The sequence below is a fragment of the Saccopteryx leptura genome, chromosome 8 (genome assembly GCF_036850995.1).
Source record: "Saccopteryx leptura isolate mSacLep1 chromosome 8, mSacLep1_pri_phased_curated, whole genome shotgun sequence".
In the NCBI taxonomy this organism is placed as follows: domain Eukaryota; kingdom Metazoa; phylum Chordata; class Mammalia; order Chiroptera; family Emballonuridae; genus Saccopteryx; species Saccopteryx leptura.
This window is the reverse complement of record NC_089510.1, coordinates 30,934,747-31,006,835: the sequence shown is the minus strand read 5'-3', so window position 1 is coordinate 31,006,835 and position 72,089 is coordinate 30,934,747. Positions and strand designations below refer to the sequence as shown.

The window sequence follows — 72,089 nt, the reverse complement described above, 5'->3', positions numbered from 1 at the left end:
CCTACCTATAGTTGTTTTTTATGAGATGCCATACCATACCCAGTCATCTTCCTGGAGAAAATTATAACAAAAGGTGACAGATTTACGTTTGCATGGACTGTTGGACCCACATAGATACAATGAGATGTGAATCTTTAAATACAGGTATCATTAGTTAATAGGAAAGAAACCTGACAGAAATCAAGAACCTCAAAAGTACACTTCTGTGAAAATTACCAAACACACACACACACACACACACACACACACACACACACACACACACACACACAATCTGGTCAGAGAAACCAGACTGCTGAAATACCTAGATTTTTTTTTTCTTTTCTGTATTTTTCTGAAGTGAGAATCAGGGAGGCAGACAGATAGATTCCTGCATGTGCCCAACCAGGATCCACCTGACATGCCCACTAGGGGGAGATGCTCTGCCCATCTGGGCGGTTGCTCCAATGAGACCAGAGCCAATCCAGCACCTGAGGTGGAGGCCATGGAGCCATCCTCAGTGCCCGGGACAACTCTGCTCCAATAGAGCCTTGGCTGTGGGAGGGGAAGAGAGAGACAGAGAGGAAGGAGAGGGGGAAAGGTGGAGAAGCAGATGGGCGCTTCTCCTGTGTGTCCTGGCCGAGAATCAAACCCGGGACTTCACACACCAGGCCGACGCTCTACTGCTGAGCTAGCTGGCCAGGGCAAAATGCCTACATTTTTAAAGAAAGTCATACCTACTTTCTCATAAAGGAATGCTGTTGCAGAAAAAGGACTAGGTGAACTTGATTTCAGGAAAGTAGAATTTAATGAAAAACAAAGAAACAAAACTAAGTTTTTAGGTTGTATATTTCAAGACTCTCAAATATATGTGTTTATTTATCTAAATGTATTTGTTAAAGAAAAAAATTTTATTTTAAGGAAAGATAAATCCTAGCCAATTGGCTCAGTGTTAGAGCATTGCTCAGCATATGGATGTTTTGGGTCTGATTTCTGGTCAGGGCACACAGCAAAAGTGACCATCCATTTCCCCCCTTCCTGCAGTCATGGCTTGATTGGCTCGAGTGAGTTGGCCCTGGGTGCTGAGAATGGTGCTATGACCTCCACCTCAGGCACTAAAAATAGCTTGGTTGCCAGAGCAATGTCCCAGATGTGCAGAGCATGGCCTACAGGGAGCTTGCTGGATGGATCCTGGTTGAGCTATATGCGGAAGTTTGTCTTTCTGCCTTCACTGCTCTCACTTAATGAAAGAAAGAAAGAAAGAAAGAAAGAAAGAAAGAAAGAAAGAAAGAAAGAAAGAAAGAAAAGAAAGAGAAAGAAAAAACCAGAAAATACCTATATCCAGCAATCATCTATTTTAGTTCTATTAATCATAAAAATTAACCTAATCATAGATTCATTCAGCAAGTATTTATTAAACAGCTACAATGTTCTACACTCTCTCCAGGTATTAAAAATATAGTACTGAACAAAAAGACAATCTGTGCCCTCGTGAAACTTCCACTCTACTGGGAAAGACAGACAGTAATCAAATAGCTATACAAATACAATATTAAGTGGCAATCACATGCTATGAAGAAAAACAAAGTAAGGCAAAGGGAGAGGGCCCAAGGTGCTATTTTAGCTAGCATGGTCCAAGAAAACCTCCATATCATCTTTCAAATCAGTGTGAAAGCAAAGCAGTCTGAGACCTGAGAATTCTTGTCCCCTGTCTTATTTGAACTGTGAGCAAGCTTCCCCAGTCCCGCAGGGACAACTCTGACCTGTATGAAGACTCCAGAGTCTCTCTCCAGCTCTGACCTTGTCTCTGAGTTCTGATTCCATGTTGCCAAGGGCATAATCAATGTTGAAGACCAACTTACCATATTCCCTCTTTGTTTCCTCTATCCTCACAAACAATCTTCATTTTCTATCTGTTTCTAGAGGACTTAAAAATTTGACCTATACTGCTCCTTTATTCTATTGTAGAAAAGTCCTCCTCCAAAATGCTTCCCACCGCCCCTGTAGTCCTCATTCCCACCACCATCACTTTGAAGAGCAGTTGGAAGTTTGGTGGGGCGACACATGATATACACCTTTTCCTCTGCTTGACCACCCCTGGACCCTACGACCTCCCACATGAAATTAAATTCCTATGCCTGCTGTTCACGTCCTCTAAAATTCATCTGCCTCAAATCTATCTGTTAGCCACTGAATTGTGTCCCTCCCCCCAAGTTCATGTTAAAACCTAGTACCTTAGAATATGACTGGGCCTTTAAAGACATAATCAAGTTAAAATGAAGCCATGAGGATATGCCCTAACACAATCTGACTGGTGTCCTTGTTAGAAGAGAGACACCAGGGATGCACGTGCAGAGAAAAGGCCATGAGCGAACACACGAGCAGGCAGCTATCTCTGCAAGCCAAGGAGAGAGGCTTCAGGAGAAACCAGCACTGCTGCCACTTTGATCTTGGACTTCCTGCCTCCAGAACTGAGAAAAACTTCTGTTATTCAAGACAACAAGTCTGTGGTGTTCTGTCAGCCCTACCAAACTAACGCCCTATCACATCCTACTTCCACCTCCTACTCAACATGAAGTCTTCATGAATTCTCGCCCCAAACTTTTAACCAAGATAGAATTCTTGCTTGTCATCTCTACAGTCTTCATCCTTTGCTTAAAAGCATGGGGCTATGCCTGACCTGTGGTGGCGCAGTGGATAAAGCATCGACCTGGAAACACTGAGGTCGCTGGTTCGAAACCCTGAGCTTGCCTGGTCAAGGCACATATGGGAGTTGATGCTTCCTGCTCCTCCTCTCTCTCTCTCTCTCTCTCTAAAATGAATAAAAGCATGGGGCTGTGAGGTCAAATAAATCCAACTCTACTCACTTAATAGCCATGTAACTTTAATTAACTCTCTAAGACTGTTTCCTCACTCATAAAATGGGTATATTAATAACTCATTCGGTAAGAACGTGGGTTAAATGAGGTAGATAGAATAAATGATATGCCTAGAACAAGTCCTGGCACACAGAGTCTACTCTTGATGGCAGTTATAATTATTATCTGTTTTTCAAAGTGCCATTTAGCACTTGATTGTTAAGCAGTCTAGCCTCTTTGGATCACCAGCCCAGCTTGAAGAGCGTATAGAAGAGAAGAATCATGGAGTCAAGCTTGCAGCCCTATCCCACAGGGCCTTGATGTCACCTGAGAACGCTGCAGTTAATGTACTAAGGCAGGGAACACCATTCAGGATTTTGGAACTGAGCAGACGCACGAGCCAAGCCACGCTTTTGGAAGGATAAAGTGGCAGCTGCGTGGGCGGGTGACCTGCAACAGACAAGATGACAGGTCATGAGGACCAAACTAGAGAGGTGCCTACGGGAACAGCCAGGGGACAGTTCTTTAGTTTAGAGAAATGTTACAGATATACAGTTGTTCATCTGAAAATACTACAATAATTAATAATAATAAAAGAATAAACTCTGTTTCAGGTACTCACAACTGTAAACCTACCTTTGCCCCACCCTGTACAATCTACAGGACTGGCAACGGACGGAACACAGAAGGAGAGCAGAGAGTCAAGAACTCCAAGGCCTGAGCGTGGCAGAGTGGGAGCACCATGAACAGAAATACAAAAGCCAGGGGCAGGAGCGTGGGGGAGGCACTGAGAGGGACAGAGTGGGAGCACCATGAACAGAAATACAAAAGCCAGGGGCAGGAGCGTGGGGGAGGCACTGAGAGGGACAGAGCGGGAGCACCATGAACAGAAATACAAAAGCCAGGGGCAGGAGCGTGGGGGAGGCACTGAGCGTGACAGAGAGGGGGCACCATGAACAGAAATACAAAAGCCAGGGGCAGGAGCGTGGGGGAGGCACTGAGAGGGACAGAGCGGGAGCACCATGAACAGAAATACAAAAGCCAGGGGCAGGAGCGTGGGGGAGGCACTGAGCGTGACAGAGAGGGGGCACCATGAACAGAAATACAAAAGCCAGGGGCAGGAGCGTGGGGGAGGCACTGAGAGCGACAGAGCGGGAGCACCACGAACAGAAATACAAAAGCCAGGGGCAGGAGCGTGGGGGAGGCACTGAGAGGGACAGAGCGGGAGCACCATGAACAGAAATACAAAAGCCAGGGGCAGGAGCGTGGGGGAGGCACTGAGCGTGACAGAGAGGGGGCACCATGAACAGAAATACAAAAGCCAGGGGCAGGAGCGTGGGGGAGGCACTGAGCGTGACAGAGAGGGGGCACCATGAACAGAAATACAAAGCCAGGGGCAGGGGCGTGGGGGAGGCACTGAGAGCGACAGAGTGGGAGCACCATGAACAGAAATACAAAAGCCAGGGGCAGGAGCGTGGGGGAGGCACTGAGAGCGACAGAGTGGGAGCACCATGAACAGAAATACAAAAGCCAGGGGCAGGAGCATGGGGGAGGCACTGAGTTTGATTTTAGCCTTCACAGTCCACTCCCGGTGCTGCGCCGGCCACTGCACGTCACCCCAGTTTCTGCAGTCTGACCAGGGAGCCTGTGCCCTTCTCTTCCAGTAAACTTCAAGAAGGCCTTTCCAAATTAATTCCCATTGAGACAAAAAACATTAGGCCTTCCCAGAGGCTTGCATTTTAAGAGAAGCCCCTCAACATGAACAAGCACGCAGCCTGGATAACTGACAAACGTAAGGGAAGTGTGGGGTGGAGAGAGCCTGTCCTTTAACATCATCACCGCCCATCCCACCGCCCGTCTGCTACAAATATTGTGTCTGGCGACAATCCGGCACCATCTTGAGCTTCTGACGTGAGCATTATGTTTAAGAACCTCTTCCCATCTTATGCTAGATGCTGTTCAGCACCACCGGTTAACAAACCAAACTGTCTTCACGGGCTGTTTAATATATATGAACCATCAGCAGAGCACAGGAGAGCCGAGAAGGCCTCTGGCATATGAGCAGGTGCCATCCTTCAGACAGTTCCCTTTTCTCGGCTCTGAGACGAGAGATGCCAAGGGTAACTTCGGCAGCCTCGTCTTCCAGCCCTAATTACCTCATCTCCTTTACCCTTGTCAGAGGTATGAAACAGTAGCTTTACAGTCTTCAAAACAGTTTTTCACAGATTAGAAAATAAAGAATTCTTTCATTTTTTTTTTCTTCCTTATCAGCTATTTGTTCAACCAAAACTTGCTAAGTGAGTACGGCAGAGGTGAGGAGAAGAGGTGGAAGAAAGAAGAGAAAGGTGACAATCAAATACAACTCCATCCTAAAGGTGTGCTCAGTTCAGTCCCTCTTCGTTCATATCTGTGGGTCACCTTTGTCGTTCTGACCCTTTTAACCCTCCCACCAGGCTACGTACATCTCCTTCACATGTGGGACTGCATGGCAAGTGGCTCGCGATCTCAAAACAGCCTGACCCGTATTCTAAATGCATTACCTCCATGATTCTCAGAGCGGCTGTTAGCAGAGCTGCATTTGTTTGTAAGTGCGCACATTGTAGTATGTTTACACACAAGGGTGAGTGTGCAGGGGAGGTTAATCTGTTTTACTAGTCATGGTGCTGAATCACCCAGCCGACTATTTACGCTGAACTTCAGATTGCTCTCTATCCTATTTCCACGGTACACACTTTTCATGGGACTCTGCCAAACAGTGTACAGAGTGAGTAAAAAAGAAATCCTGGTGCAGCTGCTAGAGAGAATGGTATGACAGTTCCTCAAAATAGTAAACAGAGAACTACTACGTGATCTAACAATTCCACTTCTAGGGACACACCTGAAAGAACTGAAAACAAGGATTCTAACTGCTACTTGTACAACCATGTTCATAGCCGCATTATTCATAACAGCCAAAGGTGAATGCAACCCAACTGTTCATCAGGGAGTACAGGGTAAACCAGGTGGGATATACATATAAAATGGGATATTATTCACCCTGATAACAAATTTCTGACAAATGCTACTACATGGATGAGCCTTGAGGATATTATGCTAAGTGAAATAAGCCAGTCACAAAAGGACAGACATTGCATGATTCCATTTATATGAACTACCTAGAGCCATCAAATTCATAGAGATACAGGCCCTGGCCAGTTGGCTCAGTGGTAGAGCGTCGGCCTGGTGTGCAGGAGTCTCAGGTTTGATTCCCAGCCAGGGCACACAGAAGAAGCGCCCATCTGCTTCTCCACTCCTCCCTCTCTCCTTCCTCTCTGTCTCTCTCTTCCCCTCCCACAGCCAAGGCTCCATTGGAGCAAAGTTGGCCCGGGTGCTGAGGATGGCTCCATGGCCTCTGCCTCCGACGCTAGAATGGCTCTGGTCGCAACAAAGCAATGCCCCAGATGGGCAGAGCATCGCCCCCTGGTGGGTATGCCTGGTGGATCCTGGTCGGGCACATGCGGGAGTCTGTCTGACTGCCTCCCCATTTCCAACTTTGGAAAAATGCAGAAAAAAAAAATTTCATAGAGATACAAAGTAGAATGGTGGTTGTCAAGGGTTGGAGGAGAGAGGAGTGGGGAGTCATTATTTAACAAATACGGAATTTTAGTTTGAGAAGATGAAAAATATCTGAAGGTGACCAGTAGTGACAGTTGCACAACAATGTGAATGTACTCACTGCCATGAACTGTACACATAAAAATGCTTAAGATGATAAATGTTGTTATCTATATTTTATCACAATTCCTTAAAATATTAAACACACTTAAGGATATAATAAAAGAAAATGTTTCTGAAAAAAATATATATGAAAAAAAATCACTCTTCTAGAAGTATTTTAAAAATCCATGACAATGATACAGACATAATACAAGACACTAAGACACAACAGGCCACAGAAATAAATCTTTTGACCTCAACTGAATAAGTATGTGTACAGCACTTACAGCCGTGTGTCTCAACCATGCTCTCATTATCACACCCCCTAAGGAGACTTCTCAGACAAACCACAGATATACTATATATCTGTTAATGTATTATGGTCTTTTGGATAGCCACAAACCATTGTAACATCTAGGTATTTCCCCCAAAGAACCAATTTTGTCCTCATGAACAACGGCACCCTCTTTGACAAGGCATGATTTATGGAATTAGACACTCTAAAATACTGGGTGCCATGACAAATAGCAAATTTGACTGAAACAATCAGAGGACTGAACACATATTAATAATGCTAAAATGTATTCAAAAATCATATATCAGGCCCTGGCCGGTTGGCTCAGTGGTAGAGCGTCGGCCTGGCGTGCAGGAGTCCCGGGTTTGATTCCCGGCCAGGGCACACAGGAGAAGCGCCCATCTGCTTCTCCACCCCTCCCCCTCTCCTTCCTCTCTGTCTCTCTCTTCCCCTCCCGCAGCCAAGGCTCCATTGGAGCAAAGTTGGCCCGGGCGCTGAGGATGACTCCTTGGCCTCTACCTCAAGCACTAGAATGGCTCTGGTTGCAGCAGAGCAACGCCCCAGATGGGCAGAGCATCGCCCCCTGGTGGGCATGCCGGTGGATCACGGTCAGGCACATGTGGGAGTCTGTCTGACTGCCTCCCTGTTTCCAACTTCAGAAAAATACAAAAAAAAAAAGAAAGAAAGAAAATCATATATCAATATTAAAAATATCTGCACACTGCTAAATATCTAAACAGAAAATGAGAATTCATTTTAATGTCTTCAAATATATGGAATTTGCCATTGTATGACTATAACTTCTAGGTGATTAACAACATTTTGAGAAATATAATTTAGTCATCTGGTGTCATATATAGAGGATGTATTATTACTAGTGTTGCTTAACACAACCATGACAGAATTTATTTTCCTACATCAGTGATTTTCAACTATTTTCATCTCATGGAACATATAAACTAATTACTAAAATTCTGCAGCACATCAAAAATATACATTTTTTGCTGATCTGAAAAAAAAGAGGTATGATTTTGATTCATTCACAGTGGATGGTGATTGTTGGGTTGGCTGTTATAATTTGTTTATTTGACAGTCTAAGGGAAAAGATATCAGTGCCCCTGACTAAAAAGTCAGGTATTGGATGCTTAAAAATTTTCTTGCAGCACAACAGTTAAAAATCACTATCTTATATGGTAAAATGAGATGAAGATTTTATAGAAAAACTATCAGAATTTTTCTTATTAACTGGAACTTAAGGATCCACATAATTTTGCAACTCAAAGGGTGAACCTTGGGCCAGCAACGTCAGCGTCACATGGGAACTCGCTAAACATGCAGAACAGCAAGCTCCACCTCAGACCGACTGAAACAGCTGTAGTTCAGCACGATCTGCAGGTAATTCTTAGGCACATTAACGTTTGAGAGACACTGCCTTAAAAAACAAATACCAAAATTGTTCCTTAATTCATCAGAGAATTTTACTTTTTAACTATTACTCCACTCACCTTAGACTGAGAGAAACGAAAATGCAAACTGGAAAAGAATTGTATGAAATAAAAAAGTCAAAAGCAAACAAACAAAAACAGAACACAGATACAAAACATACATATTTCTTTCTCTTTTTTTTTTTTTTTTTTTTGTATTTTTCCGAAGTTAGAAGCAGGAAGGCAGTCAGACAGACTCTCGCATGCGCCCAACCAGGATCCACCTGGCACGCCCACCAGGGGGCGATGCTCTGCCCATCTGGGGCATCGCTCCGTTGCAGCCAGAGCCATTCTAGCACCTGGAGGTGGAGGCCATGGAGCCATCCTCAGTGCCCTGGCCAACTTTGCTCCAATGGAGCCTTGGCTGCAGGAGGGGAAGAGAGAGACAGAGAGGAAGGAGAGGGGGAGGGGTGGAGAAGCAGATGGGCACTTCTCCTGTGTGCCCTGGCTGGGAATCGAACCCGGGACTTCCACACACCAGGCCGACACTCTACCACTGAGCCAACCGGCCAGGGCCCAAAACATACACATTTCTATCCATGACTATCTCTAAAAGAAGTTAATTCAGATAGTTAGCTCTCTCACTCTGCAACAGCAGTCATGGGAGAGAACAGGTGAATGGAGTTGCCATGTGCCCACCGCTCCTCTCTGCAGAAGCACCAGCAGTGGGCCCTTCCCCAAAGCTATGACTAGAAATGCTCTTCTGAGCCTTAGCTTTCCAGCACAGAAGGAAAGGTCCCGAGAGGTGCAAAGTAAATGAGCAGCAGGATTTCCCTTTATTGATGATGCCAGCTGTATTGTCCAAAAATGGCTCAATAAGTAAGAGGCTGCCTCTCCCTAAACATTAGCCCAACCACTTCCATCAGTTCCACCATACAGCTTCACTCTCCGAGGAAGCAAAGACTGGCCTGCAGCCTTCTTAAAATGTGAAGGGTTAGGTGGTTATCACCTACAACTCTGTTGGCTATATCTCAACAACAAGGAATAGGTCATAGACAGGTGTAAGCTAGGGAAAGGGAGGGACATTAGGAAATTCAGAGCCCTGGATAAAGGCTGACCTCTCCCCATTGTACCTGTGCTAACATGCCAGTGGCCTCATGGCAAGGGCACCGGCCATGGAGACAAGCCCTCTCAGGTTCAAATCCAGGCTCTGCCACTTCCTATCTGGATGACCTGGAACTAACTGCCCAATCCCTGTAAGCCTCAATTTCCTCACCTATATAATAAAGCTAATTATGTTTACTTCAGATGTTATTACGAGGGCTAAATGAGATCTTGCTGGTGTACTCCCAAAATGTGTTTAATAAATGTTGATTCCCTATCCACTAACTTCCCCAAGAAGCCTAAAGTATATTTTCATTCATTCAATTTGGAAGGAAAGTATTTAACCTCACAGATGGTCCCAAATTAAAGGAACAGGAAATGCTTTAATCAGAAACCACACACGTTAGCTTTTATGAGCACCGTCATGAAAACTGTAGGGGGCACGGCGCTCTCGGAATCTGTTCAAGATTACATAACCTTGAAACTGTCAGTCAGCAGAGAGCTGAATTCCCCACTAATGTACATTCATGCGGCCTCTTCTCATGGAAAATAGTGGAAATTCAAGTTGGTTAAAATGATGCTAAATCACCAACAAGATCTTACTTGGTTCACAAGAAATCACAGTAAAATGCCTATAAGTAAACTTCATAGTAACTTTGAGGCAATTTTCAAAACTGACTGATTGAAGAGATCTAAGAATCTCAGAAAGATGAGAAACCATCCCACTGCCCATTTCAAATGACCACATCAGCCAAGGCCCAGGTAACATCTGGAAATATCCACCACCTTGCTCACCCTTGAGAGTTCAGCATCAGGCCAAGAAAGTCAAAAGGTGATGTTCTGCCTCCTGATCTTCCTGTTAACCTGGGGGGTGGGATCAAGAGACAGCCAGATCAGTGTCAGCTATGAGCCAAAAGGAAATGGTTTTCTCAGGAGCAAATTCCTTGTGGGACTCAGAACAATGATAAAATCCTTCCCTTTGGTAGTGTTCTCCATAGCTCTTTAACTATGGGTTTCTTTTGCTTTCTGAGAGTGAGAAGGCTTTCAGGACAATGGAGAATGAGAAAGGTTTGCCTCCATTACCTCAGTGAGAAAAAGTCTGTAACCAGACAACTAAACTGTGCTGACCACGGTCATCACTTCCATGCGGAGGAAGATGCTACCAAAAGTTTAACATGTGTGCTCTGCTCTGATTCTTGTGCTAACTCATCCCAAATGTCATCTTGTGCTAACTCTTCTATGCCTGTACCCTGCCCCACCGTGTCTTTAGCCTATGAAAGATGTTATAATGGAGGGAGATAGTAGATCCTACACTGCATTGCAATGCCATATAAGATGATGTCTGGGTTTTCAGCATGTTTAGATGATCTGTGAGGTTGAGCCCCTCCTCTACCAGGGATTATTGAAGGCAGCAAATAAGCTTTGGAAATTTTTCTTTTATTGTTTAAAATCATAAGATCTTTTTCTTGAGAAGCAAAAAAAAAAAAAATAGTCCACCTGACTCAGATAATATACTTCTTCAGATGCCAGATTTGAATGGGGGTAATATATATTACCAAGAGCTTAAAATTTACATATTAAATGTCATCCTCTTTGGGACACCCCCCCAGCCCACATCAGCCAGTTCACTGATACCTGTAGAGAGAATCCTAATGCATCCTACATAGAAATGTTCCTTTATTTGCACAAAATCCCTTAAAATACTTTATACAGATTGTTATAAATCTGGGGTTCGCACCAAGTCATTAAATTTCAGATCTCCCTCATTCACAAAATAGTCTTGTAATATTTGTCTTGAATATAACAGAGGTGATACAAGAATTCATGAGCTCATGATATAAAACATTTCCATTTCTCAGATATACTTTTCTATAAAGAAATCATTTTATGCCCGCCCTTGGTGAGAAAGTATACTTCTAAATGCACACTCAAACCTTCTGGAAGATTTCTGCCTTGGAGTATCACTATTCTTTCTCACCAATTGAAGATAAACTTTATATTATATTTATGCTACTTTCATCACTCATCCCATCCATCTCCTCCATTAGCTTCTTAGTCTTTCCTGGGCCTCCAAGGCAAACAGAAAGGATTTACAGCCATTTACCAAAATATAAACACATCCCAGGTTTTCTTTCCCTAAAAAAACTATCCCCCAATATTTTACCCCAACACAAAGATGATTATCCAAACATCAGCAAGTGATTCCAAAGGAAACATTCTGAATATGGGAAGGCGGGGGGGGGGGGGGGGGGGGGGGGGGGGGGGGGGGGGGGGGGGGGGAAGAAAGCTGAGCATTTAAGATACTTTTCCATACTAAATATCAAATAAGAAAAATATACCTTAGTGTTTGAAGAGTCAAGTCATACAAATACGTAAAGGCAAATCAATTGTTTCCAGCTGTAATCAGCGATAATAACCCAAGTACGTGAGAGCTTGAGAAAGACGACCATTTAGTTTCCTTTTGAGGTTACATGATAAGCAGCAGCAGCAGTTAAGCAGCCTTTTTCTCTAAGGACCGGGCGTCTGACCTCGTGGCAGGAGACCAGCCCCTCTCCCGGCCCCCTTTATAGTGCTCGCTTTCTGTTCACACCCAGAGAGGGGTGGGGGGCGGGGGGCCGGGGGAAGCTAGGAACTGTTCTCTAACATACAGAATGTGGTCAAACTCCCCTTTGAACGGAGCTGCGTGGGCAGAGAGGGGCAGAGGCGGCGGGAGGGGACAGAGAGGACTAAGCTCGTGGATTTTTTTCTGCACACTGGAAATTCCCAGGCCGAAAAGGGCTCGAGTCCCGGACATTCCCCTCGACGGCGGGCTCCAAGACATGGACTGGAATCATGCAGCAGAATCAGAAACAAATCTATAAAACATTTTTCTCAGTGGTGCCTTTTTAAAAAAATGTCTCAATGAATCCACTGCCAGGCATTGGCGTTGCCTCGTTCGATTCACCTTCTCTTATTTCAATTTCTCCGTAAGGTCTCTGAACGTGTGTGTTGGTGGGGTGGAGGGGGTAGGGAGAATCGCTTTCTACAACACAGCTTTTCAAATATGGCAATCAAAAAAGTATGGCTATCGTGTGCCTTCGCTGACAAATTAAAGGACGTGGAATCTGCGAGAAATAAAGTGGTGCTCCTGTAACACGAAGGTTACGTTATTTTCAAGGGACGGGGGACAGGTAGGGTGGGTGTACCGAGATAATGAACCACTGCGCAATACTGAAAGGATTTCTATGACATCTGGTTTCACTGTTGCGTCTTTTCCTTCCGGGACACTCGAGAGTAATCTCCGCACTGCTCGTCCCCACCCCCACCCCCGCGGGGTTCAATCCAGCTTTAGGATCAGACAGGAAATGCCTGGTCCTCCAGTAGGAATGGGCATCTAGAGCTAACTACCAGAAGGTAGAAGGACCTTAAAATTTTAAAACAGCAGAAGGCCTTTCTTCAAAGAAGCCTAACTTCCTCTCACTTAATGCAGAATTTTAAAAAGCAAAATAGAATACATTTAAATTCACATTTTTTTTAAAAAAAGTTAAAATGTAAGTGCACTTTGAAGAAGAAGTTCAAGTTGATGGGATGCATTTTGTGCCCTCTACCTTCTGTACCCTATGAAGTCCTGCCCTCAACAACCCTCTTTTCTTCCACCCCTGCTCCACTGGCCCAGGACTCCTAGATGCCCCTACACTCAGGGACTGTCTCACTTTCAAACGGAAAAAGAGCACCTTGGAGATCCTCTTCAATGCACACTGTGCAGTCAGGCATTCTAAGGGCACGAAGAATGTACTGTGGACATAAACAGTGAGAGAAGAATACTTAACCCAAGAGAATAAATATACTTAAAGTGGAATTTCTGGCATAAGTGACGAGCTGATGTTAAAAAGATGAATTTACATAGACCTACAAAGGTAATGTTGGGCAGTTGTGTGGTTGTTGTTGTTTTTTTTTTTTTTTTTTGGGGGGGGAGGCTATTTTTATTGTTTCCCTTGGATGTTTATTTCCCTGTACCTCTCAGTAATTGCTATTTCCTTCAATAGGTCCCAGAAACAGACTCATCTCAGGCATGTAACACTTGGACATTTAAAGGCCCACCATATATCATCTGGTCAAGAAGCCAGATGTATCAATCTGAAACTATAGTATATACCTCAAGTCGGGCGCTGTCGACAACTGGTTATTAATCAAATGACAGTTGTTCATAATGGTAAAATCAATCATGTTAGAATACCAAAGGTCTTTCTTTGTATTGGCTAAACAAAGGTTACTCTTAACAGGATGACGTCTTTAAAATATAATTTGCATAGAGGAGCCTTATGGATTTTCCCTTCCACAAGTGGTATCAAATCAATCGAGTTCTAGAATATGATGAGATCTAATTACGTATTAAAATCCAGAAGAATTTGAGTTCTAGAATATGATGAGATCCACTAGATGAAATTCATGTTGTCTGGTTCCAAAATAAAAATACATACTTTAACCCCATTAAATTGTATATAAACCACTGTTTTAATATTTTATTATAAACCTCAATGTCCAACCATAATGGCCAACTTATATAAACAACAGCATCATTAGCTAGGCAGACTTTTACAATTAAGTTATGAAGACTATTTAACATAGAAAAATATTGGAATGTTAAAAAAATATTGATACAAATTACATATTCTGTGATTATAGCTATGTGGTTTTAAAAAAATATGTAAAAAAATATACCAAAATGGTAATGGTCATTGAGTTCAGATCATAGAAGTATGGATTCTATCCATAGATTTTCTTCTGGATATTAATAATTAGATGAAAATAGTCATAGGGATGTAATGTACAGCATAGGGAATATAGTCACTAATATTGTAATAACTATGTATGGTGTCGCATGGGTACTGAACTTATTGGGCTGATTACTTTGTTAAGTAAAAAAATGTCTAATCACTTCGTTGTACGCTGAAACTAATGTCAACTGTAACTGAAAAGTGTTTTAAAAACTGTTTCCCTTTATAATGGAAAATATGTATTTAAAACAAACTGTATTATTTTACCTAAAATAAGCTTTTCACAAGAATTAAAATATTATCTAATTGTTCTGAGAAAAATTTAGGCAATATTTCAAATTCTACACATGCATTTTTAAAAAGAACTTCCACACTAGAGTAGAAAGACAAATTAAAAGAGGGACAGAAATGACTGAGAATACTTTAAGAAACTGTGTCATCAAGTCTTTAGGACCTATGTCACTAAATCAAAAAATTATAAAAACTGGACAAGATCAGAAGAAATCATTTGCACAAACAAGTAGCATCACTCCAAAGTCCTAGAGAAGCAGTATCCTCTCCCTGAAATTCTTTTAGGAAAATGATAACAGCCTCCTCCAGCAATTCTCGAGAAAGTGCTCAAAACTTTTTTCATTATAAAGAAAACTTCTGCCTGGACCAGGCGGTGGTGCAGTGGATAGAGCGTTGGACTGGGATGCGGAGGATCCAGGTTCAAGACCCTGAGCTCGCCAGCTTGAGCGTGGGCTCATCTAGTTTGAGCAAAGCTCACCAGCTTGGATCCAAGGTCACTGGCTCGAGCAAGGGGTTACTTGGTCTGCTGAAGGCCCACGGACAAGGCACTTATGAGAAAGCAATCAATGAACAACTAAGGTGTCGCAATGAAAAACTGATGATTAATGCTTCTCATCTCTTTCCATTCCTGTCTATCTGTCCCTATCTATCCCTCTTTTGGACTTTCTGTCCCTGTAAAAAAAAAAAAAGAAAAGAAAACTTCTCTGGCCTTGGCCAGTTTGTTCAGTGGATAAAGTGTCAGCCCAGTGTATGGATGTCCCGGTTTCAATACCTGGTCAGGGGAACCAGGAGAAGCGACCATTTGATTATCACCCCCCCACTTACTCTCTCTTCCCTCTCTTCTCCCACAGCCAGTGGCTCGACTGGCTCCAGCGTTGTCCCTGGGCACTGAGGATGAGGATAGCTTGGTTAGTGAATGTCAGCCTCAGGTGCTAAAAATAGCTCAGGTGAGTCAAACATTGCGTGGATCCTGGTTGGGGTGCATGCGGATGTCTGTCTCACTATCTCTCCTCCTCTCTCTTAAAAAAAAAAAAGAAAAAACTTCTCTTTACAAAAGTCCAACAAGTTGTAACTGAAAAAGGTTATGGACTCTCACCTACCTTAGTTCAAATCCAGACTAAAGTTCCTCATCTATAAAATGAAGTTAATATCACCTGCACTACTAGGTCATGATCAGAATGAACTGGTATGGGTAAAGCACCTGAAATAATAGACAAGGAAGATGATTTCCTTAGTTCTGTCTTCACTCTGACCTTAGTCAGTGTTTCTCAAAGTGCAGCATCCACCACTGCATCAGAATCACTGGACTGGCCTGACCTGTGGTGGCGCAGTGGATAAAGTGTCGACCTGGAAATGCTGAGGTCGCCGGTTCAAAACCCTGGGCTTGCTTGGTCAAGGCACATATGGGAGTTGATGCTTCCAGCTCCTCCCCACCTTCTCTCTCTGTCTCTCTCTCCCTCTCTGTCTCTTCCTTTCTCTCTCCTCTCTAAAATGAATAAATAAAATAAAATTAAAATAAAATAAAAAAAAGAATCACTGGGCCCTTGCCAGAGCCCCTAATTCTGCATCTCTAGCAAATACTCCAAGTGATCCTTGGGTCCTCTTCAGATTCAGAAAATAATTTAAAATCTCCTTTCCCCATTGATATATATTTTATAAACTTGCAGGTGGCCCTCAAGGCTAGAAAGGAAAGTCCTAGACTTTGTTTTAAACTAAAAAAAAATAAATTATTTGACCCATTCCTCTAAGAGTGTATTTTCCCATGCTTTAAGCATCTGTCTTCAGTTCTAAAGCTTCCCCATTTTTTTTTTTTAAGTGGACTATAATCTACTGTGGCTCAAAAAAAAAAAAAAAAAAAAAAAAAAAGAGTACTTACTAAATGGCCTCAAAGTAACTTAAAGTAAAATTTATTTAAGACAGCCAATAGGAATAGCAGCTTTTTGACTCCAAGCATGAGAGAACTATATGTACCTTATGCGCAAATCAAGAAATACCTGTCACAGATTTCAATATCTAACTTTAATTTCTAATTAGGTTTTAACTTCTAATTTTGGTATGCAATTGAAAATGATATAGGAGGCAATTAGGCAAGAAGAGTAGAGGAGGGATGACAGGTCAAGTATGGAAGGTCACGGGCAGAACCCCACGTGCCCAGCATGGGGCGAAATTGGGAGGACAAGTCCCATAGGGCGGGAAGTGCCCCCAGAGCGACCTTCTCCTCTCCTAGCATAGCTGATCGTGTGGTTTAGACCGCATGACCTTAGGAACAAAGTCTCAGGTCTGTTGACCACAGAGACAGAGTTCTGGTCAGACTCGAGATAACATCGAGGCCTCAACTGTGTTTCAGCTCCAGGACCAGAAAAGCAGCAAAGCTAGGCAGGGTGATGCCACCCACAGCTGACCTCAGGACCAGCTGCGATTACTAGTGACCCCCTGCCCTGGCACAGACCAATCAGTAGAGACCGTGACCCTGTAAGGGCATATCTGGGAAGCTGATGCATATTCTATTGAAACCCTCCCTTGAGACCTCCAGATGAAAACCCTTAAGATGAAGAATCCGGTGTGGCTCTCTCTTTCTGGAGGACCCCAGAACCTTTCCCCAGACCCCTTCTTTCCCCAGTTCCACGCTCTGTCTTTCCTCTCTTTCTCTCTGGAGCACCCCTGTGCTTTCCCCCTCTCCTTACCCCGGGCACGTTTCCTTTCCTTTCTCTCTTCCAAGCTCCAAGGGCCCTTCGTTAGCCTCCGGAACTTGTTTCCTGAGTCCACACAGCCCGGCCGGCCCACTTCTTCCACTGCTCACTTTTTCTACTCCTGTAAGTTTCTAAAGAAATTTCCACTTGTATTTGAGTTCCTTGACTCCGGATTCTTTTCTTAGCTAAACTCAAGGACCAAGGTTTGACATCTGGTGCCATTTCACCGTTAAGAAAAAATAACGACCAAAAAAAAGAAACACTTGAAATAGATGGAAGTAGTTTTCGCAACTTTATAATAAACAATAGCACTCTGTACACAAAAGTCAATTCTTAAAACGCTCAAACTTCCCAACACAAAAATAGATTTCCATTTATAGATTTCACCGTTCCAGTTCCAAAAGTGGTGACTTTAGAATAAATATTCATAATGTAAAACTTGAGCTGAATTAAATAAATAACAATCACCCAATGCAAACATCAACCGAACATGGAAACTTTATACACAGTGCTTTCACATCTCCCCTTCTGCTTCTTTTCTAGATAAAAGTAGGACACTATAAATAGTCGCAGTAGAACTTCTGAGCAAGGACACTGGTCTTTTCAAGTAATTCAGCGTGAGTGGATTATCCAGAGAAACTCTGAGACATGGAGGTCTGCAGTGAGTTCCAGGAGTCACTGATTCTAAGCCTCCTTAGTTCACCCTGCTGAAGATGGACCGGCCGTGCTGTTCATGCAGCTGTGCTCGATTTCCTTTGCCGGATAAATTACAGATACTCCACTGCCAGCCAAACGTGTCCCTTCTGTTTCGGTCAGAACCTTTTTCATACTTCTTTAGCACAGTGATCTCCCCTTCCACGAGAAGTTAATTGAAACACACTTATTTGCATCTTTGGTTACAAGGGCAGTACAGTATGTGGATGCTATTAATGGTTCTCTCTTGGCTAAGTCAAGACTAGAAAATATCCTCTAAGTAGTATAATGTAACCTGCAGTTTCTAAGCTTCTTACAAGTCATCATGTGAAATCCAGCTATTTTTTTTTGTGTGTGTGTGTGACAGAGTCAGACAGAGGGACAGATAGGGACAAACAGGAAGGGAGAGAGATGAGAAGCATCAATTCTTCGCTGCGGCTCCTTAGTTGTTCATTGATTGATTTCTCATATGTGCCTTGACTGGGGAGCTACAGCAGAGCGAGTGACACCTTGCTCAAGCCAGCGACTTTGGGCTCAAGCTGGTGAGCCTTGCTCAAGCCAGATGAGCCCGCATTCAAGCTGGCGACCTCGGGGTCTCGAACCTGGGTCTTCCGCATCCCAGTCCAATGCTCTATCCACTGCGCCACTGCCTGGTCAGGCAAATCCAGCTATTTTTGAAATTTTTTATATATCAATGGTACAGCCATCCCTCCACAGGGCCACTCATGAACTTTCTGTAATGCAGGTGATGGTAAAGGTCACTGGAAGTGATTCCTTGGGTCTTCTTCAGGGCAGGCTATGTCTCCAACGGGCACACAAAGGACAGGAACATGTCTAATTGGTTCTTCACAATAATTTCATCTGGATGTAGCTGGTGGGGTAGATAATGGGCCAGGGTCATCTCCCAGGCATCAACGAGATACACTCCAAGCCCTGAGAACATCTTCCGAAGGATGGTGTCCAGCTGGAAGTTGTACCAGTCACTGTTGAAAAGGCTCACCTCAGGCCCCAGCTCTTGGGCGTTGGCTGTCCGGATAACGACCACCGTCTTAGGGCTTCGATCTAAGAGCTGGACCACTGCTCGTCGGATGTTCCTAAGCCGCCGGATATACACTTCCCAGGGGAAGGTGCTGAAATGAGACCATACAGCTATGGCGACCACGGTGTCCTTCCCTCCCACGATCCCGTTCAGCTCATTGGCCACGTAACGGAGCTCGTTACTGAAGACGGTGGTGAAGCGGATGGGCGGCCCGTGGCAGCGGTACTGGAGCAGGATGTTGTGCTTCTGGTCCACGGCGAGGAAGGGGCCCACGTTCTTCGGGCTGCCCAACTTAAACTCCACTAAGTCTGAAACAAGGAAAACTCAAATTCATAAAGTGTTCGAACCAAGCACACATATTGCGATTACTCTTTACTAGGTGGTTTCAGAAAATAGTTTTTAAAATAATAGTACAACAACCAAAAGGTAAATACAAAGGTCAAGTTGACTGCACTTTGTCCCTCTTTGCCTCAATGGACCTTGATTTGAACATAGTTTTTATTTAAATCTTGCCATAAACATGACATTACAAATACCACACCAGTGACAGATTCTGTTCCTGTGTCTACACCTCAGACGCAAAATAACCTGTTTACCTCTATTAGGTTAAGAAATCTCCATTTGTACTGATTGTTGAACATCTGAAAATCAACTTAATATTTACACATTATCGTTCTAACAAATAAATATTTCTTCCAGGGCAAGGGCTATAATTTCTGCTTTTTTAAGAACACATAATAGTAATTAAATACCTCCTTTTGCTATTGTGTAACAAAACACTTCTGTTTGCTATTGTGTAACAAAATACCTCTTTTGCTATAAGCCAAAGAAAGAAGCAACTCTGTTCTTTTGACTTTCAATTTCAGCCTCTGGATGGAAAATCATGTTACAATCGAGATAACATCAGTTGCTGACATAAGACTGACAAAGACAGCAGCACAACTTAGAATTCGATTCTCTCCCTCCCCTTTATCTAAGTTGTGTTTCAAAGTCCAGCTCCTCTGAGATCTTCCGAAGATCCCAGGAATTACTGTTTCCTCGTTACTCCTAAAAATCTGTACAACTCATCACTTAATATGCCCCATGAGGAAAGAGGGCATGTCTCGTATTCCTAAATTCTCCTGTAACTGCCTTACAGGAAACAGACTAAGTAACTTCTGGCGACCCAATTCAATGAACATTTCCTAAGTACCTATTCAGTCCCCCACTTCGGGGCTATCAGCCAGCAATGCTCAGTGGAGAATTCACTCCTTGTCCTTCAGGAGTTTCCAGTCAATTTCAAAGAAGTGACATCAAACTATAATTGTACTATACTATTCCCCTCATCCTGCAGACCCAGGCTCCTCTTCTAGACTGCCTATCTACCTCACTGCTACTTAGCATTTAACCCCATTTAAACAGAAGAGCTCAACCTGCCATTCTTTCTTTTGATTAAAATCAAGCACCAACACTAAGATTTATCAGGTGAAAATCTCTGCAAAGGTCACCATGAAACACGATCAAGACAATGTGATCATTGCTATGAATGGAAATACCAAACTACGTCATTAAAATGAAGAATCAAACAACTAACTCCTGGAAGGTCCTGTCCGGTTAACATCAAACCATACCTATCATCATGCCATACAAATGATTTCCTTTCTCTTGATTTTTTAATTTATGCTTAATTGACTAGAACTCAACTATGTCTCTTTTGAAAAAAAAAACAAAGCAAAATAAAAACTGGAATTAATGTCTCACATTTTGGGATCATATCGACTTCCTCTTTTCCTTCTAAAATTTACATTTGAAGCCCTTTCAGAAGTAAATGTCTTGCGCAGGGTCACACAGCTAATCAGTACTATAAGCTTCAACTAGAACCCAGGACTTCCATCAATCTAGCACAACTCCACCAATGATCAAAAACTATCACACATATTTTCCAGAGTCAGGGTACTTCTTTATTCCTATAGAAATAACTGCTTTTTCACTTGATACCTTTCTTCAGGAACCGGAGTGAGTCTGCTTATTTCAAAGCTAACTTTGTGTATTTTTTTAATGTTTATTTTATCAATTTTAGAGAGAGATGGACAGTGAAAGAGACAGGAACATCTATCGGTTCCTGCATGTGCCCTGACTGGGCCAGAACCGGCAACCTCTGTGTTTCTGGACGATGCTCTAACCAACTGAGCTCTCCAGTCAGGACACGATTCCACGTATGTTTGAAAGAGTTATGAAACAAAAAGCAAAATACCAACCTGGAACAAATGTAGTTAGGTATTCAAACCACTGCCTGATTGTTGAGTCACCAAATAAATAAACCACTTTTCTTTGTAAGCACTCTGTGATGTTGTCGGGGTCATTAAACTGGCGTATCTTAAAGTTTCTAGGCCTCCACTGATCTTTGTAATAATGCCCAGAAGGAAAAGTTCCTGAGCCTTGATACAGTTCTAGGTTCCTAGTTTCTGAAAAGAAAAGAAAAAAAAATGAGATATTCTGAAATTCTCCAACAAACCATGCATGAAAAATGATCCAAGAAACACAATTATGCCCCATATTTGTTAGTCTGATAACACCCAGGGAACATATTCTGCTGTCGCGTCTCAGAGAAAACCCAAACTTTCCCCTGTTACAAAGGGTTCCCCTTTGCACAGAAATGGGAAGATCTGAAATGCTTGTGAGGATGTTGGTGGGCAGAAGGGGGAAAGGGAACTTTTTCTTTTGAGCATTCCCTCTGATTATGCATGTTTTCATCAAAGCCAAAAAGAAAGGCACACAGCAACCAGGAAACGTGTAGATACAAGCACTGTCCAGCGTCATCCCAGAGTAGGAGACGTTTCTCATCCAAACGCCTGGGAGGCAATTCACATTTTATATATGCTGAGTAATAGTCCACTGTTTGTCAGCCCATTAAAAGGGAAGATTTAACCCATGGGTCTTAAAATCAAATACTAATTCAGAAACCACCAGAGAACCAAACCAGTAACATACAGTCTAAATAATTATTCCGCACAATACAAATGGTTCAGAAGGTCTTTATGCGAAACAAACAATATTAAAAAATACATCAGCAGTGTGCATGCATGGCTGTCGCCTCGCTCCTCATGGTAACACAGTGCCAGGACACCTTTCAGAGGAAGGGTCCACGTCCTGGTGCCCACCTCCCTTGGAAGATGCCACTGTGGAAACAACACGCTTTACATGTCTCAAACAGACAGGAAAGGTTAGTATTTCTTGCCAGTTTACTTTGTACCAGACAACAAGACACTGCTATAAGCAACTGAACGTATTCCCTCATAAGGCGTTCATGGTAACCCTGTAAGGTAGGTCCTATTGAAATAACTACCTTTCATAGCAGTTAAGGCAACAGGACCAGGGCCCCAGAGCAGGTGAGTGGCAAAGCCAGGAACTGACGATCCAGTGGGTGAGCCCCAAAGCCCTGTTCTTCACCACTGGGCTATGTCGCCTCTCAAAGACAGAGGTCTGAAGGTGTCAGCCATTTTCTCTCTGGCCTTTTTTCTAAGGTGTACACTTACTCACTTCGAACACTTATTCAAATCCACCATCTTCAGAAAACCACCAATCGTTTTATATCCCCTCCTTACACACCCCAAGGTTCAAACCTCGATCGTAATCCTGTAATTCCATAGTCTCACTTGTTAAACCACAATTCAAAACCTACATGTTTATATGACTCATAAGATTTAGTTCCCTAATTTAATTTTAGGTGACTATTTTCACTTAATTTGATTTCTTGTTATTATTCCTATTACTTAAAATAGCTTTGGTTTTATTTCCCTCAGAAAGATGCAATATTTGACAGATAGTGTATATTTAATCTTTTCTCTAAGGCATCTGCTAATTTTTTGCAGGTTGAGGGCCTCAATTCAAAAGTAAACAGCATTTCTAGCCCTGGCCAGTTGGCTCAGTGGTAGAGCGTCAGCCTGGCATGCAGAAGTCCCGGGTTCGATTCCCGGCCAGGGCACACAGGAGAAGCGCCCATCTGCTTCTCCACCCCTCCCCCTCTCCTTCCTCTCTGTCTCTCTTCCCCTCCCGCAGCTGAAGCTCCATTGGAGCAAAGATGGCCTGGGCACTGGGGATGGCTCCTTGGCCTCTGCCCCAGGCGCTAGTGTGGCTCTGGTCGCAACAGAGTGACGCCCCGGAGGGGCAGAGCATGGCCCCTGGTGGGCAGAGCGTCGCCCCCTGGTGGGCGTGCCGGGTGGATCCCGGTTGGGCGCATGCGGGAGTCTGTCTGACTGTCTCTCCCCATTTCCAGCTTCAGAAAAATACAAAAAAAAAAAAAAAGTAAAAAAAAAAAAAAAGTAAACAGCATTTCTAAAAGTTTTATTTGGCAAATGTGATTATCAAAAAAAAAAAAGAGGGGGGAGGGAGTAAGGTATATTCTTTTGTTGTTACGAGAATTGAGGGGATCAAGGTTGCCTGTGCTGGAGAGGTTTGTGAATCGTGTGCTGTGGAAGTTTGTCCTGCAGGGCTGAGTTCTCATTCAGAACAACCCACCTCCACACAGACACTGGTAAAGCGGTGACTGAGGGAAAGGACCAGTCACATGTTGGGCTGGGCTCCATCCACACATCTATCATTTCCTGACCCATTCGTTGGCCTAAGTTCTTCAAACTGTGGGACTCTGAATGAAGGATAACGTATAGCAAATGTCAGACCTTGGAAGGCACTTAAAATATTTATTGAATAAATGAAGGATGGATGAATGAATGAAGACATTGAAGGGATAAAGATGCATCAGGCTGCTGGCTCAAGACGAAACAGCCCTTCCTTCTCTTCGTTCAGGTATTGATTTGGCTTATTCAAAAACAGTTTCTCCACATGTGCCAACCGTGTCTTTGCCACGTCACGTTGCCCAAAGCTCACTCAATCACATCCGCATGCCCGGGCTGCACGGGCCGGAGAGCTCTCAAGTAGCTACCCAGAGCCCACGGAAACATTTCCTAGGACAGGAACTAGAAGTTATTTTGAAGCTACAATTTTTGCCACTGTTAATTCAGTAGACTTGGCTATTCTGTGTCAGATACATATTATAAAGAAAAGTGTATTATCACACAGGAGACAAGTGCCATTTCTATTCAAATGTTAATTATATTTACTACGAGAGTTAAGCAAAGCAAGTCAATTACTGAACCTGACATTAATTCTTTAAACTTGCAGCTCTAGACAACAGCACATCAACTTTTAAAGTGAAATGAATGTACCTACACTGCCCTCTTAAGGTCAGCTGAGACAAAAACACTTCCTCACGAAGGGATGATTTTAAGCAGTCAAAAGTTGTTTAAAAAAGTCAGTTATTTCTTGGAACTCAGAATAAATTTTCACATAAGATACCTGAGATAAGACAGCCTGTTAAATCAATAATATAACCCATATCCCTGGCTGGGTAGCTCAGTTGGTTAGAGCATCATCCCGATAGATACACCAAGCTTGTGGATTTGATCACCATTCAGGGCTCAGACAAGAATCAACCAATGAATGCATGAATAAGTGGAACAACAGAATCAACATCTATCTCGCTCTCTTTCCTCCCTCCCTCTCTCTCTTAAAAAAAAAAAAATATGTGTGTATATATATATATATATCCATATATATATACACACACATACATATAAAATCCTAATATAATAATATAACCTTCATGTACTATACACGTGGAATAAAATAATTTAAAAAATAAAAATGAGTTACTATTCAATTTAATGGTTATCTGAATCTAGATGGTGAAGAAAGTTTACACAAAGGTGGTTGTAAAGGCAGATAAAAGATCTGCCAAAATAAAAAGATCTTCATGCCAAATCAAAAGGGATAGTTTTTATTTGCAAGTAAGATCCCTGCTTCTCTAAAATGTCTTTGGCTTCTCTTTAAAGCCCACAGCTTAAATTTTTCTCCAAAGGGTATCACTGCAGGTAATGCATTAGCCATATGCATCCCATCTGGGCCACAAGTGGGATAAAATCAGAAGGGAAAAAAAAAAGCAGGATAAATTTTCCTAAATTATCTAGAGAGAGTTGGAGAGAGATACGGAGTGAATTAAGGATGGGGTATACTTAATTTTATGGCCTGGAATTATCCATAGAAAAACGGTAAAAGGCAGGCAAAGAGGAATGGATGGTCCATGACAGGAAAGAAAGACCAGACAGAGAAGAAAGTCAAATAATTCCATGACCAGGGGACACAGTGAGCAGAGGAAAGCTTGGGTGTCGCCACTGGGAGAAGGAAACCAGGACAGCGTGTGCCAAACCTTTGAGGCATGCCCGGCCCGGTGCTGGGGATCAGACAAGGTCCTAGCCACACAGTCATGACAACAGCTTGACTTTGACCTTACCCTTGAATTCCCCCTACAAAACCTTGGATATTTGTTTTTTTTCTTTATGTTTTAGTTCCTTAAAAGCTAAGCATTTTAAAGAGGAAAGTTAAAAATGCTGTAGAAGTAGAAATACCTACAGATTCAGAGAATGTTGAAAGGGACCTCAGAGACTAGCTCGTCCAAATATCTTTTAGAGGACTTGCGAAAGGTTCTCAGCTGAGGAGACAGGCAGTGGTGAGGTGGTCCTGTGTACCAAGACATACATTATATTACTGAGACAGTGGGGAAGGGGCTTCCTTCCCCCACATGGGGTAGTAGTTGGATTTTATATGTAGGATCTGAGCCCTCTGATTTTCTAAGTTAACTGGACCTGCACCTTGGTACCGTTATCTATCATATAAAGTGAGTAAGTAGTTATTTGAAAGGGTTGTAAAAATTCAATACCGTAATAATGTGAAAGCACCTTTTTTTAATAGTAACGGGCTACACTGGAGTGCAGGAAATATACTCTATGTTCTAAACATTCTGTATCTTAATCTAGATGATGATTTATTAGCTTTCTATTGCTGTGTAACACAGCACCACAGATTTAGTGCTTTAAAACAAGGGGCATTGTACCCAGTGGTGGGGTTCAAATAATTTAATAACTGGTTCTCTGCCCTAATGACCATTTTAAGTATAAAAAAATGATATACCAAACGGTAGTTTATTATTTCATGCATTAAATATTTAAATTGGAACAATAAAAGAGGTACACAAAACTAGATTATGTGATAAGAGTTTTAAAATATTAATGAAAAAAAAACCTAACAAAAAACAATAAAACTGTTACTTAGGATACTTTCATATTGCTTCTTGATTGGTGTCCTCACTTGGAATTTTTTTTCACCTGCACCTATGGATGGAATGAACATCACTACAGGCGCTTAGAATACACTGTTGTGCAGATGAACGTTAAAATAGAGTAAGGGATGCAATTTGTGATTTCCACACTGGCTGGCTGCCCAGGCGCCCACCTTAGAACCCTGATGACAAGTGCCATTTCAACAACCGGTTCGCCAAACTCAACGAAGAATTAGGTGTCGGCTCTGCCAAACCGGTGCAAACCAGCTGAATCCCACCTGATTTTACCCCACGATTCTGTCCGCCAAGAATCTGGCGTGTGGCACTGCTGGGTTCTCTGCTCGGGTGTCGAGGCTGAAATCAGATGTCAGCAGGGCTCATCCCTGACTGAAGTCTCTGGAGAAGAATCTGCTTCCAAGCTCGCTCAAGTTGGCCAAAGTCAGTCCTTTGTGGATATAAGACGCTTCCTTTCCTTTCCTGGTAACCAGGTGTCTTATTTCCTTGTCAGCCAGGGAATGCGCTTCAGCTCCTAGAAGCTGCCGACATTCCTCGCCACGTGGCCTCCTCCATCTTTGAAGCCAGCAACCAAGACTCCCCCTCACAAGAATCCTTCTCACACTTTCTTCAGGAAGAAACTGGTCTCTGTCAAGGGTTTATCTGATTAGGTCAGATCTACTCAGGATAATCTTTTTTTTTTAAAGACAATTTTGTCATATAATTGAAGGGAAGGGATTAATAAGGGCATGGATCACTGGGCGTCACCTCAGAATCTGGCTACCACAGTTACAGAAATGTCCAAATGTAAAACTATGTACTATATGCTTATGATCTCTGTGCTCCATTATATGTGATACATCTCAATAGATAAAGAAACAGAGGAGAGAGCTATAACAATGTTAATATTCACTCTATTACTGTTAAGCTGTAGTCCTATCCTAAACTTCCAATAAACATGAGCTCTAGTTTAGCTGATGAAGTTAGAAGCCATCAAGGTCCCTAAGGCGTGATGAGGCTATGACAGTCTGGGGACCTCATTATAGTTCTTATAAAAATTCAACAGTAGTTGTGTTGAATTACTGTCAGAAACCAGACACTTGCCCTTGATAAGGTAGTCTAGCCTAATTAAAAATTGTGCTGCTTCGCTTTTGCCTGGAATTACACCCAGGCACGGTGATAGCACTGGGAATCTCAAGCAATCCACCAGACTCTAAATATGTACCTTAGAATAATTTTACCTTGTAGAAAAATCATTTAACTAATATATAAATAATAAAATTTCATAGAGTAAAAAAGACCCTCCAAAATATAAGATTCATAAATGAAATAATAAAAGGAGAGAGACCAGGAACTCAAGCCCAGGACAAAAAAAAAAAAATACGAGATGGGCCTGAAATATCAATACTTTGTGGTGCCAGGAAGGAGTGCTCAAAAAACCAGCAAACAAAAAAATGATGATTGAATTGAATCATAACCCAAAGAATGAATAAATAATCAGGAGCCTACATTGATAGGTAAATAAATGGAAAAAAATAGACAACCCTTCCTTAAAGAAAATTCCAAATAACAAATGTGTTAAGAATGAGACAAACAGCAAATCACCACTGGAACACCACGGAAACAATGGCTGCATGTAAGATCTACTGATGCACACTCAAGTCAGTGGGTGAAGCTTAAGTAGAAACAGAATGTTTATGTGGTCTCTGTGTTGATTTCCTGTGGCTGCTGTAACAAATTACCCAAGTTCAGTGGCTCAAAACAACATAAATTTATTCTCTCTCAGTTCTGGAGGTCAGAAGTTCAAGATCCGTATCTCTGGGCCAAACCCAGGGTGTCAGCAGAGCGCCTCTCTCTCTGGAGGCTGCAGGAAAGAATTTGTTTCCTTGCCTTTTCTAGATGAGCTAAGGGCCTCTTTCTCCATTTTTAAGCCAGAGCGTGGTATCTTCAAATGTCTCTGCTTCTTCCATCTACACATTGCCTTCTGCCTTCTGTATGAAATCTCCGAAGGACACTTGTCATGACATTTACGGACCACTCAGATAAATCTACATAATCTCTCTTCAACACCCTTCACTTAATCACACATGCAAGGTTTATTTTGCCATATAAGGTAGCATTCACAAATCTGGGGGATTGGGATCTAGATATGGGGGAGGAGGGGTGATTATTTACCTTACCACAGCCTCAAAGTATATCTCCAGAATACTGAGTAAATGCAAAGATACAGATAATAAGTTTAAAAATAAGCAAATTAATAAAAATTAGTTTACAGTGAAGAACCCTGACAGACACCACTTTAGCCAAGCTTTCAGGGTTAACGTCCTTAGCAATGCACATGAATATTATGTATTGAAGGTGTCCCCTTTGAAGGACACCAACGTTAACATCATCAGCAAAGCGTATTGACATCATGCCGCCCCTTAAAAGGACACAATATTGTTTCTGTGCTATTCCTTCCAAAAATGCATAACCTCAGTCTAATTGTAAGAAAACATTAGATAAACCCAAAGTTAGAGATATTCTAAAAAATATCTGACCCATGCTCTTCGAAAGGCTCAAGGTCACGGAAGATAATGAGAGACTGAGGACTGTCAGAGGGAAGACTAAGGACCTGTGAGGAGACTAAAGGCAATGTGGGATCCTGCACTGGGTTCTGGGGCAGAAATAGGACATTAGTGGGAAAACTGATGAAATCCCAATAAATTTTACAGCTTGGTTATAAATATTGTACTAGTGTTAAGTTCGTAGTTTTGGTAAGTGTTCTGTGGTTACATTAGGATGTCAGCAAAAGGGAAGCTGTATAGGTAAAGGCTATATGGGAACTTTACTATTTCTGCAACTCCTGAGTCTAAAATTATCTGAAAACAAAAAATCTTAAAGGAGAATGAAGGGAGGAAGGAAGGGAGGGAGGGAAGAAGGGCATGAGTCCTTTGTTTAGGATCTTTGAATATCGCCCGCTGAGGACACTCGGATCAACAGGGTGACCCTTCAGTGAAATTCTGCCCAGCTAGACTTCTCCCATATTATATACGGGGAGGGAAAGCAGGTTTACAGTTGTGAGTACGCAAAACAGAGTTTACTCTGATATTATCCTTATTTATTAACTACTGTAGTATTTATTTGTATTATTTGTCTTCGTATTATACTGCTCACAAAAATAAGGGGATATTTCAAAATGAATATGAAGCAATAAAGAAGCACTTGATTTTTTTATTAAACAAGAACATCAGAAAAACAAACAAGTCAAAGAAAGTTGTTCAATTATGCAAGTGAGGTGCAAAACCAACTTTTATTTCATTGGTGAAAATGCACCATACAAAAGGCTGCAAGTCCTGGAGTATCTGCACGTTCCCGGATGCCCTAATTTTTGTGAGCAGTGTATTTTGTCTCCAGACTTACGATTTATCATTTCGATAACAATGGCTGGTAATTAAACCTCCTTTGTCCACCCCTGTACAGCAACTGCCCTTTTCTTTCCAATTATGTATGGTACCTGCTTCAAGCTGGTTTTCTTCAAGTCAGGCTATTTGGCTCCTACTGATTCACGGTTGCTTTCTTCCTCTAAAAACCCTGCAAAAGCTCCTCTAGTCACTGAACCTGCCTTCTCTGTAAACACAGTCAGACATCATAAACCCGCAGCCACTTCCTGGATGCAACTCAAAGCCTGTCAGGTGCAAGTAAACCACCCAGAGCGCCTTCCCCTGACCATCACTGAGCACCTGAGCCAGCACGGGAGGGCAGGCCAGGCGGCGGGGGAGAGAAGAGGAGATGGTGGTGGGACAGGCCCCCTGAGTATCAAAGAGGAGGGCGGGTGAGGAGTGCAGCGCTACTGGGAGCTGCCCCGGGCACTGACACCTCAGCAGGCAGGCAACAGAAGGTAAGAAACTGCCGTTAATTACGTTTCCCATGTGTACCTTCTAAAATGAGTAAGTCACTGGGTTCATGTAAATCAAATACAGCTCTTCATTAGGAAAAGATTGGGATTTCCTCTGGCACAAGACGGTGAGCACCAGAGAGACAGCGTTCTGCCTGCATCTGGGGCACAGATAAATTGTATTTAACCCACACTATTTTTAAAGTTTTGAATTGGATGTAAATGTTTTGAAATCTGGAGCTACCACACTTTAAAAATAGGATTTCTGGTTTTTCATGAAACAATCTATAGATCTTGCCAAACTGGGTCTACAGTTCCGCAGGGCAATCATCAGCAGGTGCTGAGGGGAGGCTGCCCCCTCACTCCTCAGCTCCCTTCCCACTGCTCACGCAAGGCTCACACGTGGCCCAAACCCACCGTGCTGGACTCAAGTGCGTTCCCGAGACCCTGTGGCATTAGTGTTTGCAATACCTGCTGTGTGTGATACCGTATACATGCTCTCAACAGCCAAAAGGACACTGCTTCCACCTGCACTTGATCTTAACCAAAAAACTAAGAAGTAATTGCTTGCTATCTTCATAAGCACCTGTAATAATGTTCATCCTTTCTTTCTGCTAAGTCACTATAGCTAATTATATCTATCCTGCAAAAACATAAACATACATTTTTCTTTTGAATTTCATTCTTCTATTTTTAATAATACCCTATACCTGTGGTCGGCAAACTCATTAGTCAACAGAGCCAAATATCAACAGTACAACGACTGAAATTTCTTTTGAGAGCCAAATATTTTAAATGTAAACTATATAGGTAGGTACATTCCTTATCGAGGTAGTGCCCGCATGTGGTATTTTGTGGAAGAGCCACACTCAAGGGGCCAAAGAGCTGCATGTGGCTCGCGAGACACAGTTTGCCGACCACTGCCCTATACCAATGGATCAGAACTACTTGGAAGGTCTGTTGAAACACAGACTGCTGCCCTGGCCGGGTAGCTCAGCTGAAGGGAGCATCATCCCGATACACCAAGGTTGAGGGTTTGATCCCTGGTGGGGGCACATACAAGAACCAACCAATGAATGCATGGATGGGTGGAACAACAAACCAATGTTTCGTTTTCTGTCTCCTTTTCTCTCTCTCTACAACCGATCAAAAAGAAAATTACAAAAACAAAAAACCAGACCACTGTGATTCCGCCCCACGTTTCTGGTTCCGGAGTCTGAGGCAGGGCCCAAGAATGTGCAGCTCCAGTCAGGCCCCTGGTGATGCTGATGCTGCCACTCCACAGACTACACTTTGAGGACAACTTCCTTTCACTAACCCAGTGCTTCTGATTTTAAAAATATCCAGACAATTTTCCACCCCCTTCTTGAATATATGTATCTGGAACAAACAGTGATACCCAGCAGAACTTGCTGCGGTGACAGACACACTGTACGAAATGCCACCCAACATGGCAGCCACGTGCAGCTACTGAGCATGTGGGACTAAAGGCTGGAGTTTTTTATTTTATTTATTAAATTTAAATAGCCACATATGGCTAATAGCTACCATAATGGACACAGTAGGTCTGAAGGCTGCTGAGGAGCCAAAGAGTAAGGGGCGTGGGGGAGAAGGTAACTTTTACATGAGCATAAATAGTAAAACCCAAGATTATGCACATACGGTCTGATTTATTTTAATCTAACAGCCTTTCAGTATTTTCAGTTGTGTTCAGAAGTAACCATGTCATATTACAGGGTGAAAAAAGGGGTTTTGTAATATCATTGAAACTACAGAGCTTCAACCCACTTAGCAAGAAAAACAACAAATCATCGAGCTCATTCCTTTTTACCTTTTATTCTCCTGGGACTTACAGTCACCCAATCAGGTCCACTGGAGTTGATTGGCATTTTGATATTGACACCACTTTAAGGGGAATAAAAAGAGTACAGGCTTAGATTCAGGAACACTTATTTTCCAATATGTATCTTTATTTATAAATGAAAAATGGGTGTTATTTCACAGTCTCATTAAGATAAAATATTCATCAACACAGTAATGATAACTAGGTCTCCTGAGATAAGTAGGTCATATAATCTGAATAGGAATTACTAAATAGATTCATTTTTCACTGTTTAGCCCTTAACCCAAACTCCAGAATGACAAATCCTGGTTTGAACTGCTTACTCCCATTGGACTCAGAGAATGGTTCACATCGATGACACTATTTTGTCACTGCTCAGTTTTCCGGCTGCAGGTCCATGCAGCATTAAGTCACATGTCGGCAGCATTAAAGTCACATGTCAGATCCCACAGGCCTTGCCCCAAACTAAGATGAGTCCTACTGTTGACGCTTCTCCCAGACACGTGCTCAGGCAGTAATTTGTTCATCATTACTATGGTTCTTTAGTGTCTGGTTCCCCTTACTAACACAGACTCTGTCTCGTTCACCTTTTGTCTTCAGTCCTTACTAGCACAGGCCCTAGACTTAGAGTCAGTGCTTGGAAACTGACGGGGGGCTACGTGAAAAAGTGGGGGAGACTGAAGCCCAAGAAAAGAATACTGAAAACTCGGTGAACCATTCTAGAGACTAGGTCACAATAGTTAGGCCTCTTACACTTAGACCAAAAAAAACAAAAAAGTAAAACGCTAACTTTCCAAATTCTTGATATGGGAACTTGTAAGTCACGATTTTTTGTTTTGCTTTGTTTTATTAAAAGTCAATTCGAAGCCAGATAGAAGGTGACAGAGGACAATTTGACTTTGGGTGACAGGATATGCAACATAATTGAATGACAAGATAACCTGGAGATGTTTTCTTTGAACATATGTACCCTGATTTGTTAATGTCACCCCATTAAAATGAATAAAAATTTATAAAAAAAAAGTCAATTTGAAAGAGATTTGTTCTTAAATGATTCTTAAGCTGTACTGTATGCCAGCACTCCTAGAAGCCAGGGGTATAATAGTAAACCAATGTCACAGCATCTCCTCCTTTATGGAGCTGACATTATAACGGGGAGGGAGACAAAGAAACAAGGGAGGAAGTACAGGAAGCTATATTAAAGAATAACAAAATTTCACAGCTTCAATAAGTGATGTTTAAGAGAGTATATAACTTTTAAAAGAGCACATATAAATTGTGTTCATGAGTTTAGAGCTTCAAGGTCAGGAAACAAAAAAACTTCACCTCTGCAATTTTCCTGTAAAAATGTTTAACTTCACTCTAGTAATGCAGAACCAACAAAGCAGCAAACCCAAACTAGGGACACTTTACAGAATAGTAATGTAAAAATTCTTCACACTAAAAAACAGGCTAGGGACCTTTCGGATTAAAGGAGATTAAAGAGATAACTAAACACACTGTGTGAAAACAAAGATTCAATTAATTAAAATAAAAAAGGTAGCTATAAAGGACATTATTGGAACTGAAGGAAAATATAGACTGCATATTAAATAATATCATATCAATGATAAAAGTTCAAAGCATGGTAACTGTGTTATGACTGTATGTTGGAGAAAGCCCCTGCTCGTAGGAGGTGCATACTGATGGGGTTCAGCGCCATGATGTCTCCAGCTCACGGTCAGAGGGTCTGGGGGAGAATTATACACAGACACACACATATTAACACTCACACAGAGAGAAGGGAAATGTGGCAAAACATTAGCAACAGTACTTCTAAGTTAAAGATATTCGGTATGTGTGCTCATTGTTATAATTCTTGAAGAGTTTCTAGAGATTTGAAGTCTTTTTAATACAAAATTAGAAAAAAAAGTATAGATCATGCTAAAATAAAGGCAAGCTTTTCATGTGAGAAGCTCATTCTTTCAAAAGGTTTTCCTTTCTATTAATAGGATTATTTAAGCAAAGTACTGTGGTTCTGTCCAAAACCAACACTTTATTTTCATTAAGATTAAAAAACAAAGATTAGATCACCCTATTTATCCCTCATTTAGGGACACCGAGACCAAGACTAAGCCTCTTAATCCTTTCTGAATGAGCAACATTATGAGCACCCAGAAAAGAGGTAAAAATGGGCAGCAGCTTAACCTATTCAGGGCACAAGCTCAAACAGTATACCCAAAGATCCTTCAAACATCGATTTTAATCCTTCCTTTTTCTTTTCAGTTAGCCTGGTGTGAACTTTTAGAATTTTAACAGAGTAAACAAATGCAAAAAATAAAATCAGTATCAGAGCTCTGTCAGATGTTCGTTCCAAAAACTTCCGCCACCTCACAGGCCGCTCTGCCAGCGAGCTCCCAGCGGGGTAGAGCTGCTTCAAGATTCTGCTGCAAAGCGCCACCCGCCAGCCTCATCCAGGATTGCAGGGGCAAGGATAGGTATTATTTATCCTTTCTGGATCCACAGGTGTTTTTAGGTTTTAGGGATAAGATTGGTGTTACACATATTTTTAAGTTTTACACTCATTTCATTCTCTAACCTCTCTACCACTTAGAATCGGAGTAAATTACAAGCTATGCTTCCCCCGCTTTGCAAGGCCACTAGCTAAACTGTAACACAACTCGTAACTGAGCAGTCTTCCTACACAGACAAAAAGTCCACAGAAATAAAATAATCTGTTCATAGTCATCAATAAATGGCATGTCTGAGATCGAACATGGAATTAAAACTAAATCTAAAGTCCCGTTTGTACTAATCCATACAAAAAACTACGCAGTCTTCTCCAAGGCAGTACAGCCAACACATTGAGTAGTGCTCCCTCTGCTGGCCTTTTAACAGCATGGCATGAGACCATCAAATGTGTAGGTCAACTGTTAGGAGTAGAGCAGACTCCAGAAAGGGAAAATCAGTTTTATTTTAGAAGCTCCTATAGACCACACACCGTAGGGTAGAAAATTTACCCCGCCAAGTAATGTCTGGACATAAAATATAAAATTTTTCAGGCTTCCCAGATGTACTCAACAAAAATCACTCTCTACCAGGGAATGTTTAAAAAGTATATATTTCATTAAAAAATCTTTTTTTTACCTTCCCTCACATAATTGTACTTTTTGTCATGTAGCTTTTATAACTTTTGATATCTGAGAAATGTTATTTTACTTCAGAACTATATAGAATGTTTAAGAAAATAAATTTTAATTCATACCAATTTGCATGCATTCCATTCTGTACATTAGTACAGCGGTCCCCAACCCCCGGGCCGTGGACTGGTACCGGTCCATGGGCCATTTGGTACCAGTCCGCAGAGAAAGAATAAATAACTTACATTATTTCCGTTTTATTTATAATTAAGTCTGAACGATGTTTTATTTTTTTTAAATGACCAGATTCCCTCTGTTATATCCATCTAAGACTCACTCTTGATGCTTGTCTTGGTCAGGTGATACATTTATCCGTCCCACCCTAAAGGCCGGTCTGTGAAAATATTTTGACATTAAGCCGGTCCGTGGCCCAAAAAAGGTTGGGGACCACTGCATTAGTTCATATATTGATCGCTGTGCTGAAAAAGTTTTACACTTATATTCAAGAATCTAAGTTTGCCGTGGTAATCCTGGCTTCCTATGCTTATCATTAAATTAACCCAGCAATGTTGCTAGATTCATTGTCTTTTTTTCTATTGATAAATGGTTTTTTTGTTTTGTTTTGTTTGTATTTTCCTGAAGTTAGAAGCAAGGAGGCAGTCAGACAGACTCTCGCATGCGCCCGACCAGGATCCACCCGGCATGCCCACCAGGGGGCGATGCTCTGCCAATCTGGGGCGTTGCTCCACTGCAACCAGAGCCATTCTAGCGCCTGAGGCGGAGGCCATGGAGCCATCTCCAGCACCTGGGTCAACTTTGCTCCAGTGGAGCCTTGGCTGCAGGAGGGGAAGAGAGAGAGAGAGAGAAAAGAGAGAGGGTAGAGTGGAGAAGCAGATGGGCGCTTCTTTTGTGTGCCCTGGCTGGGAATTGAACCCAGGACTTCCACACGCCGGGCCAATGCTCTACCACTGAGCAAACGGCCAGGGACCTAGTAATAAATGTTTATATGATTTTAACAACTGATATGTCATTTAAAATTATTTTAGTGTATTAAACATGATGCTAAAAAACTGGCCAGATCTGTTCTTGGATGATTTTTTTTAATCTTCTCTGTGAATAAATGATCTTGTTTATACAGCTATAGATATGCTATATAGTTCTGAAATAAAGCATAAACATGAGGGTAAAAAATGAAAATCCAAGGGTAAAAAGTCTTTATTTGAACCAAAATAAATATTAAGCTTCACTTTTAAAAAACTAATCACAAGACATAAACCTGTGTTAATTTTCTTGTGCACAACCTCTCCTGAATTGGGCCAAGTTCAAAGAGAAACAAGTAGCACACAATCAAAACAAGAACTCTCGGGGGGCGGGGCACGATGAGGTGCGAGGATGGCGTTGCATGGGTTGTACCCTGGACACTTGTATAGTTTGGCCAATCATGTCAACCCATTAAGTTAAAAAAGAAAAACAAGAAAGGCTCCTAAATATGACAATGTCCCCTAAATGGGACAAAGACAGTGAAAAGGGGCCGTCACCCCCAGAACAAGGCGCAAGTACCTCTGGAAGAAAGCGCTCTCTGCCGTGGTCAGCAGGCCCTTGACGTAGCCACCTTTGAAATGGTTGATTCTGCTGCTGCAAGGGAGCTTCTTGGGTTTGAAGCAGAACCAGGGCTCTCCAGTGTGCAGGTCTGTAAAGTTACACAGGGGCAGATCCCCGGGAAGACACAGATTGCACTCGGTAGTTTCAGAAATTCTTCCTGAACGAAAAAGACTCTTGAAATAGACCCTGTCTGGTTTCTCCTCCTGGAGGTGCTGAAGAACTCTGATGCCTTCACTGGGGTGGACCAGCGATACGGACACTTTGACTCGCCCCGGCCAGAGCAGGGTGAAGACGACCTTGTAGAAGCCGTTCTGGTAGTCCACCACTCTGCCCACGGCGCCGGCCCGCAGCGCGGGGGAGTGGATCCGGGCCTGCAGGTAGTCTCCGCCGTACTTCTTGGGCTGTCTCTGAAAATCCTGCACGTGAACCAGCACCTCGAGCTGGCTCCCCACCTCGAACGCGTCTGCAGAGTTCAAGATGACGAAGTAGCTGGAAGAAGGGTCGCTGCTCTTCACAAAGGGGACAAGGCCCGCATCGGGCCCCTGCCACTGTAAGGCGGCCAGCAAGGAGTCCTCCTCCACACGCTCCTGGCGGGACAGAGTCTGGTGCTCGTAGCCACAGTATGAGTTCCGGCTAGTTTCTGTCACCTGGGACGAGACAAACTGTCCACTGCCGCTGAGGAATGTGGCCGAGACAGCCTCATGGTCCAAGTACTGAAGAGGAAAACACAGAAACAGAGACCACAGCGACAATAAATCTCCTTACATTCAACCAAACACATCTTGGCTTCCGTTTAAATTTTAATAACTACTTGGGATGAACTACTTCAAAAACCAAAGCTCACTAGTTTGCTGTTATTGTAACACAGTGAAATCAAAATGAGAAATAGTCACAGAGGGCTCCCCAACTTCTGCGAGATTTACTACCGCCAGGAGCTCAATCAGGTTCCCACAGTAAAAACTGCAGAACCTCCCAAATGCATGCTTCCAAAAGAAAGGAAAAGGTATGATTCTGAAATGTACCAAAGCATTCTGTTCTTCTTAATGGGGCCTGACCTCAAGAGAAACTGCTTTACCAGAAGTATAGCTGCTTTATCTGAGCCTAACCACTGGGATAAGGGACACACCCAACTCGAGTCCACCCCACCCATTCTGTCCAACTAAAGGGTGGGGGTCAGACTAGAAGCACTCTGAAGCTCACGTCCCAGGAGCACAGGCTGATGAATGGACCGAGACTTAATCACAGGACCATAAAGTGCTCTACTCCCCCCACATCTTACCACCACACCACTAAAAGCCTACTTCTCAGAGTCCCTTTTACCCAGTACATCATGGCCAGCTTTCAACAAAATATTATGAGACATACTAAAAGGCAAAAAAGTTTGAAAACCCAGGGCCCTGGCCAGTTGGCTCAGTGGAAGAGCATTGGCCCGGCGTGTAGATGTCTCGGGTTTGATTCCCAGTCAGGACACACAGGAGAGAAGTGACCATCTGCTTCTCTACCCCTCCCCCTCTTGCTTCTCTCTCTCTCTCTCTCTCTCTCTCTCTCTCTTTCCCTTCTGCAACCATGACTCATGGCTCAATTGGAGCAAGTTGGCCCCAGGTGCTAAGGATGGCTCCAAAGCCTCCACCTCAGGTGCTAAGAAGAGCTCGGTTGCTGAGCAAGGAAGCAACGCCCCAGATGGGCAGAATGTTGCCCCCTAGTGGACTTGCTGAGTGGATCCCAGATTGGGCGCATGCAGGAATCTGTCTCTGCCTCCCCTCCTCTCACTGAATAAAAAAACAAACAAACAAGCAAAAAACACAGATCAAGCATCAGAAACAGACTCATATATAAAAGGAATGTTGGAATAATCAGATCAGGAATTAAAACAACTAAGATTATATGCTAAGGACTCTAATGGAAAAAGCAGACAACATGCAAAAATAGATGGGCAATTTAAGAAGAGAGATAGAAATTATAAAACAGAATAAAAAAGGAACTGCTAGACAGAACAGAGAGGATTTCTAGGGCAAGGAAAATACTCTGTGATATTATGATGGACAGATGGCATTATCATTTGTCCAAATTCACAGAATGTACAACATCAAGACAACTCTAAGGTAAACGAAAGACTGTAGGTGACTGCGATACATCAATGAAGGTTCATCCTTGGTTAAAAAAAAAAAAAAGATAGTAATGGAAGAGCTATGCATGTAAGGGGTCAGGGAGCACATGGGAAATATCTGTAATCGTTCTATAGTGTAAACCCTGCCAGTTGGTTTTCTTTTTTCTGATGCAAGGGCCTGACTTCAACTTTGATTGGCCAGGCATCCATTTCAAAGTGGCATCCACTTCAAAGACAGCTATTTAAATGCACACACACAGGCCTGACCAGGCGGTGGCACAGTGGATAGAGTGTTGGAACTGGGATGCCGAGGACCCAGGTTCGAGACCCCAAGGTCGCCAGCTTGAGCGCGGGCTCATCTGGTTTGAGCAAAGCTCACCAGCTTGGACCCAAGGTCGCTGGCTTGAGCAAGGGGTTACTCGGTCTGCTGAAGGCCCACGGTTAAGGCACATATGAGAAAGCAATCAATAAACAACTAATGTGTCACAATGTGCAACAAAAAACTAATGATTGATGCTTCTCATCTCTCCGTTCCTGTCTGTCTGTCCCTGTCTATCCCTCTATCTGACTCTGTCTCTGTAAAAAAACAAATAAGTAAATAAATAAAGACACACACTTTTGATTAAGATAACTATCTGAGGCACTTCTTTTCCTCTCCCATGCTTTAAATTCTCACTCTTAGGTTTGAAATTGGCCAATAAAATGTGAACCCATGAAACCCTGGCCCCCTCTTGACCCCAATAAAAATAGAGCCCCAGGTCCACAGTCCCTCTCGTTCTCTGCCCTACGTGGGCAGTGTACCCTCCAGGACCTGTGAGGAGTAACCTTGTTCTTCTCTCCAGTTTTCCGTGGTTACTGCTGAGTGTGTCCTACGACCATCGGAGGAGCCACAAGGGCCAGTCCAGCCACAAAGCTTATCAAACACTGAGGCGGCACAAACACTGCCTCTCCATTTTGTAATAAACAGAACGCTTCGCCAATAAACAAAGTCTTCAAAATAAAAATTAAAAAACTAAAAGAAATGCCACTGATCAAAAACACTGTGAAAGACATGAAAAATCCCTCGGAAGAGCTCCACTGAGGAAAGAATCTCTGAGCTTGAGGCTATGTTCCCAGCAACTTCCAAAACTAAAAAGCAAATGAAAAATTAGGAAAAAAGAATGAAAAATTAAGAACCCAATATTCAGGAGCTGTGGGACAAATCCCCCCCACACACACACACACTGGAAATTATTGCTCAACCTTTTAGTACCTAGCCCAGCAAAGTGCATCTCACATCACGCAACGAGTTAAACTCTTAAAGTAAGGGGAGAAAAGACAGAAAAACATAACAACAAAGCAGAACCAAAAACTACTCTCAATAGCTAATATTATATGTTACAAACTACTTACATGTTACAAAGGCCCGCCTCCCCATCTATGTCAAACCACTCCAAAATACTATGCAAGATAAAAAATAATCCCATGTCAGGCAAAAATACTCCCCAAATACAAGAATTATCTTCTTAGAATCTGTATTGTTTTAACTCTCATTTTCTTCTACAAAATTTTTACTTATGAAATTTAAAATATTCTAATAGTTGAATATAATATTTTAATATAAGTCTAATAACAAGAAGAATGCAATTCTTCTGGGGGGAATACATCAAAGTTAATGTTCCCGATCTATTGCAAATGTTCATCTTTATAAACTATTTTTATCTCTCGGGGTATATACCAAAACAGGTGACAGACCAGATATTTTTAAATGAAAGGGTTTCATTACTTCATACAAATGAACAACAAAAAGGCTATAGTACTAATACTCACATCAGACAAAACGAACTTTAAAACAAAGGCTATATAAGAGACAAAGGAGATTTCATAATGATAAAGGGACTGATCCAGTAAGAGAATAGAACCGTTGTAAACATTTATGTATCCAACAGGGTTTGTGCTCTCTGTCACCAGTTCAGTCCAATAAGTGGAGACAGATTGAATCTTTTATGGAGGCTTTCTTCAGATGGCTGGTGATCTGAGGAGATCAGGAGACCAAAGACATCTCAACACCCTCCCCCACGTTTGGAGCCAATCTTTTTATAATGGGAAAACAAGAGTAGGTAAGGGTATTGGAATTTCAAAAGAGAGTTAATCACATCATAGGCAAAGTTAACTGGGCCATAGTCAGCAGGTGTTCACTCCTTGGAGCACAAAAGCTTTGTTTGTAGACTCCTGGAGCACAAAAGTGAACTACCTGCAGTCACCTGGGGCACAGAGGTGGACTGCTTGCAGATCTTCTGGGGCACAAAATCTTGTGAAGTCACGAAGGCCTGCTCAGGCATCCCAGTCCCTGGAACAAAGCCTCTGCCTGCATCAGCCATTAAGCCCCGCTGACCACAAACAATGTCACCATTACTCAAGCTAAAATTTTAACTCTTGAGTTCCTCCTATCACATCGATGGGCACTAATACAGTCATCGCTGGGGACTTTAACACCACATTGTCATTAATGAATAGATCTTTCAGACAGAAAATAAACAAAGAAACAGTGGCCTTAAATTATACATTAGACCAGATAGATTTAATTGATATTTTTAGAGCATTTCACCCCAAAACAACAGAATATACATTTCAAGTGCACATGGAACATTTTCTAGGATAGACCACATGTTAGGTCATAAAACAAGTCTCAATAAGTTCCAGAAAACTGAAATCATAATAAGCATTTTTTCTGACAATAATAGTATAAAACCAGAAATCAATCACACACACAGAAAAGAAAAACACACAAAGACATGGGAGCTAAATAACATATTACTAAACAATGAATAGGTTAATAATGAGATCAAGGAAGAAATCAAGATACCTTGAGACAAATGAAAATAAAAATACAACCCAAAATCTATGGAACACAGCTAAAGGAGTCCTAAGAGAAAAATTCATAGCAATATAGGCCTATCTCAAGAAACAAATAAACAGCCTAATCAGGTGGTGGCACCATGGCTAGAGCATAGACCTGGGACACTGATGACCAAGGTTCAAAACCCCAGGGTCACTGGCTTGAGTGTAGGCTCACCAACTTGAATGCAGGGTTGCCAGTTTGAGCGTGGGATCACAGATATGACCCCAGAGTCTCTGGCTTGAGCCTGGCTTGAAGCCTAAGGTCGCTGGCTTGAGCAAAAGGTCACTGGTTCAGCTGGAGCCCTCTGGTCAAGGCATATATGTGAAAGCAATCAACTAACAACTAAAAGCACCGCAACTATAAGTTGATGATTCTCATCTCTCTCCCTCTCCCTCTTTCTCACTAAATTAAAAAAAAAAAAGAATCAAACAAAAAAAGATCTCAAATAAATAATCTAACGTTACATGTAAAGGAACTGAATAAAAACAACAAAGCCAAAGTGAGTAAAAGGAAAGAAATAATACAGATTAGAGTGGAAATAAACAAAATAGTCTAAAAAACATACAAAAGATCCAGGAAACCAAGAGCTGGTCAAACAGATAAAAGCCGTTGGGAATCTCACAGGTAGGGCTGCCATGTGACGTGGGTGTTTCAGTAACCTGAGAAAGCACGGCTGTGCATTCTAGCGGAAACAGCAAAGGAGCAAGTGCCCCTTGAGTTTTGGTCCCAAATATGTAAGAGGGCAGAGATCAGATATACCCTTATAGAGCAGCCAGTTACAGTGAGAAGATCCCTCCAATCAAAGAGTAGACAGGAGGATTATTTACAAGACCCACTCCAGCCCTTGCCCAAGCCGCTCGCTCCCTTGAGGAAATGGCATGCATATTTGCAACAGTACACTGGTCTCTCCACAAGTCTCTTGGGCAATGAGTTACACGCCATTCTGGGGCCATTGTATTGCAAGACCACTTCAACCCCTACTGTAGAGCCCCCTACATGACATGCCCTCATCAATGAAAAAAGGTACTGTCCCCATTCCCCCAAAAGCATGGTATTTTAAAATACAGCTACATGCCCTTTTGTAATCCTCCACCTTGCACAAGTGGGCAAAGGTCATTGCCAAGGAAGGCAGTTAGGAAATTAAGTGGCAGATGCCAGCATGGGTTATCCCCCTACCAACACTTGGGAACTGCTACATGGGATGTTCCACTGGCCACATCTGTTAGGAAGCTACGGCTTGATGTTTTGATGCCAGAGCTAAAAAAAGGGGGGCCAACGTCCGCTACCATTCTGAGCTCCCTGAGATACCAAACCACTGGAGGGGACACTTGAATGGAGGTTGGCTAGCAACTTTCCCAGGTTGAACTCGTATGCTGAAATAACTATATTCTTTCTCATGAACCTAACATTACTGACCTCTGATCCCACATGAAAAATGCTATAGTTAAGACTGATCGGATTTCCTTTGCTGACTATTTAGCTGCTGGCTTGCTTCTCTCTTCCTGGGAAATGAGACTTGGCTGTTTTGGGGACCCACTTATGCCTAGTAAGCAGGCTTACTGTGCTCTTGTTGCTGCTTGCATTGCTGCTGTGGTATAAGCACGCAGGACAGCTCCTGATATCGGCACTAGGGACTCCTGATACATGGTCCCGGAAAACAGGCAGTAAGACTGTGCGGGGCACACAGATGCGAGGGGGGGCACACAGATGCGGGGGGGGGGCACAAATGTTGATATGAACAAAACTAACTCCTGATCTGTATTCCACATTTCATTTTGTTTTTTAAGTTGCATGCTGAGACCTCTGACCAACCTCACTGCCCTTAGCAAGCATTCTTTCTTTCCTTCTTTTTTTAAGTAAGAGGAGGGGAGATAGCGAGACAGACTCCCGCATGCTCCCTACCAGGCTCCACCCAGCAACCCCCATTTGGGGCTGATGCTGGAATTAACAGAGCTATCCTCAGCGCCCGCCCGGGGCCATGCTCAGACCAACCTAGTGAACAGCTGCAGGAAGAGGAGAGAGAAGGGGGAGAGGGATGGAGAGGAGAAGCAGATGGTCGCTTCTCCTGTGTACCCTGACCAGGAACAGAATCTGGGACATCCATACACTGAGCTGGCGCTCTATCTACTGAGCCACTGGCCAAGGCCACCAAGCTTTCTATCAAAGCTTTCTAGTTGATGATTACCCATGTTCCCTAAAATGAAGTCATAAATATTTTTACTAGTAATAGCTACACTGTCACGACAACTGAGATAAATATCAAACCGGGAAGACTCATCTAAGACCAGCAGGTGGTATGGCTCCTGTGCTACTACATGCTTTGTCCTTTCTCTCATCAACCATCAGCACCCAGGGTATACTACTAAAAAAAAGAAAAGTACTACATCAGGGATCTGTTAATAGAGAATAATATGCAAACTGCTGAGTTGTCTGTTCTACTCTGACCCAATCTGCCCATAAGTAAATGACCCTATAATAAAGCCTGTTATAATCTATGGAGTTGCCTGCTTCATTTGTCGGTCCTGAGATACCTTTTCCTTATGGTCACCATCACACCTCTGCCCACCATCGCACCACCATCGCCCCCTCTCTCTGCCCTGAGCCCCTGCCATGCAGCGTCCCAGCACAATCCTGGTGACAACAGAAGCACACAGGGGGGGGGGAGCCGCTTCCTGTCCAGGATAAACCAAGTCCCTTATGCCTGGTCATGTCAACACAAGTGAGTTCATCAAGACATCAGAAGCGCTCACACACCTTCCTCCTGATGGTCGACAGGCACGGCATGGTGCGCGTGTCCACGCGGACTTCGGAAGCATGTGAGAGTGCGAAGGGTGAGGATGGAGCCCCGCGTGTGCTAAGTGCCTCTCAGGAAACCTCTGGAACCAGAGTGTTCATGTGAGACTAGCAAAAGGCAGCTATTCTAGAATTTTTTAAACCCTTACCAAGAAAAAAAGAGGGACGTTACCAACTGAGGCTGAACAGTTCGTCAGAGCACACAGATCATCATCAGAACAGCAGGGTCCCTGACTAGGAGTCTTAGGAGCTTGTTCTTCTATTCCAAGCACAGAGCTCAAATCAGCACACACAGTTTTGGGAAACTTATTTAACCTAGGTTGTTGTGTTTTCAAATTTCAGCAGTTTACAAATAACATGCTTTGCATTCTAAGTGGCCAATAAAAACAGATCCTGAAGTTATTTGGCCATACTTTCCCCAAAAGGGACCTGCAATTTGAACATTCAGGCATCCTTGAAGTCTTCTCAGTCCACAGAATCAGACACTTCCTAAAACTGAAAAACATTTGACATACAACACTGTATGAGTGCAGGTATGGATTTGATATATTTCTATGTATGATTGGCACTGTTGTGTAGCAAACACTTCTGACGGGGCGTTTGGACGAAGCCCAGGAGGCCGGCTGGGCTCCAGCGGCTCTGGGTGTGGAGTGCCCACAGGGCTAGCTGGGGACACCTGACCCACAGCTGATGATGGAAAATAACAGAGCTTCCAGGACATTGTGGACATAAGGACACATTCACCCCGGTGGCAGGTGGAAGACACAGAGACAAGCAAGGGGGAGGAGCCTGATGAGAGACACTGCTCCGAGCCGGAGTCCACTGAGACAGGCAGGGATCAAGTACAGGACCTGGGTGGCCGAGGGGACGAGCAAGGGGGAGGAGCCTGATGAGAGACACAGCTCCGAGGGGGAGGAGCCTGATGAGAGACACTGCTCCGAGCTGGTGTCCACTGAGACAGGGACCAAGTACAGGACCTGGGTGGCCGAGGGGACGAGCAAGGGGGAGGAGCCTGATGAGAGACACAGCTCCGAGGGGGAGGAGCCTGATGAGACACTGCTCCGAGCTGGTGTCCACTGAGACAGGGACCAAGTACAGGACCTGGGTGGCCGAGGGGACGAGCAAGGGGGAGGAGCCTGATGAGAGACACTGCTCCGAGCCGGAGTCCCCTGAGAGACAGGGATCAAGTACAGGACCTGGGTGGCCGAGGGGACGAGCAAGGGGGAGGAGCCTGGTGAGAGACCCTGCTCTGAGCCGGAGTCCCCTGAGAGACAGGGATCAAGTACAGGACCTGGGTGGCCGAGGGTCCCCGAGGAGAGAGGGTGGCCCTGGAGGTGGAAGACACAGGGACACGCAAGGGGGAGGAGCCTGATGAGAGACACTGCTCCGAGCCGGAGTCCCCTGAGAGACAGGGACAAAGTACAGGACCTGGGTGGCCGAGGGGACACGCAAGGGGGAGGAGCCTGGTGAGAGAGACTGCTCCGAGCTGGAGTCCCCTGAGAGACAGGGATCAAGTACAGGACCTGGGGTGGCCGAGGGTCCCCGAGGAGAGAGGGTGGCCCTGGAGGTGGAAGAAATACCCACTCCCATGGGAGGGGACCTGGGCATCTCCTACCCACAACTGGGGTCCACAGTTGATATTTGGCATTGGTTAAAAAATGAATAAATATCAAGTTTGCATAAATGTGCTACCTTAAAACATTCCCAATTCTCAAAAAAAAAAAAATTCCCAATTCTGTAACTAGGACAGAAAAGGTAGTTAAATCCATAATAACGTAACTTCAAAAAGTCAAAACAAGGATTTAAATTGTGGTGGAATAATAAAATTATAAGTGTATAATAATTTTTATAAAAATAAAAAAAATGGGCCCTGGCCGGTTGGCTCAGTGGTAGAGCATCGGCCTGGCGTGCAGGAGTCCCGGGTTCGATTCCCAGCCAGGGCACACAGGAGAAGCGCCCATCTGCTTCTCCACCCCTCCCCCTCTCCTTCCTCTGCCTCTCTCTTCCCCTCCCGCAGCTCCATTGGAGCAAGGATGGCCCGGGCGCTGGGGATGGCTCCTTGGCCTCTGCCCCAGGCGCTAGAGTGGCTCTGGTCGCGACAGAGCGACGCCCCGGATGGGCAGAGCATCGCCCCCTGGTGGGCGTGCCAGGTGGATCCCAGTCGGGCGCATGCAGGAGTCTGTCTGCCTCCCCATTTCCAACTTCAGAAAAATACAAAAAATAAAATAAAATAAATAAAAAATAAACAAAAATGTGTGTGAACATGGCATCCTGCTGGTTCACAGAACCTCCACCCCAGGAGGGGACCCAATTCCACCCCAGCTCCCCTTCTGTCTCCTGGGGTGGGTGTGTCCAGGGACGTCACCCCTGCCCATTTAGGCATGTCCAAAATCTTCTAGGAGCCCTTGCACCTGCCCGTAAGAGTTCTCCAGAGGTCTACACCACCGCCGGCCTGCTGTTGTAATGTCTCCACCTCCCGCTCCAGGACGCTGTGCCGGCCCATAGCCTGGAGGTCAGCCAGGGATGCCTCTGAGCTCAGGCCCGGGGCCTCCTCAGCACCTTGCTCCCAGAACCCCTCCCCTCAGTTAGTGGCCTGTTCACTAAAATGCAGAACTTCCCAGATGGAAAAGGCCACGCAGGTTATTTGTCACCAGGACGTCAGGCTCCAGGCGGTCCCAGATCAGGAATGGGAGTCGTGGACAGCCCCTGGTCGGGCAGGGCGTCCGAGGGGGAGGTCTCGCTCTAAGGTCTCGCGTGCACCCGGCCACAGGAGCCTGTGAGTGCTGCTCCATCGCGGCCCTCGACTCAATAAGAGGGTGTCTTTTCACGACTGGATTCATCTGTGTGTGTGCGGGACCGTGTGATTCATGTCCTCTTTTCCCCGTGACACTGAGCAACCTGAATGCAATCAGCCACTTTATGTTCCTCTCTATAGATCACCTGCCCCGCGGCCTCAGCACAATCCCAGCACACAGAAGCTGCTCACACCTGCCAAGGTGCGGCCTCGTGCGCCTTTCCGTTTCTGCTTCTGTGGGGTCAGAGTGCTCCTTGTGAGCACAGCTGTGCCGAACAAGGAGGCCCCGGCCCCGAAGGCCCTCCCGTGGACTGGCTGCCCAGCCCTCTCTCACTGTCCTGTCTGCAGGCGACTGCTGCAGCCCGGACACTCGCATGCCGAGAGCCGGCTCCTGGGGCTGTGGGGGGACCCCAGGAAGGGCACCTATAATAAAATGCCCGCTCCCTGCCTGCCACGGGCCACCTCCTCGCCCATCACGGCCCCAAACCAGCCACGGGCCACCTCCTCGCCCATCACGGCCCCAAACCAGATACACAGGAACTCTGGACTCCCGTCCCCGGGTCCTCGCTAGCTTGAGGACATTCTGCCACTTTCCATCATGGAGGTGGCTGACCGAGGAGGTTCCAGGACAGTCCACAGCCAGCCCAGTGTCCAGCGGGGGCCAGGCGATACACAGCAACTGCAGCCCACCTCCCTGTCTGCTGGATGGAGGTGCTCTGCCCCTCGTCCAGAAGGCACAGGCTGGAGGCTCTGTGGGCTGGACCCCGGGGCAAGTGAGGGTACTGGGGGTGAGCAGGGCAAGTGCTGAGAGCTTGAGTGCGGAGACGACTGCGGGCCCGTGGGGAGGAGAACCACTGAGGAAGGAGTTCCTGAGTGGGACAGGCTATGGACGGTCCGAGGAGACGCACACCCAGGAGCACCAGGAGGGGTGAGCTCTGCCCGGCTGCCTCAACCACAGCTGGACAAGGGATGGGGGCACATCAGGGACTGACGGGTGGTCTCCAGGTGCCGCTGGTGCGGGGGACCCCAGGACAGAGAGCGGGTCACTAGGTAGCACTGAGGGGTTGCAGTGAGACCCTGGGGTTCGGTTGGGACTGGCCAAAAGGCAGGAGAGGGGCACCCTCAAGAGCCAATCACACCAGGGCATGGGCGGGGCAGTCACGGGCCTTCCCACACCTGGTCCAGGAAAGTCCAGCTGACCTTTCAGCCTCGGCGCAGGCAGCCTTCCCCCTGCTCTCCCAATCCTGTGCATCCCAAGTAAGTCAGTCCAGCCGGGTCTTGTGGGGTCAAATAACCACATTCCCTCCAGCCCCTGGCTTTGTGGGGACAGGCGTGGTCACCACCTCCACGGTCTGCCAAACCTCCCTGTGGTGGCACTGTCACCATCTACACTTCTCATCAACCCTTGCACCCTCCCAACTCCACACGGGATGTGTGTCAGCTTTTCCATTTTTCATCACCCATTTCACCCTCCCGACCACCCAGGAGGAAGGCACTGTGAAATACAAGTATTCTCTGAACCCTCCTCATCATCCCAGCAGCCCTCAGGGAGGTATGCTATAACCTCCATTTTCCACTAAGGGGACAGCAAGTCATAATCTCCTCAGACCACCAGTGTAAACCTGCCAACCACAAATAGGACAGGTATGCCATCAACTCCGTTCCATCGCAACCCACTTCCACAGAAGCACTCACAGAGAAGCACATATAATCGCCATGTGCTATCAGCCCAATTTCCTCTACCACTTCCCCCAAGAGGAGCCACTGTAATCTTCTCATTTTCCATAAATCCAGTTCACTCTTCCAGTAACCCATGGGAAACAGCTTGTCATGATCTTCATTTTCGGTGAACTGATTTTACCCTCTCAATCACCCCTGCGGAAGGCAGAGCATCTCAGTTTAAATCAATACCATACCTCTTGGCCCTGGCTGGTTGGCTCAGCGGTAGAGTGTCGAACTGGCGTGCGGGGGACCCGGGTTCGATTCCCGGCCAGGGCACACAGGAGAAGCGCCCATTTGCTTCTCCACCCCCCCCCTTCCTCTCTGTCTCTCTCTTCCCCTCCCGCAGCCAAGGCTCCATTGGAGCAAAGATGGCCCGGGCGCTGGGGATGGCTCCTTGGCCTCTGCCCCAGGCGCTAGAGTGTCTCTGGTCGTGGCAGAGCAACGCCCCAGAGGGGCAGAGCGTCGCCCCCTGGTGGGCAGAGCATCGCCCCTGGTGGGCGTGCCGTGTGGATCCCAGTCGGGCGCATGCGGGAGTCTGTCTGACTGTCTCTCCCCGTTTCCAGCTTCAGAAAAATACAAAAAAAAAAATAAAAAATACCATACCCCTTCTCAGAGCATAATCCCCCTCTCACATCAGTTTTCTTCATTTCCAACTATCAACGGGGAAGGTGTTATTAGTTTCATTTCCCAAGTGAGGAGGAGCAGGTGCTCAGGTGAGCTCCTTGCCACAGGCACCCAGCTGGTAAGTGGAGGCTTCAGAACCAACCCCAGCACCGGGTTCTGGCATCCATGCTCCACAGCCTGCTGGTGACAGCAGGTCTCGTAAGACAAAGGATATAGGACCTGGCTGGTTAACTCAGCTGGTTAAAGCATTGACCTGCAACACCAAGATGGCAAGTTCAATCCCTGCTCAAGGCACATCTGGGAAGTGACCAACTAAGTGGAACAACAAATAAATGCCTCTCTCTCTTTCTCTCCCTTCATCTCTCTCTAAAAAATCAATCAAATAATAAAAAGAAAAGAAAAAAGATGTGCTGCCAAAATGCCTAATATACAAAAAGTAGAAATAATCTGAGCAAAACCCAGCAGTTGGGAATGGGAGCAGAGACGGGAAGAAAAAGTTCTGAAGAGCGCATGGCGAAGTGGGGGCGTGCCGAGAGGAGTTTCCCAAGGGTTTCACCCGGATGTAATGGGAGAGGCTCATACTTGGATTCCAACTCATCTGTTGAAGGCGACTGGCTATGTCCTCATCCACCCCAGACCCTGAAGTGCACCCAGGAAGACATCTTCCTCAGGGGCCACACTGCTCCAGAGTGGCCACGTCCTCATCCACCCCAGACCCTGAAGTGCACCCAGGAAGACACCTTCCTCGGCAGCCACACTGCTCCAGAGTGGCCACGTCCTCATCCACCCCAGACCCTGACGTCCATCCAGGAAGACACCTTTCTCGGCAGCCACACTGCTCCAGAGTGGCCACGTCCTCATCCACCCCAGACCCTGAAGTGCACCCAGGAAGACACCTTCCTCGGCAGCCACACTGCTCCAGAGTGGCTTCATCCTCATCCACCCCAGACCCTGAAGTGCACCCAGGAAGACGCCTTCCTCAGGGGCCACACTGCTCCAGAGTGGCTACGTCCTCATCCACCCCAGACCCTGACGTGCACCCAGGAAGACACCTTCCTCAGGGGCCACACTGCTCCAGAGTGGCTACGTTTCTCCAGGACCTTTCTCTGGAGGTTTTGGCATGATCAGCATTTCCTAAATTGCAAGCATCCTTTTGGTCAAACTGATCCTCACTACTGCACAGACGTCTCATGTATTATCTCACTTAACAGACTAAGCTTGAAACAGGCAACTTTGAATTTAAGAGACCTGGGAAAGCTTCATTAACACTCCCAGCAAGTGTTCATGGGCTGGAGGCATCAACTCTCCTGAGTCTGTGGATTCACTTCCCTGTCTCACGTCAAGGGACCCGGTGGCTCTCTGCTTCCTGTTCAGACCTGTAATCACTGTCACAGGCCACACTGCACGCATTGCTTCCCCACAGTGCTGTTTGAGGATGAGAGACCATTTTTGCTCATTGAAATGGCTTCCAGCTACCCCCTTGCCCTCCTACCAGACCACCACCGATGGTACCCAGCAGCTCTGGAAGTCCCCCCACTCTCTTCCATCTTGGTCAAGGCCTGACCTACCATCCACCAATCTCCACGAGTCATCCCTCCACCGGTCAACGCCACTGTGTCCTCAACCCCATTCTCCTCCGCCTGTCTGGTATCCCACTGGACGTACTACTGTGTCCTCAACCCCATTCTCCTCCGCCTGTCTGGGTATCCCACTGGACATACTACTGTGTCCTCAACCCCATTCTCCTCCGCCTGTCTGGGTATCCCACTGGATGTACTACAAGAGAAAATGGAATGGGCCATTTCCTGTGAAGCACCAACTCCAAGTGACCCAGGAACCCAACAGGAGCTACAGGGAGGCAAAGCCCAAGGTGAGCGTGAGCAAACAGGCCAGGATGACGGGGTGTCTGTGCCGGAACGGGTGAAGGTGGGGCCTGCAGTAGGAGGAACATGAAGAATGGCAGGGTCACTGACCAAGAGCCAGGCCAACTGGTCTCTGTAGCCACCACCTGCATCAGCCAAGACCAGCAGCAAGGGTCTGCCTTCAAGTGGCCAAGGGAAGCTGGGGCTGGAGAAATGATCAGAATGCAGCAGCTGGGAAGCCGTGGGGTCCAGGGAGCTACCCTACCTCCTACCCTACCCCCACACAGTAAACACTGTGCAAGGAGAAGGAGTTATGTCCTCAAAACAAGAGTAGGCTGGCATGGTAAAGAATCTATTATCTACAAAAATTAATTTTTAAAAAAGTGCTCAGCTGACTGGAGAATGTTGCTTAAAGACAGAGTAGTGAGCTAGACAATCACACTGAGAAATGTTTCTAGAACCAAATACACAAGAATAAAGAGGTAGAGATAAGAAAGACAAATCATACTGGCTCCAGCATCCATGCACCAGGCATGCTGCATGCGGCTGGGCAGTACAAAGGTGCAGGGCCCAAAGGAACAAGATTCTCTAAGATCTCCAAGCCCAAATAAGCAGGGTGAGAAGGCCCACTGACCCGCAGGACTAATCAACACGGATCAAATGGAACAGAAACAAGCTCCTACATGTTGCCATGAGCCCTCTCTCAAGAAACTTTATGAATTTTTGAAAGACTCCATCACTCACCTCATTCAGGACTCTCCTCAGAGAGACCTTACTGCAAAACCCTGCACTCTTTCTGGCAACGTTCCCTACTGTCTTTCTTTATAGCAGTTGTCACTGCCTGACATTATATGATTTATTGATTTGGCTCACTTGTTTGTGCCTATAGCTTGTCTTGTTCACAGTTACACACCAAGCATCTAGAGCAGTCCTAGCACACACTAGAAGCCCAAATAAGTATTTTAAAATAAATAAACAGAGGCCATTATATAAAAAAAAGCCATTAGAGACAAGGTTTACATTGCCTGTAAATGAACAGTAATCCCACTGGTAGCAGACTTCTCCTCAGCAATACTGAATACAGCAAGGGAGCAATATTTCCAAGTGCTGAGAGACAAAAAACAAACAAACAAACATGCAGCTACAATTTTATACCCAGCCAAATGATCATTCAAGACTAACTGGAAGATAAATCTATTTCCTGACATTCAAAGATTCCAAAGGTTTATACTCATGCTTGCTGAATGAACTGTTAAAGGATACACTCAGAAGAAGAAAACTGAGTCTGGGATGCAAGAAGCAATGATGAGCAAAGAAACTACTAAAATTTGCAGTTAAGTTTAAGGGCACATTAGTGAGCTGCATGCTTTTAGCAATAAAGATTTTTAAAAAATTTTTTAATTTTTTAATTTTTGTATTTTTCTTTTTTTTTTTTTATCATTTTTCTGAAGCTGGAAACAGGGAGAGACAGTCAGACAGACTCCCGCATGCACCCGACCGGGATCCACCCGGCACGCCCACCAGGGGCGACGCTCTGCCCACCAGGGGGCGATGCTCTGCCCATCCTGGGCGTCGCCATATTGCGACCAGAGCCACTCTAGCGCCTGAGGCAGAGGCCACAGAGCCATCCCCAGCGCCCGGGCCATCTTTGCTCCAATGGAGCCTTGGCTGCGGGAGGGGAAGAGAGAGACAGAGAGGAAAGCGCGGCGGAGGGGTGGAGAAGCAAATGGGCGCTTCTCCTATGTGCCCTGGCCGGGAATCGAACCCGGGTCCTCCACACGCTAGGCTGACGCTCTACCGCTGAGCCAACCGGCCAGGGCCAATTTTTGTATTTTTCTGAAGTGAGAAGCAGGGGGGCAATCAGACAGACTCCCGCATGCACCCGACCGGGATCCACCCGGCACGCCCACCAGGGGGCAACGCTCTGCCCATCTGGGCCATTGCTCTGTTGTAACTGGAGCCATTCTAGCACCTGAAGCAGAGGCCATGGAGCCATCCTCAGCGCCCGGGCCAACTTTGCTCTAATGGAGCCTTGGCTGCGGGAGGGGAAGAGGGAGACAGAGAGGAAGGAGAGGGGGAGGGGTGGAGAAGCAGATGGGTGCCTCTCCTGTGCGCCCTGGCCGGGAATCAAACCCGGGACCCCTGCACGCCAGGCCAACACTCTACCACTGAGCCAACCGGCCAGGGCAAAGATTTTTTTAAACAATGACCTGTAACTAATAATATGATTTTCATTTTAATAATGGTAATGATTTCAAATCCTATCAACACAGATAGGACATGTGAGCAAAGGTCATTGTGGGCAATCTCTCGTTAGTACAGAAGGAGCATAACAGCAGTGTAACTTCTTCAACATCCCTTGTACTGGGGAGTGCTCACCCTCAGATTTCTCTATAGTCATACTGCAGACTGAAGGCCTTCATCATCTCCAGCAGCTCCAATGGAGAGCTCTGGAAGAAGGTGGGTGAGCTGCAGAACCCCTAAACGAAGTGTTGGAGATTGACTGTGTCCCCTAATAAGATACACTGATAAGCTAACCTTCAGGATCTCAGAAAGTAACCTTAACTGGAGAGAGGGTCCTTGCAGATGTAATTATTTAAGATGAGCGCATACTGTAATAGGGTGGGCCCTAAATCCCAAATGACTGGTATCCATATAAAAAGAGGAGAGAATGCCTAGAGCTATCAGAAATGGAAGAGGCAGGAAGGATCGTCCTCTAGAGCCGGGGTAGTCACCTTTTTATACCTACCGCCTACTTTCATATCTCTGTTAGTAGTAAAGTTTTCTAACCGCCCACCGGTTCCACAGTAATGATGATTTATAAAGTAGGGAAGTGACTTTACTTTATAAAATTTATAAAACAGAGTTACAGCAAGGTAAAGCATATAATAATAATTACTTACCAAGTACTTTATATCAGATTTTCGCTAAGTTTGGCAGAATAAATCTTTATAAAACAACTTACTATAGTTAAATCTATCTTTTTATTTATACTTTGGTTGCTCCGCTACCGCCCATCATGAAAGCTGGAACGCCCACTAGTGGGCGGTAGGGACCAGATTGACTACCACTGATCTAAAGCTTCCCTAGAGTAGTAGCCCGCTTCTCTTTCTTTATAGCACTTTTCACAATCTCTAATTATCCCTTATTATTATACAAATATAATTACTTAGTGCTATCTTTTTCTCCCACGCACATTTAGAATAGGAGCTCCACAAGTGCAGAAATCCCGTCTGTGGTCTTCACCACTTGGTGACTGGAACAGGTTATAGCCATTATAGGTACTCAAATACTAACTGAATTAATGTGAATGAGAACTGTGACCAGGACAAGCTTCCTAATGATCAACATTTCCTAAGGTAGTTAAGCCCTCAAATTCCACAATTTGGTTCCCTTAGTTATAAAATAGTGCAGCGAGTACTCACCTCTACCTGAGTAACATTGATGACCAGCACCACCACCATCAACACAGCAAGCAGACAGCAGAAAAGCCGTAGTTTAAAGAAATTGACCCACATTATCTGGCTGTGTCTTGATCATCCATGGCTGACACCATGCAACCTTCACTCCTTAAAACTCCACGTCTTTGTTTTTCTGAGCAGATGAGCTTTCATTTTAGTTTGCTTTTCTGCTAGCATCCTGAAGAGTTCTTCATATAAAGGAGAGGCTGGGATATAAGAAGCACATTTTCTTCAAAAGACTCCTGCAGAAAGGGGAGAACAGAAAATACATCACCAACTCTAACAGCCTGGGATGAGGTAAGAGGAAAGATACCCCATTTCCTCTTCTTTCACCTCCTCGAAGGCCCACAGCCAGGAGAAAGCAAGCACCCAGAGCACAGGGACAGCTACTCCACACCCAGGCAACGTACTGAAGCCCAACCCTGCCTGGGCTTCTGTGTAAGCACAATGGTACTGGTCGGACTACCTACTTGGGTTTTAACTTTTAAGAGAGTAAAGAAGAATGTCTTTAAACTTAAAAACTGCATAGTTAAAATAACAAATTTCAGGCCCTGGACAGTTGGCTCAGTGGTAGAGCATCGGCCTGGCATGCAGGAGTCCCAGGTTCGATTCCCAGCCAGGGCACACAGGAGAAAAAAAAAATAACTTAAATTTCTACAGAAGTCTAAGTAAATAAAATCACTTCAATTCCATTATAGTTCAAGTTATATAAAATTATTGGAGTAATTATATTTAAAGAGCATTAGGAGGAAACCTTGTGATTTTCTGAGGAGCTCTGGAATAACTGTGCAAACATCAGGACACAGTCTGAAACACAAACAGCTGCCCTCTGTGTGGGAGAAGACAGGGGACACCCTTCGGGTCTCCAGCTCCCCCAGCACGTGGGTGGTCCGGATGCTCCCTCCGCTGAGGAACCGGCACAGGAGGAAAGACTCCTGCTCTAAAGCCACAGGAGAGAGGAGCTAAGCGTGATGAGCGACAGAACACCCAGTCCTGTCACACAGCTGCTGGAGGCAGAGGGTTCAGTCTGCCACTCCTGTTCTCCAGACCGTGTGATGCATTCAGAATGCTCTCTCCAGTTCCTTGCTACTCCGATACAGGTAAGCAGAGAAAGTGCTAGTGGCAGCTGACTCCTGGCGAGGCTCTCCACGGAGGGATGGTGGACAGGTACGGATGAAAAGGGTGAACAGTCAGGGTCCAGGTCTCGGAACACCTCAGCGGCACCAGCGCTCCCTGGGGCGCTCTGTTGGACCTGGTGAGCCCGCTGTTCCCTTGCTCATCTACCCCCTAATTCACTCCCATACCACAAGGACCATGACACACACCCCTTCCTCACCCCGCTTCGTAAAGGAGACAAGGCTAAACTACTGCAACACATTCTCCATCCTCCAATTCCCACAGCAGTTACTGTTTTCATGCCTCAAATGATCTCTGTATTTGTATGTATTTCTGATCTCCCCAACTTGACTAGAGCATTTATAGCCATATTAAAAAAAAAAGAAAAAAGAAACTATACCTCAATAAAAAATGATAACAATGTATAATACTTTCTGACTCTCTCACAATACTTAGCTCTTTACAGGATATAAGTTGATTCAACATTCCACACCACAAATAATTATGAAGGCCTACTCTGTACCACAGACTGTACTAAGGTGCCAGAAATTCTGAAAAGGTTTCTCCTCACATTAGGCCAGAGGCAGCCCCCCTCCTAAATTGAAGAGGGGCAAATCCACTAAACCTGGCCACCTCCCTCAGGATGCCAGGCACCATGAAGGGCTGCGTTCACTATTTCACCCCCCCCCCCAACACTGCCTCCCTCCAACACCCTGGCCGCCTCTCTCAGGATGCCAGGCACCATGAAGGGCTGCGTTCACTATTTCATACCCCCCAACACTGCCTCCCTCCAACACCCTGGCCACCTCCCTCAGGATGCCAGGCACCATGAAGGGCTGCGTTCACTATTTCATCCCCCCCCCAACACTGCCTCCCTCCAACACCCTGGCCACCTCCCTCAGGATGCCAGACACCATGAAGGGCTGCAGTTCACTATTTCATCCCCCCCAACACTGCCTCACTCCAACACCCTCAGGATGCCAGGCACCATGAAGGGCTGCAGTTCACTATTTAATTCATCCCCCCCCAACACTGCCTCCCTCCAACACCCTCAGGATGCCAGGCACCATGAAGGGCTGCAGTTCACTATTTAATTCATCCCCCCCCAACACTGCCTCCCTCCAACACCCGAGTAGCCACCGACTGGAACGGCCTGTAAATTCTGGGAAGGAAACAGCTTTGAAATAGAGGAAATAACTCTGTCACCAGGGCCCCAACTGCCCCTCTGCATGAACCCTTCTCAAGGGCCGTAAGAATCAAGTTTTGCAGAGACCAGCTCTGCCATGGGTGTGCACGAGAGGAAGGAGCTGCAGGACTTAAGAAAAAAGACACAAGATACATATGAAGAAAAGATGGGGTCCAGGGGGAGCCCCAGCCTCTTGGACTGAGAGCCTAGATCTCTGCAGCCTCATCATGTTTATTTGTTTCTTTATTCAGTAAGCAGGTTAGCAGAGCACTGGCTCAGGTGCTGAGAAGGATGATTAACTAAAACCTTTACACAGTGCTTGACGGGGCAGCATCTTGCCCCTGCAGGGCTTGGCATTCCAAAATCCCCACCAAAGACTCTGTCAGGACAGCTCTCTAATCTCGGGCCATCCTCCTCCAGGGTTTCCCTGATGGCCAGAGAGAGAGAAGACCAGAGATGAGACTGCCCAGGAATTCAGCTGCACCATGGTAAGCACCGCCCGTGTACTGTGTGAACACCCTCAGCTTAAAGAATGCCGGTATGGTGCAGAGCCAATCAGCAGCAGCACAGCTGTGGTCAGGGGTGGAGAAGGCTGGCGAGGGCGGCAGACCCCAGATCTAAGGGAACCACAGGGCTACAGGCAGCAATGCAAACATGCAGGAAGAGCCTCGTGGCCAGGGACTGCTACTAAAAAGCATTATGGAGGACCATGCCAGGAAAAGACCTGACTTCCTGTTAGGAGCAAGTAGAGCATTAAGTTTTGAGAGACCATTTGTATATCTAACTAGATGTAGCCTGAGGAGCACCAGTCCTCTTCGTTTTTGCTGCTGTTGTTTTTGTTATCCTAAAAAGACGTTTTTATTGCCTTTAGTCCACAGTTGGTATTTCCCATGATCAATCACTAGGTCCCAGGGCCCCAGGGTGAGGCTGGTCCCAGAAAGGGCCTTCGGGTGGGAGTCCCTGTGCATGAGCAGGGAGAGAGGGGCCAGTGTGGAGACAGTGGGAGGGCTTTGCCTCAACCGCTCAGAACTCCAGAGTCCTGGGCCTGAGTTTCCTCCCTGGGACCCAGTGTGGGAGTGTCCTGGAGAAATCCAGTCCTTCACAATGCCTAAACTGTCCGGGGACTGTGGCCTGGCCCTCTCCCAAGGGGATTTCCTTCCCAACATCCCCTCCAGCATTCTCACCCCATTTCCCCCCAAAAAAACCTTACTTTTGTTTTGTTAAAACTGCCTGAAATTTCTGTGGGTACAGAAAGTACAAATTAATCAGCAGGGAATAGAAAGAGGGGCAGAAGTGGCCAGAAGCCATTTGGGGCCAGTTTTCCTACCTATACAGCTTTCTTCTTCCCCCTACAGCTTGGCCCAGAGCCTGCTGGGAAATTTGCCACCTGGATGTACCCTGGCAGGGACCCCGCCCTGCAAACACCTGGATCTGGCCTTCACAGGTCCTGAGCTAGAAGCACTTGAACACATAGAAAAATAAGATAAAAACACAGAGAACCCCCAATTCCAAGTGGAGTGCGCTATGGGAAGACACCGCACCAGTAGCCTGTCTCCTCTTGGTGACAGAAGGTGCACTCTGGGGCCTTCCCTGGCTTGGACAGTCGCTGGCTGACTCTGGAGCCCTGTCAGCCACAGGACGTGGAGGAAAGGATTTGGGGTCGTATATCTACTGGCCCAGGCCACAGACATGGCTGCTCTGGTTGGCACCCAGGATGTAGCCCATCTGCAGAGACATGGAGGAGTTATCACAGCTGTCCGCCCCCAACTTGACATCACAGATGTGCCACAGGTCCCAGGAGCCGTCAGTCCCACCTGGCTGGCACCATGTTGGTGCCCACTTGCAGGCTAACAGTTGAGTGGTCCACAGGTGGCAAGATATGGGTCTTAGAGTCATATAGATGCCTTCTCGTGCCATATGCTGTCATGCCTGACTGGCTGGCATACTTACTGGTGCCCACCAGGAGCCCAATAATGCACAGGCTCATCTTTATGATGCCATCATCAGAGGACTTCTCCTGCTTCTCTGAGTACTGGATACAGCGCCCACGCCCCTCCGCAGCCCTCTGTCTTGGCCTTGCCTGCCAGAGCCAGAAGAGACACCTGTGCCTGTGTCATGTTCACACTTTCAAACAGGTCACGGGCCTTGAACAGGTCCACAGAGTTCATGCTGTAGCTGACCATGGCCTTGGTGAAGCTGGAGAGGTTTTCCAGCTCCTGCCACATTTGCACAGAGAGGCGATCTTGGGGATCAGGACCAGCTGTAGCTTATTCATTAGTGTATACAGGATAATTCCATCCTTTAGACCAGTGGTCCCCAACCCCGGGGTCGCGGGCCAGTACCGGTCCGCAAAGAAAGAATAAATAACTTACATTATTTCCGTTTTATTTATATTTAAGTCTGAACGATGTTTTATTTTTTTTAAATGACCAGATTCCCTCTGTTACATCCGTCTAAGACTCATTCTTGACGCTTGTCTCGGTCACGTGAGACATTTATCCGTCCCACCCTAAAGGCCGGTCCGTGAAAATATTTTCTGACATTAAACCGGTCCGTGGCCCAAAAAAGGTTGGGGACCACTGCTTTAGACTCTTCTGGAATTTAGGACAGACAGAGAGACCCAAGAGTCCCTCAATCCAGTCGCAAAGTTCTGCCCTTTTCTGAGGGTCATATCTGGACAGAAGCCAGTTCTTGATCTCGGCCAGAAGCCCGTATGAGAGATCCCTGCTGAACTGCATGGAACTCACGCCAGCAGCAGCAGCAGCAGCCCAATGGACCAAACAGACCTCTCTATGAAAACACGTAACTTAATTGTTGACAGTTGTCACGTTGAGCAGTTTTTGTTTTTCTCCATCTTTATTTCCTAATTTTTTTCACCAGGAAATTAAAAAATATTAAGAATAAAGCTGGTTTCTAAAAATAACAATTAAAGATAGGACAGAAGAAAAAACAAGATATTAAATCTGATATAAAAAAAAAATTCAGTATGTGGGAGTCTGTCTGACTGCCTCCCTGTTTCCAGCTTCAGAAAAATACAAACCCCCCCCAAAAAACAATTCAATTTAAAATGAAAGATTTAAGACTTTAAAATGAAAGTTATAAGAGACAAAGAACATCATAAAATAATAAAGGGACCACTCCAACAAGAGGCTACAACTCTTATAAACATTTATGTACCCAATATAGGAGCAACTAAATATATAAAGCAAATTTGGATGGAGATAAAGGAAAAAATCAACAGTGATACAGTCATGGCAGGAGGCTTTAACATCAATAGATCTATCCTCCAGACAGAAAATAAACAAGGAAACAATGGCCTTAAGTTACACACAAGATGAGATGAACTTAATTGACATATTCAGAACATTTCACCCCCAAGCAGCAGAATATACATTCTTTGCAAGTCCACATACAACATTTTCCAGGATGGACCACACGTTAGGCCACAAAACGAGTCTTCAAGCATCTTCTCTGACCACAATGATATGAAACTATAAATCAGTAACAAGAAAAAACTGAAAACACATGGAGGCTATATAACATGCTACTAGACAATGAATTGGGTTAACAATCAGCTCAAGGAAGAAATCAAAAGAGACCTGAAACAAATGAAAATGAAACACACAACAATCCAAAATCAATGGGACAGTGAAAGCAGTCCTAAGAGGAAAATTCATTGCAGTACAGGCTTACCTCAAGAAGCAAGAAAACTTTCAAATAAACAATCTAACCTTATACCCAAAGGAACTAGAAAAGTACAACAAACAAAGCCCAAAGCAAAAGTCATAAAGAATAAACTAAATGGTGTCTAAAATATATATATATATATATATATATATATATATATATATATATATATATATGGGATCAATGAAACCAAGAGCTGGGTTCTTTGATAAGATAAACAAGATTGATAAACCCTGAACCAAACTCATCAAGAATAAAAAAGAACCCAAATAAATAAAATCAGAAGTGAAAGAAAAGAAATAACAACTGACACCACAGATATACAAAAGATTATAAGAAAAAACTACAAACAATTACATAAAAACAAATTGGACAATCTGGAATAAATGGATAAATTTCTAGAAACATACAATCTTCCACAACTGAATCAAGAAAACAGGAAAGCTAAAGAGATCAATTAGTCAACAAAATGGAAGCAGTAATTAAAAACCTCCCAACATATCTACCTAAAGAAATGCAAAACATTAAGTCAAAAAAATATATGCACTCCTATGTTCATTGCAGCATCATTTACAATAGCTAAGATATGGGAGCAACACACATGTTCATCAATAGATAAGAGGATATATAGTTGTAGCCATGGCCAGGTAGCTCAGTTGGTTAGAGCATCATCCTCACATGCCAAGGTTGTGGATTCGACCCTTGGTCAGGGCACTTACAGGAATCAACCAGTGAATGCATAGATGAGTGGAACAACAAATCAATATTTCTCTCTATATATCAGTAAAAAATATTTTTTAAACTTTGGTACATATATACAATGGAATATTACTCAACCATAAAAAAGAATGAAATCTTACCATTTGCAACAGCATTAATGAACCCAGAGGGCATTATGCTCAGTGAAATAAGTCAGTCTACGAAAGACAAATAGCACATAATTTCACTCATATGTAAAATCTAAAAAAGGAAATCATGAACAAACAAAACTGAAACAGACTCAGAGACACAGAGACTGGACGGGTGATGACTAGCGGGAGGAGGGCCGGGGACTGGATGAAAGAGGTAAAGGTAAAGTGATTAAGAAGTACCTATTAGTAGAGTTAGAGAACAGCCATGAATATGTAAAGTACAGCATTGGCATATAGTCAGTAAGATGGCGATAACTATTCATGGCGCCAGGTGGGTTAGAAATATCAGGAGGAATACGTACTTTGTAAAATATATGACTGTCTAAAGTTTAGACAGTCACTATGCTATATACCTGAAGCCAATACAAAATATTTAATACTGAAAGTAAACTATAATTGGAAAAAAAATTTAAAACTCCCAACACACAAAGGGGAATTTTACCAGACATTCCAAGAACTAACACTTATCCTCTTCAAACTATTTCAAAAAATTCAAGAGAGGGAAGACTCCAAGCTCATTTTACGAGACCAGAATTACCCTGATTCTAAAACTAGATAAAGATACTACAAAGAAAGAAAATTATAGGCCAATATCCCTAATGAAGATAGAAGCAAAAATCCTCAACAAAATACTAGCAAACTGAATTCAGTAATATAAAAAAAAGATCATACATCATGATCAAGTGGGATTTATTCCTGGGAGGCAAGGTTGGTACGATATCCCCACATCAATTAAGGTGATTCACCACAGAAATAAAATGAAAAATAAAAATCATATGATCGTATCAATGGGAGCGGAAAAAGCATTTGACAAAATCTAGCATCCATTTATGATAAAAACTCTCAGCAAAGTGAAAAAAGAAGGAATATACCTCAACATAATAAAGGCCGCATATGACAAACCCACAGTCAACACCACACTCAGGCAAAAACTACAAGTGTTGCCTTAAGATTAGGAAAAAGACATGGAATCTGCTTTCGCCACTCGTTTTCAACATAGTACTGGAGATTCTAGCCACAGCAATCAGACAAGAAGCAGAAATAAAACCCATGTAAATTAGAAAGAAAGAAGTAAAACTGTTATTATTTGCATACATGATACCATATATAGAGGACCCTAAATATTCCTCCAAAGGAAAAAACAACTACCAAAACTGACAAATGAATTCAATAAAGTAGCAGGATACAAAATACCCTATTTTTCGCTCCATAAGACACACCTGACCATAAGATGCACCTAGAGTTTTGAGAAAAAGTAAAAAAAAAAAATATTCTGAACCAAATGGTGTGTTAAAATATTTAATAAAATGTACCACAATAATATTTCAGCACTGTAAACTCAACAGCAGTATTAACAACCATGAGCACTGTTATTAACAAATGAGAAGAGACTTGAATGTTCAAATACTCTTCTAGTTGTCCCGGAACCCCAGGAACTCATCATCGCTAGTGTCAGAATTTAAGCTCAGTTGCTTACAATCACTAGTATCACTTTTTTCACTATTTTCATATATGATACCATCTTCAGTGCCATCTGCATTGCTAATGCCACATTTTTTTGAATGACCGTACCACGGTTTCTCTTCACTGACTGCCATGAAGTTTTCACCCATTCACAAACTTGAGTGATGGTGGGTCTCTCTATTCATCCAGTCGGTGTCAGATCATGATAACCAGCAGCCATCCATTTATTTGTTCCACCTTTCTCTCATAAAGACTTTAAACAGTTTGTTGATAGAAATGTCGAGAGGTTGCAACTGGCTGGTAAGACCCCCAAGAATTACAGCTAGATGAGTCTTTATTTCTTTAAAGTTTTTGTATGTGTGTGTGTGGTTTCACTGATATGTGCTCTAAACTGGTCAAGCACTACTAGGGCAGCAAGTGAGGTGAGCACTTCACACAGAGCTCCAGCAGCAGCAGCACAGCCCTCCACCACTGCTGTCCGCCTCTCACGTCTGCCTTCAATGATGCCAGATAAATGCGCCCACACAACATCACTCGCCTTCCCTCCTGTGCTGTACGCAACTGTGAAAACCGGAACCAGGAGATCACTCAGCAGATGCAGGGGCTCTACACACCACAGTGGCAGGTACGATTACGCTCCTGCTGGCACTCATTTTACGTGTGTTTACAGTGTGGCGCCCTGCAGCAGCTAAAAAAAATGAACAGTGGCTCCATAAGACACACAGGCATTTCCCCTCCACTTTTGGGAGGAGAAGTGCATTTTATGGAGCTAAAAAATATGGTAAATATTCAGAAATCAGTTGAATTTTTAAACTAGGAGTAAACTTAACCAAAGAGATAAAAGACCATACTCAAAAAGGTTTCAGACCCTGAAGACGAGACAAATAAACAGAAGCATATAACATGTTTATGAATGAAAAGAAATTAACATTACATCCATACTACCCAAAGCTATCTACAGATTCAATGCAATTCCTATCAAAATACCAATGGGTTTTTGTTTTTTTACAGAACTAGCCCAAATTATCCAAAATTTTATATGGAACCATAAAAGATCACAAATAGCCACATCAACCTTAAGAAAGGACAAAATTGGAGGTATCACGCTACCTGATATCAAATTATACTACAAGGCTATAGTAATTAAAATGGCATGGTAACGGCACAAAAACAGATACACAGATCAACGGGACAGAATAGAGCCCAGAAATAAATCCAAGCCTGCCTGGTCAATTAATAATATGACAAAGGAGGCAAGAAAATATAATGAGATAAAGACAGTCTATTCAATAAATGGTGTGGGAAAACTGGACAGATACATGCAGAAAATGAAATCAGACCACCTTTTTACACTATCTATAAAAATAAACTCAAAATGAATTAAAGACTTAAATGTAAGACTTGAAACCATAAAACTCCTAAAAGAAAACATAAGCAGTAAACTCTCTTATATCACTTTTAGTAATATTTTTTGGATATGTCTCCTCAGGCAAGGGAAACAAAATAAAAAATAAACAAATGGGACTACCTCAAACTAAAAAGTTTTTGCCCAGCAAAGGACGCCATAAACAAAATGAAGACAACCCACTGAATTGAAGAACATATTCACCAATTATACATCTGATAAGGGATTAATATACAAAATTTATAAAGAACTCACAAACTCAGCACACACAAAAATCACAAAACAATCCTATTAAGAAATAGGCAAAAGGCTGCCTGACCAGGCGGTGGCACAGTGGATAGAGCGTCAGACTGGGATGCAGAGGACCCAGGTTCAAGACCCCGAGGTCACCAGCTTGAGCACAGGCTCATCTGGTTTGAGCAAAGCTCACCAGCTTGGACCCAAGCTCGCTGGCTAGAGCAAGGGGTTACTCGGTCTTCTGAAGGCCCGCAGTCAAGGCACGTATGAGAAAGCAATCAATGAACAACTAAGGTGTCACAACAAAAAACTGATGATTGATGCTTCTCATCTCTCTCCATTCCTATCTGTCTGTCCCTAACTATTCCTCTCTCTGACTCTCTGTCTCTGAAAAAAAAAAAAAAAATGGGCAAAGGACATAAGAGGTACTTCCCGAAAGAGGACATACAGATGGCCAAGAGACATGAAAAGAGGCTCAACGTCACTAATCGTCAGAGAAATGCAAATTGAAACCACAATGTGATATCACTTCACACCTGTTGGAATGGCTACCATTAATAAATCAGCAAACAAGTGTTAACAAGGATGCAGAGAAAAGGGAATCCTACCGCACTGCTGGTAGGAATGTAGACTCATGCAGTCACTGTGAAAAACAGTAATGGAAGTTCCTCAAAAATTTTAAAATGAAACTGCCTTAGGACCCAGTGATTCCACTCTGAGGTATATCTGAAAAAACCTGAAACACTACTTTGAAAGAATATATGCACCCCTATGTTCATTGCAGCATTATTTACAATAGCCAAGATATGGAAGCAGCCCAAGCGTCCATCAATAAACAAGGGGATAAAAGAGTTATGGTCCATACATACGATGGAATATTAGCTATAAAAAAGAATGTAACCTTAACCTTTGAAATAGCATAGGTGGACCTGAAGGTTATCATGCTCAGTGAACTAAATCAGAGAAAGAAATAGCATATGATTTCACTTACAGGTAAACAATCTAAAGAACAAAATAAACAAAACAGAAACTGACTCATAGATACAGAGAACAGACTGATGACTGGTAGAGGAAAGGGGACAGGGGACTGGGTGAAAAAGGTGAGGGGATTAAGAAGTACAAATTGGTAGTTACAAAATAGTAACGGGAATGTAGAGCACAGTAAAGGAAATACAGTCAATAATATTGCAATGGCAAAGCAGGTCCTTCATCATGTGGAAATAATACTGCCATTATCCTGCCGAAAGAATCTTGTATTGATCATTTTTTATTTCGCCTTTATAAGAGTAAAATCCTGAAGACTGACATGGACAATTCTGAGAAAAAGAGAAAAATAATAATAATATATATTGCAATGTTTTATCTGTGGTGCCAGATGGGTACTAGAAATATCAGGAAAATACTCTGTCAAGTATACGATTGTTTAACCACTATGCTGTATACCTGAAACTAATATAAAATAATATGGAATGTAAACTGTAATTGAAAAATAAAATTTAAGTTACTAAATGAATAAATAGTAAAATGAAAGTTTTCAAAGTGGAAGAAGAAATAAGTAACAGGTTTCTGTGATTTTCCTACAAATGATAAATGTAGGGACTATAATATTAAAAGCTATTTGCAAAGAGAGCAGAAAAATACCCTTTGGTATCTCAAATTGTTCTTAGAATTGAATAAGAATAAGAGTACTAGATGGAAATAACTCTAGAAAAGTTTCCCAGGTCAACCAAAAAATAAAAATACGTAATAAATGTAATTTATCTTTTTTTGGAAATTTCCGGTTCCCAAGAACACATGCTTCATTAGAACTAAGAACTAAGTTTACATCTAACTTTCTTTCCAGTGCAAAGCCTTGGCTTCAAGAAATCATGACAGCAGCTCTTATTCTTTTCTTGCCTCATTCAAAGCACATGTTGATTTCTTTTATACCATTCTTCCTGCTGCAACAGAGAGAAGCACCTGATGTATAGGTTTAAAATGCTAAAAACAAGGTAAAGAAAAATATACTTGAAATAAAGAGTACAGTTTTACGGCAGTGATGTACACTAGGCTTCAGTACATTTCCTACCAATAAAAAACAGTAACAGGCTATTTTTATACATAAACATGGCAAATCACTCTCAGATCTGAGCTGAAGGTCAAAACTGTAAACAGTGATACAACTGAAAAAAATAAAATAAACCAAAAATAAAAGCTCCATGTGTTATCTTTCTTTTTTTAACCACTGATTCGATTTTTTTTTTTTTAGATTTTAATTATTGATTTTACAGAGAGAGGAGGGGTGCAGAGTGAGATGTATCAACTCATAGTTGCTTCACTTTTGTTGTTCATTGATTGCTTGTTGTATGTGCCTTGACACGGCAAACCCAGGGTTTCAAACTGGCGTCCTCAGCATTCCAACTCGACACTTTATCCACTGAGCCACCACAGGCTAGGCTGTGCTATTTTTCTTAAAGAGTAGAATAATCATGTAGTTCAACGACTCATTTCTATAACTAGAGAAAACAAGGGGCATCTATAAAGATATAAAAGTTATGATTACTGCACAAGGAATCTCAACTTGACCAGTTCTGTTTTCAAATCTTTCTGGTGTTAGTCCACCACTTACTCATGCTTCATATTTATGTTCAAATGACAAGCAAAAAGTAAAATCCACAGTCTTTTTGCCAAAATTGGCTACTTACCAGCCAATGTAACATCTTTAAGGTCTGTGGCAACAATCCTAGACTGCCATTAGGTATCTGACTTCTTATCCATTATTTCACATGAGAATTACAAAATGATTGCTTACAGAAAATTAGGCAGCAGCCCCCTCCCCTGGGGAGCTAATGTTCTTTAACAACCATTCTACAAAGAATATTTTAGAGCAGTGGTCCCCAACCCCCGGGCCGCGGACCGGTACCGGTCCGTGGGCCATTTGGTACCGGTCCACAGAGGAAGAATAAATAACTTACATTATTTTTGTTTTATTTATATTTAAGTCTGAACGATGTTTTATTTTTAAAAAATGAACAGATTCCCTCTGTTACATCCGTCTAAGACTCACTCATGATGCTTGTCTCGGTCACGTGATACATTTATCCGTCCCACCCTAAAGGCCAGTCCATGAAAATATTTTCTGACATTAAACCGGTCCGTGGCCCAAAAAAGGTTGGGGACCACTAGAGGTCAACCATACATCCAGTTTCTAGGACAGCCTCCCACCCCCACCCCATGCCAAATACTATGATCTGTAATTATACTTGTCAAAGCAAGTGTCTGCAATTTTAATTCAGAATACATGGACCCCTACATAAAAGACAAAGGCACATATTTACACGGAACAAACCCAAACCCAAACTTAAATGTTTATATCTAAATTTTTCAAAGAGCAGCTGTACTTTTCATAGGATGCTGAGTAAGCCCTTGAAACTGAACAGGGAAGGGTCTAGAGAGAGACACAGGCTCATCCGAGACCATGACAATGATGGGTCAACCAAAACAGGTCAATCCTGGAACAAAAAGCAGGGACAGAGGTCTGCATGACTTGTTTTCATGGATCCCATTTCTCCTTCACATAGGCCACGTCACAGGCCCAAGTGCCCATGTTTGCGCTGGTGGGGGCAGGGAGGGGTGAAGAGCAAACAAATCAGTTAACTAAGTCACAGAACAGTAACCGCTATTTAAAAAAAATAGGGCATGTTGATAGATAATGGCCTTCGACCTTGCATGCACATTAATATCATCTTAGAAGCTTTTAAAAATACCAATGCCTGGAGGACACCCAACCAAATGAATCAGAATCTGTGGGAGTAGGACCCAAGAAACAGCTTTTCACAAAGCTCTCCAGATGATTAGAAGGTGAAGCCAGCTAACAGAACTAGAACAGCGGGGTGTTATTTATATCAGAGGGTCCAGGAGGTCTTTCTGAAATATTTGAATTGTAACTGGCATGACACTCTCAGGACACCCCAATCACGGGGCAATGGGGACAGCCAACCCCACTTTAGTGATTTATCCCTTTGTTTCCTTTCTCTGTGATAAGTAACAGCATTTTATCAGGCCCAGAGAATTGGTGAGGATAACAGACATGGATCGGATCGGGAGAAGATCCTCAACCGTCGTAGGGAACCAGAACCAAACATTATGGAAGAATAGCGTGCTAGCACCTCGGCTGTGGATACAAGTTATCCGGGTCAGGGAGTCCCGCCAGCCTCAAGCACACCCTGATGTTCCACACGATAACTAGGCACAGTGAGGAGAGAGGGTAGGCCCATCAGAGCAGCGTGTCTCTTCTTCTTTAGGAAATGTGATAACAATGCTCCTTTACAGTATATAATGAAAAGCAAGAAAAAGTTTACAAACAGGGAATTACACACACACACACACAAATGAACCTTTCCTGATAACCCCCCTTATCACCCTAGTGGCCTTTGATCAAGCGGAGATGGGCGACAAGTCAGGATCTCCACATAACTCGTTTCGCCCCATATGACCTCAATCTGATACCCGTAAAGCCAGAACAGAGCAGCCATGACACGCGAGATGGAGCAGAAGGGGGACGTGGGGGTGTCCTTCGCGGCTGTCCCGGGCTCTGGCTCTGCCGCGCTGCGGCTGCGGCTGCACCAACTCGAGAAAACTGAGAGTGGAAACGCTCCAGCCCCCGCCCCCTCCCTGCAGGGACCTGCCGCAGCTCAAGCTCCGGTCCGCGGCTGCGGCTGCCGGGCTCCCACTCTGCCCCCGCCTCGGTGCGGAGCCTCTCCTTCCAGGCTCGGACGCCCCCCAGCCGTGCCCCTGCGGCGGCACTTGCTCCGCACTAGACCGAGGACCGGACTCCGGAGCCGGCGCGCGCTGAGGATGGAGAGTCGAAGCCCAGAGGCGCGCAGGAGGAGCCGGGAAACGCATCGCTCGGGCGGCCCAGGCTGGCCCGGTGTCGCACACAGCCCGCAGGTCCGCACTCACCTCCAGGGCCGGCCTGCCGCCTCGCGCTCTCCGCGGCTGGGGACGCTGGTGTCCCGATCCTTAGAGGCTGTTTGTACCCAGCCCCCTGGCCCCTGCTTTTCGATCCTACTACGTCGTCCCACCCCCGATCCTGGGCTATGATTGGCCGAGCTCCTAGAGGGGCGGGACGAGGAAGCTGACTGACGGCCGCCGACGCGGGGGCAAGTGGAGCTGGGCTACCATTGGTCGAGCTCCGAGAGGGGCGGGACGAGGACGCCGACTGACAGCCGCCGACGCGGGGCAAGCGGAGCGGGGCAAGCGGAGCTCTGGCGGCGGAGTGGGTTCCCCAAACGCTCCGCCTCATCCTTCCCTGTCCGCGTCGTGCGCACAAGCGCTTGCTGCAGCTATCGGCCTGTGGCCTGAACCCTGGATCTTCTTGGGACCCGGTTCCTCGTCGCCTTCGCGCATCAGGCTTTCCCCCGGGAGCCGCCGTTTCAAGCCTTTTCTCGTCAGCGAAGCGACCAAACCGGAGATGCGCCTACTTGGGCCGTCTTTCCTCTGACAATGCACTTCCTCTCAGGCGGAATGTATTGTTCCCTTCATCAGGGAAACACGATTTGCCAAGAAGGACACGGAGAATCTTGAATCTTTCACTGGTCTTTGAATCTTTACTTGCTTCTTAATAGTCGACTTAGTCTATACAAGACATGGGTCTCCTGGCAAAAAGCTTGGAAACTCCCTCCCCCACCAATTCTGGACTATCCTCTTTTGTACATCTTTCTAACCAAAAAAATTCCATAGCATCTGTGAAATTCAGGAACAGACAAGAGTCCTTGGAAAACGAAAAGCCCTTGCTCCGGAAGCAGGAAGGGATGACTCAGCTCTGGGCGCGCAGTGGAGTTAAGTGACTTGATCCAAGCAAAAAGCAGGTTCCTAGAAGTAGACCTGCCCCCAGACTATTTCCTCAAGGCTGAAGAAGTAGAATTGATATAATTTATAACTAACATGAATTACCTTCCCATGTATTGACCATAGTGGACTGCCTGCTTATTTAGATGTTTTTGTGGCAGGTCTACACGCACGAGTGGCCAGGGGTCTGTATTGGGAAGTCTCTTCTGGAGCAAGCTTTTCATTGTCCCCATTCCTTGAGAATATTCAGCCTTCCTGGTCCCTTTGTAATAATAAAAGGTGCTTCCATTGTCTCTGTGCCTAATATGATGAAGAGTCCCTGGATAGACTTCTGCTCTATCCAGTCATGTCTCCCAGTAGGGGACTTTCAGCTACCTATCTTTCACAGTTGGGCTGTCTGGCAAGAGACAAATACTTAAACAGGACATGCTGGCTTCTAGACCATAGTTTTGGGCTGTTAGTGATCCTTATTAACCTCCATTCACACAGGCAGTCATAATTTTGAGGAGTTTGAGAGCTCTTGCATATATTTCAGTCATTATAGCCACAAACAAGAATGACTGAACCAAAGAGGCCTGTCCATCACTACTAGGTTCTTAAAGGATCTCATCTCTGGCTATAAAGTCACCGCACTTCCACTGCTGAATACTACCATACAAAGAAGATGCACTTTCTCATCCACACCTTTGCCTCTTCGTAACAGTGCCATCTTAAGCAAATTATTTTAATTCTCTGAGCTCATTTCCTGAACTGTAAATTAGGGGCAACACTGCCTTCATTTAGGATTAAATGAAATAACAAAGTAAAAGTGCTTAGCACAGTGTCCCAAATCTCTTCCTCTTGAATTCTCTATTTCAGGTTAGGGCACAGCATAACAAACTTCTAAATGTTGCACATATGATATACTAACTTTGAGACATGGAAAAAAAATAGAACATACATAAATATATATATGTATATATATGATGATATAAAACCAAAGGAACTGGTCATTTGTTACCTATCTGAAAACAATAGTTTAGATGCTAATGTTCCTAAACGTTCTTTCTTTAAGCAAAACAAAGCGTGGATTTTTAAAATCATTACTAATTTTAGAGAGGAAGGATGAGAGAAAGAGAGAGAGAAACATCAATTTGTTGTTCCACTTATTTATGTATTCATTGGTTGATTCTTGTATGTGCCCTAACCAAGTATGGAACCCACAACCTCGGTGTATCGGGACAACTCTCTAACCAACTGAGGGCCAAAGCACGGATCTCAAGGTTAAATAAGCAAAAGCAAATTAAACCTGTTTCTGACACAGCTAACTTGGGGGATATTTGCCAGCAATCTGGCTACATCTCTGGTGGCAGAAGCATGGAGGGCACAAATTCCTCCTGAGCCCGTGTTAGTTCCTGACTTAATTCCTTGGTTTCCTCCCTTTGAACTAGTGGCTGAAACTTGAGCCCCCAAACCAGTGAAGAAGCATTGTTCAAAATAAGCGACTGTTGTCAGATTAGACCTCAATCAACCTATTCCAAAAACACCATGAGCCAACTGTGCGAGGATTCCGCCCGAGAGAAGACTAGAAGTCAGAAGTATTAGGTGACTGTATGA

The 72,089-nt window shown here is 44.3% G+C and overlaps 1 protein-coding gene and 2 pseudogenes across 1 annotated transcript; 1 reads left to right on the top strand and 2 right to left on the bottom strand.

The window, feature by feature from the left end:
• Positions 1 to 15,939: 15,939 nt before the first annotated feature.
• NXPE3 (neurexophilin and PC-esterase domain family member 3) lies at positions 15,940 to 70,706 on the bottom strand. The gene is made up of 6 exons (XM_066347488.1): positions 69,606 to 70,706; positions 54,623 to 54,900; positions 36,373 to 37,127; positions 31,682 to 31,755; positions 21,064 to 21,270; positions 15,940 to 19,134 (listed from the first exon to the last, which is right to left on the bottom strand). The coding sequence occupies exons 2-6, from the start codon at positions 54,713 to 54,715 to the stop codon at positions 18,584 to 18,586; spliced, it is 1,680 nt and encodes a 559-aa protein (XP_066203585.1). The 5' UTR covers positions 54,716 to 54,900; positions 69,606 to 70,706; the 3' UTR covers positions 15,940 to 18,583.
• Positions 58,483 to 63,171, bottom strand: LOC136380028 (calponin-2 pseudogene; annotated as a pseudogene).
• Positions 65,860 to 65,980, top strand: LOC136380231 (small nucleolar RNA SNORA69; annotated as a pseudogene).
• Positions 70,707 to 72,089: the final 1,383 nt, after the last annotated feature.

Bases quoted from the DNA above. Each gene is read 5' to 3' on its own strand.
- NXPE3 (XM_066347488.1), bottom strand. From the start codon at position 54,715: ATGTGGGTCAATTTCTTTAAACTACGGCTTTTCTGCTGTCTGCTTGCT. The intron at 37,128-54,622 runs GTGAGTACTCGC...TTTCCTCTTCAG, and splicing joins TCAATGTTACTCAGGTAGAG to TACTTGGACCATGAGGCTGT. The intron at 19,135-21,063 runs GTTGGTATTTTG...TCCTTGTTTCAG, and splicing joins CCTAACTACATTTGTTCCAG to ACTTAGTGGAGTTTAAGTTG.